This window comes from Cervus elaphus, chromosome 11 (assembly GCF_910594005.1).
Source record: "Cervus elaphus chromosome 11, mCerEla1.1, whole genome shotgun sequence".
NCBI lineage: Eukaryota > Metazoa > Chordata > Mammalia > Artiodactyla > Cervidae > Cervus > Cervus elaphus.
Genome location: NC_057825.1, coordinates 39,853,185 through 39,925,273, shown reverse-complemented (window position 1 = coordinate 39,925,273; position 72,089 = coordinate 39,853,185). Strand labels below are relative to the sequence as shown.

At 37.1% G+C, this 72,089-nt stretch overlaps 1 protein-coding gene across 2 annotated transcripts; it reads left to right on the top strand.

Annotated features, from left to right (window-relative positions):
* The first annotated feature begins 35,989 nt into the window (after positions 1–35,989).
* On the top strand, positions 35,990–54,700 carry ETAA1 (ETAA1 activator of ATR kinase). 2 transcript variants are annotated; one of them, XM_043917624.1, is made up of 6 exons: positions 35,990–36,320; positions 37,508–37,636; positions 37,904–37,980; positions 46,286–46,398; positions 46,660–48,695; positions 53,754–54,700. In XM_043917624.1, the coding sequence occupies exons 1-6, from the start codon at positions 36,110–36,112 to the stop codon at positions 53,879–53,881; spliced, it is 2,694 nt and encodes an 897-aa protein (XP_043773559.1). In that variant the 5' UTR covers positions 35,990–36,109; the 3' UTR covers positions 53,882–54,700. The 2 variants fall into 2 exon arrangements, with proteins under 2 accessions (XP_043773559.1, XP_043773558.1); XM_043917623.1 differs by having other exon boundaries at positions 35,990–36,332.
* Positions 54,701–72,089: the final 17,389 nt, after the last annotated feature.

Sequence of the window (72,089 nt, the reverse complement as noted above, 5' to 3'; positions counted from 1 at the left end):
TATATATTATTTAGAATAGCGAAAATTTGAAGATATGAGAGGACCTAAATGTTTCCAAAGAGGGAAATGTGTAACTTAATTGTATTATAATCAGCCACTATGCAAAACATATGTTCACAAATGTGGTTTGTATCTATGTGAGTGTATGCAAACACAGGCTAACACAGATGCATGCAAACACATTTAAGAAAACTTTTATTATTTTGACTGGAGGGAATAGAAAACCGAGTGAAAAACTGGCTTTTAAACAATAAGAACATTGTAGAAATTAAGATTCTATCAAAAAACAAACAACATACTCAAATTCAAATAGTTTTAATTTGATGAAGAATAATTTAAAAAGAAATCAATTACATAAGTGTGAACGGAATGTCAAGAAACCATAGGGGATAATGCAAGAATCTGGGACTATAGGCAGGAAAGTTGTTATTACCCATACGTTCCAAAAGAAAAAGGAAGAGTGGGGCAAAGAAAAGGAAATAATAGATAACTCACCAGCAAAGGTGATGTGAGGTTATGATAAGCAAGTGTACCAACTGAGACCTGCCTACATACAAAGTCCTTGTGAATAATTTCTCAGCACCCAGTAGGATGAGAAGAGCAAACTAAAAGAAAATAGAAAAAGAATCCATCAATAGTTCACTGCACTGTGAAAGACAATGTGATACAGGGCTTGAGGAGAGCAGTACCTCGACATCACAATAACAAAGGCACATCATAATTTATGGGAAGAAGTGGCTTTGTGAAAATTCAAAACTGAGCATCACAAGTCTTTGACTTCCAAAGGACTGCTCTAACTTTACCAGACCTAAAAGAGTAACCCTAAGAACTGAGACAGATTTATTATATCTGGGGGGACTCAGAAAAATTTTCGATCTTCTTTAAATTCAGAAGGAAGAGACAATGTGATATGGCCATCATTTGAAGCAAAATTTGTAAAATAAGAACAAGAGGCAATAGTGATGTAGTGCTGCCTTTGAAAGCAGATTAAATTATAGCCAGAACAATAGTCAGGATGGTAGCAGTTACCAATACGTACAGTTTTAGGAATGTATGTCTAGAAGTCATGTACGTATGTAGAAGTCACATATGTAGTCATGTATGGATGTTATATAAGTCATGTATGGATATAATGTAAGAAATGCATTGTCTAGAAGTCATGTATGTATGTAGAAGTCATATATGTAGTCATGTATGGATGTGAGAGTTGGATAATAAAGAAAACTGAGCACCAAAGAATTGATGCTTTTGAACTGTGGGTCTTGGAGAAAACTCTTGAGAGTCCCTTGGACTGCAAGGAGATCCAACCACTCAATCCTAAAGGAAATCAGTCTTGAATATTCATTGGAAGGACTGGTGCTGAAATGAAACTCCAATACTTTGGCCACCTGATGCAAAGAACTGCCTTCTTAGAAAAGACCCTGATGCTGGGAAAGATTGAATGCAGGAGAAGGAGATGACAGAAGACCAGATGTTTGGATGGCATCACTGACTCAACGGACATGAGTTTGAGAAAGCTCCGGGAGCTGGTGGTGGATAGGGAGGCCTGGCCTATTGAAGTCCATGGGGTCACAAAGAATCAGACATGACTAAGCGACTGAACTGAACTGAACCATCTAGAAGTAGATGTATAATTTCCTGGTTTCTTATCATTATACTGAGGTTACCAAAGAATATATTCTTGTTTTGGGAAAGACATATAAATATTTAGGGCTAAGGGTCATATGTTTGCAACTTCCTTTCAAATAGTTCGGGAAAAATGGCAATACTTGTGTATATACATATAGATGGAAGAATGATATAACAAGGATGAAATATTAACATTTGGGGAATCTGGATGATGGATAAATGGGAATTCTTTATACTATTTTTTACTTTCCTGTAAGTCTGAAATTATTACAAAGTAAATGTTAATGTATAATGTATAAAATTTCAAGGATACATTCTTAGAAGTTGAATACCAGGTTCCACTGTGCATGGAATTCTCCAGGCAAAAATACTAGAGTGGATAGCCATTCCCTTCTCCAGGGGATCTTCCCAACCCTAGGATCAGATGCAAGTCTCCCACACTGCAGGCATACTCTACCGTCTGAGCCACCAGAGAAGCCCACAGAGTCCTATACAGCCTTGCCTTGAAAACCATAGCATCATGTTTTCTACGCTGTAATGAATTATCATATGGATCTACAGGATATAAGGAAGAAAATAAAATAAAACAAGAATGTAAGGGAGAGCTAAAATAAAACGTATGGCATGTTTAACTCTCTTGACTATGTAAGAAAAGCCAAAAGTAGAAAGTAGAAGTAGAAAATATCCTATAATTTTCCATATAAGTTCTTGACCTCCATGATACAGATGTATAAGATATTTAAGGACTTCTTTGTTATCATAGCAATAAGACTAGTAGTGCCTAGGGCACCTTCTCCAGACTTCTACTTAAGTATGAAAATGTATTAAAAAAATAAACTGGCAATTTACACTGAAGACTGAAGAACATATTCTAGACTTAAGAAGAAATTCCACTATCTCCATAAACAACAAGGATGAATTAAGAAATGCATTCCTGAATTGCTCAAATTCTAATCTGTGAATCAGAACATTAAAGAGAAGTACCTGGAAGACAGGAAAGGCTTCAGCTTATATCACTGACCACCCAAAACTGAAAAGTAAGTTTTGGTTGCCTTTACCAGAAACCCATCTCTCCTCCCCAAAGGAATTATCTTCTAATCTAGTAACATTTCCCTTCTTCTCCACCACTTGGCAAAGTTACTCTTTTTTCCGTTTGCATTCAGATACTGTTCTCAATATGCAATGGGATGGAGCGATTTAAGGCAGACTTGTTGATCTCAATATAATGGCTCGTAAGACTACTATCTTGGCTGTTTTAGCATCTAAAGTAATCTGTCAGATTATAAAATTGCTTCTGTTTCTAGCATATTATTATTTTATCAAGTAAGATGCTTAGCAGATATAACTCAACCTTTACAATTAAGAGAGACTTTCATTTTCTACTTTTCATTTTTGATATGACATAGATTTCTTGCAAGAATATATTTATTTTAGAACTAACAGTGATCATTTTTAAGTGTTACAACTGTTAGTCTCTAAGGAAAGATATGTCAGTCAGTCAGTCAGTTCGGTCGCTCAGTCGTGTCTGACTCTTTGCGACCCCATGAATCGCAGCACGCCAGGCCTCCCTGTCCATCACCAACTCCCAGAGTTTACTCAGACTCATGTCCATTGAGTCTGTGATGTCATCCAGGCATCTCATCCTCTGTCGTCCCCTTCTCCTCCTGCCCCTAATCCCTCCCAGCATCAGGGTCTTATCCAATGAGTCAACTGTTCGCATGAGGTGACCACAGTACTGGAGTTTCAACTTCAGCATCAGTCCTTCCAAAGATATGTCAGTAGCTCCTAAATCATTATTACAGAGAAGCCTAAATTATCCAATTAAATGTAGTATAATATTGAATACAAAAAGAACTGAAGGAAAAAATACTTGAAATTTTTCAATGTAATCTGGAGCTGAGAATAAGACTATATAATGTAACAAGTACCGTTTATCTTATAGCCATTTTATAATAAATGTTAAATCAAAATTACAACTATAAAAAAAAAGTTGATAACACAGTTAACTGAAGACAAAAGAAGGTATTTTCAACTTGGGGGACATTTCCCTATTTATATCAATAGGGATAAAACAAGAAATGCATTCTCAACTTGCTCAAGCTCTGCATTGAGAATCAAAATTAAAAAAACTTTCAAAAGCAGAGTTCCCCTACATTTTCCAATGGAAAAATATGAACCATCATTAAACTGAAAAATGCATGTATGTATTATTTAAAATTAAATGAGTGTGACTATTGTTACTTTAAGAGAGAAAAATGAGAGGATTTGATATGCATACCATGTAGGATACAAGTGATTTCTTAGAGGATAAGCATACATTTTGCTTAGAATAGTTCTGAAGAAAGCCTGTGATAGAGTATATGTAGGACTCTAGGTTCTATGCAGTATTCTTCTGGATGATATCTAATACCCATTTTTATCTTCAACAAGCACACTAACCCCAGACCACTCCAAACATCCCTCAGCCTCAGACTTAATCTCTCATGATTTCCCCAGGAGTTGGCATGCTCTGATCTAGGGTAACATCACTTAGCAGTTTTTCTTAAACTGCTAGTTGTTTCTAAGTTGTTTCTTTGTTCATGCAATATTACAAATGACCTTGACAGTCAAAATTTCTACATGACTTATATAGGTAGATGTAGCAGAACCAATATATGTTTCTCACTTTTCTTCTTTCCATAAAAATGGCAACAAAGGAATTTTTGCTTTTATTAAACTGAGTATAGTTGATTTACAATATTATGTTGGTTTCAGATGTACAGCATAGTGATTCAATGTTTCTGCAGATTGTATTCCATTATAGGTTATTACAGGATAATGGGTATAATTCCCTGTGCTACACAGTATATTCTTGTTGCTTATATATTTTATACATAGTAGTTTGTATCTGTTGATCCCCTACCCCTAACTTGTCTGCCCTCTCCCATCTGTAAGTTCCAAGTAGAGGAAGAACAGGAGAGGATATACCTCAACGACATTTAGGAAAGAGAAAGCTGCTGATGGAGGAGTGATAACAACTTTAGAAGATTAGAAAAAGATGAAGCCCAGTCTCGCAGATGAGGAAAACCTGAGTATATTCATAGACTCCTCCACAGACTCAGGTGTCAGAAGGGCTAAGTACTTCCAGAAATGGGGCATTAATGTAATGAATGTTGGTGAAGAGCAACTTAAGAAGCTGAGCAAATTCTCCCCCATCACCAGATAGACAACCAGTAATTTATTCTCTGCAGATTTATCTTAGTCTTTCACTCTTCAACATAGGTGGGTTACCAAGATTCCCAGACAGTTGAGGAAGCCTTACAATGGGAATAATTGGAATCAAGCAAACATAAATAAAGCACTTGGAGGAAACCTACAGGAAAAGAAAGCTTGAGAAAAATTTAATAATACTAGACAGAGAAGAACAGTTAGCAAGATACTGTAGAAAGAAACATTCAAGGAACCAAAGAAGTGTCATGAAATTTAAAATATGAGAGTATAATTTTTTTAAATCTCAGCAGATTTATTAAGAAGTAAAATTTGTGAAAACTTTAGGAAATCTCCCAGAAAGAAGACGAAAAATAAAAGAAATAGAGAAGAGGATAGAAGATAAGAAAGCTTGAGTTTGGCTTAAATATTTTCTTGTTTTCATCAATGAATAAATGTACAGATTTTTAAAAAGTCAGATTGCACTAAAAGGTTTAGAACAGCAACAACAAAAACTATCAGTTCCCCCACCTACATTTTCCTCCTTCCTACTTGGTAATTCACTTTGACTCTTTCCACTATTTCCTGTTGGCATTTACCTAACTTTATACACTTAAATAATGTGCATATTTTGCTACCTTTAGGTATATCAATTTGGAATATAATCAAATTCCTCATTATGATAGTAAAGCATTTAACTCTCTTATAATCCCATCCTCTCTGCTTCTCTTGCTCCATGATTCCAATGTAGTTGTATTAATTTTTTAAATTAAATCAATATCCAGTTATGTCTATGTAAATATTACTCACAGCTGAGCACTGTTCTAAGAATATATTTTCTTTCCTGTATTTTTCTGAAGTTAATTATCACCATATTTTTTATTGAGGTACAACTTACACAGCATAATATGCACCCATCACTGTAATTCAATGTACAACTCAATGAATTTTAGTAAATTTATAGGGCTGTGGAACTATCACCACAATCCAGTTTTGGAACAAGTCCATCATCCTAGAAAACTCTAGTGTGTCTGTTTGCAGTCAGCCCCTGCTTCCACTCCCAGCCCCAGACATCCACTCATCTGTTTTCTGTCTTTATAAAGTTTGCCTTTTCTGGAAACTTCATATAAATGAAATGATGCAACATGTAGTCTTTGGTATCTGGCTTTTTTCACTTAGCATAATATTTTGAGATTCATTGTTTTGTAGCCTGTATCTGTAGTTTGTTCCTTTTTATTGATGAATAGTATTCTATTTTATGGATATACAACACTTTGTTAATCCACTCACCGATTGATGGATATTTGGATTGTTTCCACTTTCTGGCTACTATAAATAATGCTACTGTTAACATGTGTGTACAAGTCTTGTTTGACTTGTGTTTTCATTTCCCTTGGATAAATATCTAGGTGTGGAATTGCTGAATTATATAGAAAGTTTACATTTAATGTTTTAAGAAACCGCTAATATGTTTTCCAAGTAGCTGTCTTATTTTACATTCACACAAGCAATGTATGAGAGTTCCAGTTACTCCATATCCTCACCTGCACTCAAAACTGTCAGTCTTTTTGTTTAAAGCCATTTTAGTGGGTGTAGAGCAGTACTTCATTCTAATTCATATTTCCCTAATGACTCATTATTTTAAGCCTCTTTTCCTGGACCCATTATTTTTTGATAAAATGTCTGTATAAATCTGTTGCCTACTGTATTAGTTTTTTTCTTTTTTTTATTGCTGCCATAACAAATTACTACAAATGTGGTTGCTTAAAGGTGAGAAGTCTGTTTGGGCTCAGCTGGATCTTCTGCTTAGAGCCTCACAGGCTGTAATTAAACTATCAACAGGACAACAGGATGTGTTCTGTACTGAACGCTCTAGGAAAGCATCCTCTGTCAAACTCAGTCAGCTTGCTGGCCAGATTCAGTTCTTTGTGGTTGTAGGACCCAGATTTCACTGGTAGCTGCCATCCACAGACCAGTCTTTGCTTCTAAATGCTACCTGAATTCCTCTTTTTAATTTTAATTCATTTCTAATTGTAGGATAATTGCTCTACAATATTGCATCAGCTTCTATCATACAAGAGTGTGAATTGGCCGTATGTGTACATATGTCACTTCCCTCTTGAACCTCTTTCCCACCCCCTACCTCATCCTACCCTTTTAGATTGTCACAGAGCACCATGTTGAGCTCCCTGTGTTGTATAGCAACTTCTCATTAGCTATCTGTTTTACATATGGTAATATATATGTTTCAATGCTACCATCTCCTTCCTCGGCTGTGTCCACAATCTGTTCTCTATGTCTTCTCTGCTCCTGCCCTGAAAATAGGTTCATCAGTACCATCTTTCTAGATTCCATACACACACATTGAAAGTAAAAGTGTTAGTCGCTCAGTCTATCCACATCTTTGCAACCCCGTGGACTGTAGCCCCCAGGTTCCTCTGTCCATGGAATTCTCCCAGGAAGAATACGGAGCAGATAGCAGGTAGCCATTCCCTTCTTCAAGGGATCTTCCCCACTCAGGGATTGAACTCAGGTCTCCTGAACTGCAGGTGGATTCTTTGCCTTCTAAGCTAACAGGCAAGCCCTGCATATGCGTTAATATATGATCTTTGTTTTTCTCTTTCTGACTTACTTCACTTTGTAGAATAGGCTCTACATTCATCCACCTCACTAGAATTGACTCAAAATTTTCCATTTTGTGGCTGAATTCCTTTAATTCTTTCTCTATGCTCCCCACCACCAGCAACAAGGAGTTGCTTTCCTGCCACATTTTGAATCTCTATGCCTCTGTCTTTTCTTGTTAGCTCATCTTTTTGACGCTAACTTTTATGGGCTAGTATGATTAGATTCAGATAATTTAATCACAATACAGATAATCTAGAATAATATCTCTGTATTAAAGTCCAACCCTTAGTTAATTAGCAAAATCCCTTATACCAAGTAATATAAGATATTCACAGAGTTTTAGGGATTAGAGCATGGATACTGGGGGGACGGGTATTGCCTAAAGTATCCACTTTTAAGGGGCTTGTTGGTCTTATTAATGAGTTGTACAATTGTGTATATATTCTGGACTCATGTCTGTTAGCAGAGGTTCACAAACTTTTTTGTACATGGAAAGATAGTAAAGATTGTATGTTTTGTAGGTCATATGGATCGCTTTTGTATTAGCTTCTTTTATAAACAACCTTTTTAAAAATGTAAAAACTATTCTTAGTGTGTGTGTGTGTATATGTGTGTGCGTGCGCTCAGTCACTGAGTCATGTCTCACTCTTTGCAGCTACATAGACTGTAGCTCACCAGGCTTCTCTGTCTGGGGGGTTTCCCAGGCAAAAATACTGGAGTGGGTAGTTATTCCCTTCTCCAGGAGACCTTCCTGATCCAGGGATCAAACCCACGACTCCTGTGTCTCCTAAACTGGCAGGAGGATTGTTTACCACTGTGCCACCTGGAAAGCCCTTCTTTCTTAGTTCATAGGTCTTACCAAAAAAGGCTGCGGCCACAGCTTGCCAATCCTGAGCTGTGTGATTTGCAAATATTTTTAATTAAATTTTCTTACTGATCTCTTTGGAAGAGTGTGATGGACAGACTTAAAAATGGCCCTCATAACCCCTGCCTCCTGGTATCGGTGCTTTGACTGAATCCCTTCCCTTGAATACGGTGGGATCTGTGACCTGCTTCTCACCAACGATCTGCGGCAAAACTGACTGCATGTAGACCGTTAAACAGTATAGCACCCATCTTGCCATAGTCTTTCTTTCTCCTGTTAGAGACTCTCTTTCTCTTTCCCTTTCTCTCTCTTCTTCCTGGGTTTGAAGAGGCAGGTTGCCATGAATCCTTTAGCCCCCAGGTACCAGATACTTCCAACAACCTTGGAAATTAGTAAATGGACATTCTTTAACTGACTCTCAGCCCTGGCTGACACCTTGATTGCAGCCATGTAAGACCCTAAGCAAAGGACCCAAATAAACAGCCCTGATTTCTGACTTAGAGAAATTATGGGCTAATAAGTATATGTTGTTTTAAGCCACTAATGTTGCAGTGATTTATTATGCGGTATAGAACACTAATACAAAAAAACAAATGTCAAGTCTACTTTATTGTTTTTTTCTCTTGAAATCATACATAAGAAATCTTTACCTAACTCAAAGTCACAAACATTTCCTCTTGTGTTTTCTTAAAGATGTTTTAGAGGTTCAGTTCCTACATTTAAATGTATAAGGGTCTAAGCTTATTTTTTGAAATGTGTGAATATCCAGTTGTCAATAATATCTAGTTTGCAACAAATGATTGTGAAGAATCTCTTTTCCTCCATTAAACAGCTTTGGCACTTTTGTTGAAAATCAATCAATTATAAATTTATGAGTTTATTCCTATTTTGTTGATTCATTTTCTTGTCCTTACCCAATACTCCACTGTCTTGATTACCATAGGTTTATAATGAGTTTTATAATCAGGTATTCTAAGTCCTCCAAATTTGTTCTTCATTTTAAAATTTTCATTGGTTACTTTGTGTTTCCATAAAATTTTATAAGTATCTTGTCAGTTTCTACAAAAAAATAAAGTCTTCTGGGATTTTGATAGAGATTTGCTTGAATCTAAGAATTACCATCTTATCAATATTGAGGCTTGCAGTCTAGAACATAAAATGTCTCTCCATTTACTTCAATTTTCATTTCTCAGCAGTCCCTTGCAGGTTTCTGTAAATAAGATTTTCCTTTTGTTACATTTACTCTAAATATATTTTTCTTCTTGATGCTTTCAGTAATGGACTTTCATGTTCCAATTCTTCATTGACAGAATACAAAAAAATAATTATTTTGGCATATTTATCTTGAATACTGTGATCTTGAACTCATCTATTATTAGTCCTAATATTTTATTTTAATATTTCTTAGGAGTTTCTACATTCAGGATCATGTTGTCCTCAGAAAACATAGTTTCGCTTCTTCCTTTTGCTTTTTTATGTGCTTTTAATTTCTTTGTCTTTTACTGTACTGTCTAGAGTCTCCAGTACAATGGTGAACAGAACTGGTGAGAGTGGATGTCTTTGCCTTACTCTTCATCTTAAAGACAAAGCAATTTAGTATAATGTTAGCTGTGGATTTCTGTACATGCCCTTTTTCACATAGAAAAACTTCCCTGCTATTGCCAACTTGAGAGTTTTTATCGTTCATGGGAACTGAATATTTTTCAAAAAATTTTATCTGTTTTTCTTGAGATGATCATGTAGTTTTTAATCCCCTTTTTTTATTAATATGGTATGGTGCATGCATGCATGCTATGTCACTTCAGTCATATCTGACTCTTTGCGACACTATGAACTATAGCTCGCCAGGCTCCTCTGTCCATAGGAATCTCCAAGCAAGAATACCAGAGTGGGTTGCCATCCCCCTCTCCAGGGGATCTTCCCAACCCAGGGATCAAACCAGCAGTTCCTGCACTGCAGGCAAATTCTTTACCACTGAGCCACTGGGAAAGCCTAATATGGTATGGTACATTGATTTATTTTCAGATGTTAAAACAACCTTGTATTTCTGTGATAAGTAGATCTGTTAGTCATGTTATACCTTTTTTATATGCTGTTGGATTTCATTTGTTAGGTTTTAGAGGGGAGGGCGTTTGAGAATTTTCCATCTATATTCACATTAGATATTGATCTATAGTTTTATTTTCTCTTGAGATATCTTTATATGGCTTTGGTATCAGGATAATACTAGCCTCATAGCACTGGAAAGTACCCCCTTTTCCTCTAATTTCTGAATATCTATTTTTCTGGCAGAATTTGTAAAGTGTTTATATTATTTCTTTTCTTGAGCTTTTATTTATTTTTAGCACATATTTTATTGAAGTAAGTTGACTTACAATGTTTCAGGTGCACAGCAAGGTGATCCAATATATTATTTTTCAGTTTATATTCTTTTTCACATATATTATTTTTCAGATTAGTTTCCATTATAGGTTAGTACAAGATATTGACTAGAGTTCCCTGAGCTCTACAGTAAACTTTTGCTGCTTGTTGCATATATATATATTTTTAATTAGAATTTAAAAATTTAACAGAGTTCACTAGAGAAGGTATCTAGGCCTAGACTTTTCTTTGAGGATTTTTAATTACTAACTCAATTTCTTTACCTGTCATTCTGTTCAGATCTTCTACAGCTTCTTTAGTTTGTTTTAGTAGTTTGTGTCTTTCTGGGAAATTTTCTGCTTTATCTAAGTTTTCTAATTCTTTTGACATAATACTGTTGACAGGGTATCCTTACAATTCTTTTAATTTGTGTCATCTTTCTTTATCTTGGTTAAACTAGATCAGGAGTCAATATAGTATATATGGCTTAGGAGTGAGTTGATGATTGGCCCGTTATTTCATTCAAACACCTAGGGTCAGTCTGGCTGACACCCTGCTCAGTGATCTGTTTGTGGGTTAGGAGTAAATCCAGATTTCAATCATTTGGCATCTTTGATGTTACCTTTACACTTGGTCATGCTCTTTCAAGTATTCTCCATGTAAATGTGTGCCCTCCTGGTCAGCCAGTGATGTCTGAGGACCTTTGTTAGCTCTTCCAGAGCTGTCTTATTTTTTTGGAATCCGCTGCTAAATTTCTGGTTAGTTTGTAGGTCTGCCACTCACTCCAACCAGGGTCACAACCTCAGGCTTGGATTACAAGGTTGTGGCCTAGATCATTTTCTTCCTATCCAGGCTACTACTATCAGTGGCATAACTTTACTGTGTATGAGTTGTTTTGCCCTTCCCTCCAAGTCAAATCAGCCCTTCAACAGGAAAGCTGCTGCCTTCATGGCTTGCCCAACCTGGTACAAAGTGAAGTAAAGTGAAGTCACTCAGTCATGTCCAACTCTTTGTGACCCCATGGACTGTAGCCTACCATGCTCCTCTGTCCATGGGATTTTCCAGGCAAGAGTACTGGAGTGGGTTGCCATTTCCTTCTCCAGAGGACCTTCCCAACCCAGGGATTGAACCCAGGTCTCCCACATTGTAGGCAGACACTTTACCATCTGAGCTACCAGGGAAGTCAACCTGGTACAAACACCATGCCAAATGAACTAAAGGATGGGATGGGAATAGTTCCAGGCAAGAATGGAACAGACTTCCATTGCTGTTACCTGAAATTCAACAATTTTTTTTTTAGTAATAAATAATTCTCAATTTGTTGTTTGCCTTTGATTTTCAGAACCCTCAAATTTCTTTGGGAAAAAAATTGATGAGTTTTACAGTTATTTTGAGGGCTTCCCTGGTGGCTCAGCAGTAAGACCTGGGTTCGATCCCCGGGTCAGGAAGATTCCTTGGAGAAGGGCATGGCAAGCCACTCTAGTACTCTTGCCTAGAGAATCCCAAGGACAGAGAAGCCTAGCAGGCTGCAGTCCGTAGGGTCACACAAAGTCAGACGCAACTAAACAGCATAGTTATTTTGAGGAAGATAGGATTTACCAGCCTTATTCAGTTCAGTTCAGTTCAGTTCAGTCACTCAGTCGTGTCCGACTCCCAGCCTTATTACTTTCCCATAATTGGAAATTCTTGCCCAGACCACCTGGCGTCCCAGATATCTGTTCATTTTCACTTATTTAGTTTTTCCCTATATGTATTGCTAATTGTCCATACACTGCCAATAGTCAGAAACCTTTCACCAGAAAGAAATCTCCCCTTTTGATCTTTTATTTTCGGAAACCTCCATTCTGAAAATTTTCATTCTAATTTCGTCTAGAGTAAATATTAATTGCACCATTAATATCACTTTTTAATTATCATAGGGATTCCCTTTACTCATCTCCTGATTTAGTTTATCTATCTAAACAGAATTAAAAGTCTGTCAGAATCTTAAGGTTATCTCTTTTTTGGTTTTTTCTCTTGCTTTGGTGGAACATGACTTCCCATAGAGCATTTTCTTTTTTTTTTTTTTTCCCTGTTAAAAATATTACTCTTTTATAAAGAATGGTGATGGCACTCCTCAACATGCTTGCTTCTGTTGTAACATTGCTTTAAGCTATACTCCCTCAGACTATTGTTTAGTTGGGTGGAATTTTTATTGTTGTTTTGCTTAGTGGGCAATTCAATTTGAAATAAATAGCCTAACTGTTAGTGAAAATAGAGAGAGGGGAAAGGAGAAAAACGCCCAGAAATAGAGTCCTTTTTTTTGCCAGTGATTTTTAAAATTAAAGTTACATTCTTTTGTATAAAAAAAAAATTCACTTATTCTGGCCTCAAGGTGATTTCAAGACCAAAGCAAAGAGTACCCAAGGAAACACGTTACATTCTCATTAGAGAAACATGAGGATTAAAAGATATTAATAGAAACAAAAAAAATTTCCATCTTAACAACACATCAGTATAGAACCTTGCCTAAAATGGAATTCCAATATACAAAGACTAGAACTTTACCAAAACTTAGATTAGTTCTAACACATATTGTTGGTCAGCAGCATCTTCCAAATTTGCTTCACTCAAATCCCATCAAAAGAAAAGATGATTCTCACAGCTATGGAGGCCACAGTAGAGCCATATGCCCTGAAAATGATGGGACTGATTGTGTCTTGGAGAAAGGGGAACAGGATGAGGAAGTGCCATTGGCAAATAATCTTATCCACTCCAGAATTACTTGTGAATGCTTCAGAATTGCTTCTCCTGTATCCAAGGAGGACGTGGATGAATTGACAGTTATTCTCTTTAAATTCAGGATGCAATTTGATCCTGAAATCACTCAGTAGCCATCTCCTGGTTTTTACCGAGAACATCCACAATGATGTCACTCAAGAAAAATTCCTAGCTTATGAACACCTCTGAAAACTAACAGCTACCAGCAGCTTTGAAATGGTAAAAACATGTATTTGCTGAACAAAACTTCAATTGGATGGACCACCTGAGCTACTAAGATGCAGATGGAGTGCCTGCAATGATTAACAACACATTTATTTTTACATCTACAGTGAAGATGGAATTTGTACACACAGTACCAAGGGTCATTATGAGCTTCATTGGATGAACTGGCACTAAGGGGCTATATACATTCTATATGAAGATTGTCTTCTGAGATGAGAGTCATTTTATCCATGTTAGGGATAAATTTACTACTTTTTCAAGATATTTTGTCAAAAACTGAAAAGTGAGACGGTAGGTGTTGCAAGAGGGCATCAGAGAGCAGACACACTTAAACCATTATCACAGAAAACTAGCCAGTCTGATCACAGGACCACAGCCTTGTCCAACTCAATGAAACTAAGTCATGCCATGTGGAGCTACCCAAGATGGATGGGTCATGGTGGCGAGGTCTGACAAAATGTGGTCCAGTGGAGAAGGGAATGGCAAACCACTTCAGTATTCTTGCCTTGAGAATCCCATGAACAGTATGAAAAGGCAAAATGATAGGATACTGAAAGAGGAACTCCCCAGTTAGGTAGGTGCCCAATATGCTACTGGAGATCAGTGGAGAAATAACTCCAAAAAATGAAGGGATGGTGCCAAAGCAAAAACAGTACTCAGTTGTGGATGTGACTGGTGATAGAAGCAAGGTCCGATGCTGTAAAGAGCAATATTGCATAGGAACCTGGAATGTTAGGTCCATGAATCAAGGCAAATTGGAAGTGGTCAAACAGGAGATGGCAAGAGTGAATGTTGACATTCTAGGAATCAGCAAACTAAAATGGACTGGAATGGGTGAATTGAACTCAGATGACCATTATATCTACTACTGTGGGCAGGAATCCCTCAGAAGAAATGAAGTAGCCATCATGGTCAACAGAAGAGTCTGAAATGCAGTACTTGGATGCAATCTCAAAATGACAGAAATATCTGTGTTCATTTCCAAGGCAAACCATTCAATAACACGGTGATCCAAGCCTATACCCCAACCAGTAACGCTGAAGAAGCTGAAGTTGAACAGTGCTATGAAGACCTACAAGACCTTTTAGAACTAACACCCAAAAAAGATGTCCTTTTCATTATAGGGGACTGGAATTTAAAAGTAGGAAGTCAAGAAACACCTGGAGTAGCAGGCACATTTGGCCTTGGAGTATGGAACAAAGCAGGGCAAAGACTAATAGAGTTTTGCCAAGAGAACGCACTGGTCATAGCAAACACCCTCTTCCAACAACACAAGAGAAGACTCTACACATGGACATCACCAGATAGTTAACAACGAAATCAGATTGATTATATTCTTTGCAGCCAAAGATGCAGAAGTTCTATACAGTCAGCAAAAACAAGACCAGGAGCTGACTGTGGCTCAGATCATGAACTCCTTATTGCCAAATTCAGACTTAAAATTGAAGAAAGTAGGGAAAACCACTAAACCATTCATGTATCACATAAATCAAATCCCCTATGATTATACAGTGGAAGTGACAAATAGATTTAAGAGACTAGATCTGACAGACAGAGAGCCTGATGAACTATGGACTGAGGTTCCTGACATTGTACAAGAGACAGGGATCAAGACCATCTCCATGGAAAAGAAATGCAAAAAGGCAAAATGGCTGTCTGAGGAGGGCTTACAAACAGCTGTGAAAAGAAGAGAAGTAAAAAGCAAAGGAGAAAAGGAAAGGTATTCCCATTTGAATGCAGAGCTCCAAAGAATAGCAAGGAGAGATAAGAAAGCCTTCCTTAGCAATCAATGCAAAGAAATAGAGGAAAACAATAGAATGGGAAATACTAGAGATCTCTTCAAGAAAATTAGAGATACCAAGGGAACATTTCATACAAAGATGGGTTTGATAAAGGACAGAAATGGTATGGACCGAAGAGAAGCAGAAGATATTAAGAAGAGGTGGCAAGAATACACAGAAGAACTGTACAAAAAGGATCTTCAGGACCCAGATAATCACAACGGTGTGATCACTCACCTAGAGCCAGACATCCTGGAATGTGAAGTTAAGTGGGCCTTAAAAAGCATCACTATGAACAAAGCTAGTGGAGGTGATGGAATTCCAGCTGAGCTATTTCAAATCCTGAAAGATGATGCTGTGAAAGTGCTGCACTCAATATGCCAGCAAATTTGGAAAACTCAGCAGTGGCCACAGGACTGGAAAAGGTCAGTTTTCATTCCAATCCCAAAGAAAGGCAATCCCAAACAATGCTCAAACCACCTCACAATCGCACTCATCTCACACACTAGTAAAGTAATGGTCAAAATTCTCCAAGCTAGGCTTCAGCAATACGTGAACCGTGAACTTCCAGATGTTCAAGCTGGTTTTAGAAAAGGCAGAGGAACCAGAGATCAAATTGCCAACATCTGCTGGATCATTGAAAAAGCAAGAGAGTTCCAGAAAAACATCTATTTCTGCTTTATTGACTATGCCAAAGCCTTTGACTGTGTGGACCACAGAATTTTATGTGGAAAATTCTGAAAGAGATGGGAATACCAGACCACCTGACCTGCCTCTTGAGAAACCTGTATGCAGGTCAGGAAGCAACAGTTAGAACTGGACATGGAACAACAGACTGGTTCTAAATAGGAAAAGGAGGACGTCAAGGCTGTATATTGTTACCCTGCTTATTTAACTTATATGCAGAGTACATCATGAGAAACGCTGGGCTGGAAGAAGCATAAGCTAGAATCAAGATTGCCGGGAGAAATATCAGTAGCCTCAGATATGCAGATGACACCACCCTTATGGCAGAAAGTGAAGAGGAACTAAAAAGCCTCTTGATGAAAGTGAAAGAGAAGAGTGAAAAAGTTGGCTTAAAGCTTGGTGTTCAGAAAACTAAGATCATGGCATCTGGTCCCATCACTTCATGGCAAATAGATGGGGAGACAGTGGAAACAGTGGCTGACTTTATTTTTTTGGGCTCCAAAATCACTGCAGATGGTGATTGCAGCCATGAAATTAAAAGACACTCCTTGGAAGGAAAGTTAAGACCAACCTAGATAGCATATTAAAAAGCAGAAACATTACTTTGCCAACAAAGGTCCGTCTAGTCAAGGCTATGGTTTTTCCAGTGGTCATATATGGATGTGAGAGTTGGACTGTGAAGAAAGCTGAGTGCCAAAAAATTGATGCTTTTGAACTATGGTGTTGGAGAAGACTCTTGAGAGTCCCTTGGACTTCAAGGAGATCCAACCAGTCCATCCTAAAGGAGATCAGTCCTGGGTATTCATTGGAAGGACTGATGATGAAACTGAAACTCCAATACTTTGGCCACCTCATGCAAAGAGTTGACTCATTGGAAAAGACCCTGATGCTGGAAGGGATTGGGGGTAGGAGGAGAAGGGGCAACAGGATGAGATGATTGGATGGCATCACCGACTCGATGGACATGGGTTTGAGTAAACTCCAGGAGTTGGTGATGGACAGGGAAGCCTGGCATTCTGCGATTCATGGGGTCTCAAAGAGTCGGACATGACTGAGCGACTGAACTGAACTGAACTGACTGAAGATATAATATTCCTTTTTTTTTTAATATTTCTTAATTACACAAAAGTTCAAAAAATAAAAAAAAAAGTTCATTAGGTTTCACAGAAAATTCTTAAAATGCTTTTTTGAAGGCTGGACACATTTATTGATTTTGATGATGCAGTATTTGTCTGCTTTTATTTACATTTTAAAGCAAAAAACACTCTCAGAACCATCTAAAGAGAAATTTGTTTTGGTCTGGCTCATGTGGAAGATAACTTGGGGCCCTATAAATGAGGTAAACTTTTCCGTTTAAGACTAGTCGATTTGTACAGCTTTGAAGTCTTAAGCAACCTGTAAGTCAACAGGGCCCTTAACACTCACATATTTACAAAGTCTTGGATTAGGCACAAGATGGGTGGTGAAGGGACCAAAGCCTGCCTGGCCTCCATATTTAAGTCAATTTTTCCCATCTTATTCAATCTTTTAATACTATTTATCTCTTCATAATATTCACCATGATTGTACCTTAACATTTTTAATGGTCCTTTTGATGGAACAACTTGACTACAATCTCCAATTATTCAATGTCAGTGGTGCTGTGGACATATTTTGTAGATGTGATTCAAGTTCATAATCAGTTAGTTGATTTAAAGTAGGGAGATTATCCTGGATGATCTGGGTGGACCTGATTCATGGAGCTGAAAGACTTGAAAAGGAAAGCTGAGGTTTCCCTATAGAAGAAGAAATTTCTATGTGTGGATAACAGCTTCAGCCCATGCCTGAGAGACCAGCCTGTTCTTTCTGAAAGCCTGCCCTACAAATTTCAGACTTGGCTTAGTAGACCACACAATCAAGTAAGCCAACTCCTTGTAAGAAATGTCTTAATATATATCTTCTACTGGTTCTATTTCTCCGGTCAAACCTTGATTCTTATAACATTGTTGTGTGATTCTTTAGAAAATATGTTTTACTTTCTGAACTATTTATTACTTGCCAGCTATGGTATTTCATGGTATGGAATAATGCCTAGGTCACAAAACTCACTCAAAAAAAAAAAACAAACTGCTGAATGAGTAATTACAGATTGATAGATTTTTGTAGTTTTAACTGAACTATATAACCCCTAAATAGAATTGGAAGCAGGATTATATCTTCCAAATCTCTAGAAAAAATACATAGTTCATCCAGTAGGAGGTAAATAACAAAAAGAACAAGAAGCATAAACTTAGAAACATATAAAAAATTTCAAAAGTAGATCAAAAAGATTAATTGTAACAATTAATGGATACTGATCAAAAATTCTTTATTAAGAAAAAGAAAATACTTAGATTTAGTTTTATAAAAATCCAACTAACTGTTGCTTATAAGAAAAATGTATAAAACAAAATTTTTAAAAGCTTTAAGAGACTGATACGGGCAACAATATTTCCAACTACTGTTAAAAAAAAGCAGAGGCAGTGATATTAATATTGACAAGAAAATTCTCAGAAGGGAAAAGAAAAGCATATATGGGATAAAGAGGATAAATTTACATGATTAAAAGATATAAAAATTGGGAATTATGGGTCAACTCAAAAATATTAAAAATCCATATTGATAAAAGTAGAAAAAATGGAAATTACTTTAGTGAAATCCTTTATAAGCCATTATAAATTCATAAAACATCAGTTCAGTTCAGTCGTTCAGACATGTCCAACTCTTTGTGACCCCACAGACTGCAGCATTCCAGACTTCCCTGTCCATCACTAACTCCCGGAGCTTATACAAAACATCAAATAGGTTTAATTGATGACAAATTAATTTAAGAAGGATACATTTTATATAACATATATTTTGATCTATGTCATATAATACTTTCTTTAAAGTGTCTTTGAAAGATATAATTTCTTCATTTTCTAGAAATAAAGGAAACTTCAAAAAATGGATATTTTCCTGGCCGCTTCCTTTAATCATGATGAAATAAGGCATAAAAAAGTACAAAACCACTAAAAATATCAAAAAATGAGACAAACATTTCTAACCCTTTGAGAATTAAAATAATTTCTCTTCAATAACCTTTGGCTAAAAAGAAAAACAAATACAAAATGAAATAGCATACAAAAAGGTACGACACTCAATCAAAAACTACATTGAAAAATAGGTAGAATCAAAAGTTTGTTTTGATTTTTTTTAATAGCAAATTAAATAGAGAAAATGCACTAATCATTTACTTTAAGTAAGTTAGTGTTAGTCACTCAGTTGTGTCCGACTGTGCAATCCCATGGACAATAGCCCACCATTCTCCTCTCTCCAGGCAAGAATACTGGATTGGGTTGCCATTCCCTTCTTCAGGGGATCTTCCTGACTAGGGATCTAATCTGGGTCTCCTGCATTACAGGCAGATTCTTTAGAAAAGGGGCTTTCCTAGTGGCTGGCTTCCCTGGTGGCTCAGATAGTAAAGCATCTGCCTGTAATGCAGAAAACCTGGATTCGATCCCTGGGTCAGGAAGATCCCCAGAAAAGGAAATGGCAACCAACACCATACTGTTGCCAGGAAAATTCCATGGACGGAGGTGCCTGGTAAGCTACAGTCAATGGGATCGCAAAGAGTCATATACGACTGAGCAACTTCACTTCTTTAGAAGAGAAACAACTACAGTAATATTTTAAGGAAACTAGAGAATAGAAATTAATGATGGTTACGTTAAGATAGTGAATTAGAAAACAACAAAAAAAGAAGATAAATAAAGGCAAGGTCTGATTTCTCTGAGAAAAACAATTATAATTCTTTAATAAATCTAATAAAAAGAGATTGTGTCAAATATGGACATAATTTGGACATATTATTGGACATATTATGCTCAATTCTACAAATAAAATTAATAATCCTTAATGACAAAGAAGAAATTGGAAATCTTAGCTTTAAGGAAAATTTTAGATATCTTCCTCCCAAAACTATAGACTCAGACAGTGGATATCTCTATTTACTTTATGGATAAATTATTTTAATCTTCTAAGAAATTAATAATTCCCACACAATGTAAACTATTCTACAACATAACAAAATATGGAAATATTTCCCCATGTATGAAATAAATTAAGAATTAGTTTGGGGAATAAGAGACTTGTAATTTCCTAGCTAGGTGATCTTCAGTGATTGCTCTCAAACGCAGTTTCCTAATAAAATGAAAATGGGCATTTCCCAGGTGGCGCAGTAGTAAAGAATCTGCCTGCCAATGCAGGAGATGCAAGAGATGTGGGTTTGATCCCTGAGTCAGGAAGATCCCCTGGAGAAGGAAATGGCAACCCATGCCAGCATTTTTGCCTGGAAATTTCCATGGACAGAGGAGTCTTGCAGGCTATAGTCCATGGGGTCACGAAGATTCGAATATGACTGAACATACAGCACACATATACATAAAATAAAAAATAGTTATGGTACAAACTTCATAAATTGTCTGTGAAATTTAAAGGGGATAATTCATGTTAGTTTCAACTTAGCAGATTCCCAGGGACACAGTGTAAACTCTATAAAGTTTTTTCAGCTAGAATAATCCTGATACAAAAACTCATTAAATATAACACTAAAGTCAACAACACACCAATTTAGTTAATGAGAAATGATGGACAAATCTAAATAAAATATATGCAATGAAATTTAATAACCTATTAGAGAATAATAGTGGATAAAGAAATGGCAACCCACTCCAGTATTCTTGCCTGGGAAATCCCATGGACAGAAGAGCCTGGCAGGCTACAGTCCATGGAGTCGAAAAGAATCAGAAACAATTCAGAGACTACCTAACAACAAGAGGATAATCGAACATAAATACAATGACAATTTAGTGTTAGGACATATGATCCTGCAATGAATCTAGCTACATTGATGCACCAAATAAGAAAAGCATATTATCACATAAAAATCCTATGCCTGATAGTATCTTACAAGGGAAGAAGGAAAATAAGATATCTAATATGATAAAAGAAAGCTGAGTGCCAAAAAATTGATGCTTTTGAACTATGGTGTTAGAGAAGACTCTTGAGAGTCCCTTGGACTGCAAGGAGATCCAACCAGTCCATCCTAAAGGAGATCAGTCCTGGATGTTCATTGGAAGGACTGATGCCGAAGCTGAAACTCCAGTACTTTGGCTACCTCACGTGAAGAGTTGACTCATTGGAAAAGACCCCAATGCTGGGAGGGATTGGGGGCAGGAGGAGAAGGGGACGACAGAGGATGAGATGGCTGGATGGCATCACCGACTCGATGGACATGAGTTTGAGTAAACTCCGGGAGTTGGTGATGGACAGGGAGGCCTGGTGTGCTGCGATTCATGGGGTCACAAAGAGTTGGACACGACTGAGCGACTGAAATGAATATGATAAAGCCAACAGCTTCTTAATGATAGAACACTAGAAACATTGCCACTGAAATCACAAAGTACACACAAAAGGCAAAGAGCCAATTTCCCAAGATATTTTGAAACCAAGGTTCTAGGCCTAGGTGGCTTAGCTCTAGACAGACTTTCAGTTCCCTATTCATTGATATTCATCAAGCCCTTACTCATTTAAACCAGTCATTCTGGGTGTGATCTCTAGAGCAGCAGCATCAGTATCACCTGTAAACTTGTTAGAAATCTGAATTCTTGGACACTTCCCCAGACCTATTGAATCAAAAACTCTGGAGGAGATGCCCAACACCAAGTTTTAACAACCCCTCTAGGGGATTTAAGCCACTGTCTTTGATGGCTGTCTTAAATTCAAATGCAATTCCAACTAAAAATACATTCTGCTGATGAGTATGCTGAGAAAATTCACTAATCTCCCAGGGAAAAAAAATTAAGTTAGATATTCACTTAGTACACAAAATTGAATTTCACATAGATTTGAGATTATATAACATCAGAAAAAAAACATATAGAGCATTATAGGTCATGAATGAGAATAATAAGCATAAGAATAGATAGCACGTTAGGACTGAAGGGTCTAGTTGTTAAGAATGGGCCCCCAAGGCATCTTACATAAAATTATATAACAGAATAAGACATTTGTGATGTTTTCAATAATTACTGTACTTAAAAAACTGCTCCATGAAATGGCTATTGTTTCTCCCCAATTTCCTTAAGTTGGAAGTTTAACCAACCAAATTTCACTCTGGACCTCACCAAGGCTTCTAAACTCATAGGCTCCTCCTATGTTTTGTGGCTTTGTGCCTTTAGAAACGTATCCAGAATAATAAATAGTCCGGGGCCTCACATAAATGGGACTCTTTTACTAAGTGAATTCAGAAACCATCTCATTCTCTCTTTGGCTATTGAGTTTCCCATCCTGCCTTATTCTCTGTCCTTTTTCAAGTGGGCATCTCCAGTTTAAGTCACCATTTACCCTCTTGTCTTTCAGTATTCAAACTTCACCTCTTTAGCTTTAATCTCTTCTGATTTGGCTTTTCCCTAGCCCAACAGAGTAGCAGGGATCAAGCCCTAAACCTTCCGTGCAAGTGGTGTTCTGGTTAATGGTTAACAACCAGCTCCTTCTGATAGATATGGCCAGAAGGCACACACTACATTTATCATAAATTTCTAATGATATGAAGGATATTTCATGTCATAATTTTGTTAAACTTTTGTATCCAAGCCAGCGTAAGATTTTGGTTGAGGAGCAAAAGGAGAGGTCTGACCTGAATGTTGATTGATATATTCCTTTACATTAATGAGAAAGTAGAACAATAAAGATCTATTTAGGAATTTCAATAGTTTCCCAATGATCTGAGTGATTTATTTGCTCCATCAGAGAATTTTTTTTAATTCTGGGAAAATATTCCCTCAATTTTTGTGCTAATCATACATTATTGGTCACAGTGAAAGCATTCTTTGAAATGCAATCTATATTTTGTCCATTACTTTCTAAGGTCTAGATGATCAACAAACAGTAAATCAAGTTTTTGATTTGCAGTTTGATTATCAGTTTCTTTGGGGTGAGCTTTTCTATCATGGCTGCTTTCAAGTTGACAAGGTGACATCACAGAATGTAGAGTTGAAAAGAAAGAAATAATGATGGTAGCCGATCAGGGCATTGCATTTCCACTATATAGACACAGTGGGCACAAACAAACTCAAAAGCACAGATTAAATAATTATCAATGGTGAGTTCTGACTATTAACTTTGTTTTTACTATAATTTAATAGATGTTTACATAAATTACTTTTTAATCATGGCTTTCAAAATTCCTGAAATGTTATTTTCATGAGCAAACCACTGGCTCCATTTCCCCTGCATCTCCCCAGAAAAGTGTTTTTCAGCATTATTTGTACATCCATAAAGAAGACTGAGAAACATATACATTCATTAGTAGCCTGCATATCTTTCATCTCACTAATGTGTTCATCCAAGAAGAAGACAAATACTGCAGAGCATCAGGGAAGCATCTTAGAAATTTGGATCATTGGTAGCATAAGCCCAAATCTGTTCAAGCAGCAGGCTCATTTCAGAAGCTTAGGCTTTGGCCCTCATTTTCAGCCTGCACACTTGGAAGAGGCCAGTGTTCATGAAGGGCGTCCATGGCAGGAGTTTATTGAAGGGTTGCTGAACTTCAGGCAAGGTAATCTTGGAAGCCTGGTGGTTGTGTGGAATAAGAAGCCAAAAAGACTTCTCCCCATTTTGACTGTGGCTGTACTGTTATTCTTACACATAGAACTAGATTCTGGTCAAGTAGGGACAATAGCAAAGAATAATAATTATGTAGTGAGTACTTGTTCTGTCCTAAATATCATGCTAAATGCTATATATACATCATCTTTATAACCCTTAAAACAACCTTGGGTGGTAAGAATTATTATTCCCACTTACAGCCAGAAACCTGAGAGACAGAGCAATTAAAGAATTTGTCCCAGGATCACCCAGACAAGTGATAAACTAGGATGTGAACCAGCTGTGTACCTCCAAAGCCAATGCTTTGTAAACCACCTCCTTGGGCTTCCTTGGTGGCATTCCAGGTAAAGAATCCACCTGCAACGCAGGAGATGCAGGTTCAATCTCTGGAATCAGGAAGATCCCTGGAAAAGGAAATGGCAACCCACTCCAGTATTCTTGCCTGGGAAATCCCATGGGCAGAGGAGCCCCGTGGGCTACAGTCCATAGGGTTGCAAAGAGTCAGACGCAAATTAGTAACTAGATAACAACAACCAAATCCTCAGTCTGGAGATCCAGGGCTTTTGAGACCCATTAATAACAATGCGGACACTGTTCATTCATTCTTCAACATTCCTCGTTAATCCATTAACCAGATATACTTAGTATATTCTTGTTTTCAGCTGATATTGTTAATAGCATCCATTTCCACTGACAGGGATGTCCTAACTTGGGGGTTAATTTATATGTCTCTATATATACAGAAGAACGTGTTCTGTGTACTAGTAGGAACAGAGGTTGTATCTCTGCCCTGATTCCAGTGGACCCAAGATGGCAGCAGCACAAAACCTGCCTCAGTTCTTTTCTTTTCCACCTTACCAAATTGAGTCTGCAGAGCCACCTCTCCAAGGGCCCTACACTTTCATGTGCATGTATAAAGAGAAAAAATCAAATTTTCCAAATACAGTTTCAGTAATTAGAATGTGCGGTTGTGCCCCTTTGACCTCTGAGATTACGTTCACTGAATCCCACTACCTACAACTATATCATCCTAAAACTACATCATCAAATTGAATGAGCACTTCCCCTCACCCCAGCTGACTTCCTATGGAAACCTAGTTCTGACAGTCACAGATGTATTTCAGAGCAACTTTTCTCCATGTCATGCTTGAAAAACACACATTTTCACTCCTAGGAAACTCAGTGGATACCTGGGAAAGGGGCAATCCCTCAAGAGGAATAAGATTACCTAATGCTTCTGAGATATGAAGTCAACCATACCCAGCTTGGGCTTCCCTCGTGGCTCAGCTGGTAAAAGAATCCACCTGCAATGCAGGAGACCTGGGTTCAATCCCCAGGTTGGGAAGATCCCCTGGAGAAGGGAAATGCTACCCATTCCAGTATTCTGGCCTGGAGAATTCCATGGACCGTATAGTCCATGAGGTTGCAAAGACTTGGACACGACTGAGCTGCTTTCACTTTCACTTTCACTTTCTTGTTCCGTTTACAACAGTGTTCTTAGATTATTAAAGATGACTCCCCCAAGGACAGAAGATGAAGTGAAATTTGGAAAACTTTCCATGGAAACATAAAAAAAAATATTGTGGAGAAGCAGGCAAAAATAAAGGTATTTTAATTAATTATTTGTAGATTAGCTGTTAACTATAGTTAAAGCATGTGTAACCTGAAGACTTCCTTTTTGTGAATGTATCAAGTGAGCCCTAAGCTTAAAAAGATATGAACACAAATAATCCACTTAAAATTTTTTTCATCTATTCGTTTATTTATTTCTGGCTGTGCTGGGTGTTCACTGCTGCACAGCCTCTCCCTAGTTGTGGTGAACAGGGGCTAGTTTCTCGCTACGGCGCGCAGGGTTCTCATTGCAGCGGCTTCTCTTGCTGCGGATCACAGGCTCCAGAGCGTACGGACTTGAGTAGTTATGGCTGCTGCGCTCTACAGCGCAAGCTCAGTCCTTGTGGTATATGGGCTTAGTTGCTCCGAGGCATGTGGTATCTTCTCGGACCAGGGATTGAACCTGTGTTTCCTGCATTGGCAGGTGTATTCTTTACCACTGAGCCAGCAGGGAAGCCCCCAAAATCCACTTTTAAATCTTGAATATTACACAATCTCTTTCTCTGTAGATGAAGAGTATCTTAAGAAAAATTATTTATCAAATTAATAACACATGTTTTCACAATTTTAAATATGTTCTGTGTAATCAATTAAATTAAGATCTTCAAACATGGGCTAGTTCTTTTGATTTAAATGAAAGAAACAATCTATACGCTATATAACAGTAAAGTTTTTTGGCCTTTACCATCAGGAAAACTACATTTTTCTGGTTTTAAAATTACTTAGTACTGATTTTTCTTATAAGGATCACACAAAAAATAAATAAATAAACCCTCCAGAAAATATCAGCCTAAATAGAAAACCCATTTCTTTCCCAACATTGCCTGGAGCAGTAACCCAGGTAAACATACTTGTGTGTGTGTGTGTGTGTGTGTGTGTGATATGTTATGCTGTGGATTTTCCTGGAAGGTTTTTTCATTCCTTTCTTGCTAATACTGTTTCAATTATTAAATATTAATGAAATCAAGGAACTAATCCTTATGGATTATACCTTAAACACAGGGGATGGTTCACAATGATTTGAAGTTGCAATCTAACACTTAAAGAGACTAAAGAATACAACTATGGTCAAGTAACAAAATAGATATTGCCAAAAAATATTTAAACTACCTACTATGGCATATTTCTTTTTTGCTATCAATTGTTATTTGCATTGGGTTGTAATAAATGCAACATTTCTTTACCAGTATGGTCTTATTGAAAAATTATGGATTATATTATTTTGCCGAGTGAGGACTTGTGGTTTACTTTTACATCTTGACATCAATAGTAAAGAAAAACTTTATATAAGATTATTTGAAATCTCCTATTCTTATTAAAGTTTATTTCTAAAGTATGAAAAAAATTGTTATAAATAATATTCAGATAATTTTTCATAACTTTTCCTAAAACTATACCTCAAAATATTTTAGAACATGAGGCAGAAGGGCATATGAAATGATGTTAACAGATCACTGAATAATATTGATTGTAACCTTCCATAACTGTTAGCACTGTACCAAGAAGTGGAAGTGTTAGTCACTCAGTCGTGTCCAACTCTTTGCAACCCCACATGGCCTACCAGGCTCCTCTGTCCATGGGATTTTCCAGATAAGAATACTAGAGCATGTTGCCATTTCCTTCTCCAGGAGATCTTCCTGACCCTGGGATTGAACCCGGGTGTCCTGCACTGCAGGCAGATTCTTTACCGTCTGAGCCACCAGGGAAGCCCAGCATATAATTCTGGCCCTGCCACGACAGGGGTGGGCAAATCACTACCCATCGACCAAATGTAGCCTGGGACCTGTTTTGGTATGGTTCTCTACCTAGAATGGTTTTCAAAGAGTAAACAAGTCCCCAAAGAACATACAACTAAGATAGTATATGGCCTGCCAAAGCCTAAAATATTTACCATGTGGCCTTTTACAGGATTTTCTCTGGTCTAGAAGGTCACAAATTTGTGAGGGAAATGGGATTCACATATGTCCAATAATTACTGAGAAACATAAATTATATAGAATAGACTGAAAGGTAAGTGGGAAATTCAGAGAGAAGACATTCATCATTGTGGATCAAAATTAGTAGGCAAATTCCCTACAGATAATCACCTCTGAAACGTAACTGTGATCATGAATGACCTGGGGATCTTGTCAACATGCAGATTCTGATTCAGCAGGTCTGGGGACAGGTTCTGCATTTCTAACAAGCTCCCTGGTGATACCTGGTTGCTCTTCCACACCTTATATTTTAAATAATGTGCGCTTTGAGGTCAGCAAGGGTTTGGAAAAGCCTAGTATAGCAGGTAAAGGGGCCTGCCTGTTGATGTACTTAGAAGCCATGGTAACAGGCTTAGAAAAATAGTTCAACGGCAGAATAAATGTACCTGTGTTTTCCCTAAGTTTCTTGCCTATGAGATGACAACCCCCAGGGTTCACTTTCCTCTAACACTGTTACCCAGATTATTGATACTAGACCAAAGCTACATTCATATGAAATATGCCAATCATTTTTTCCAGTAGTCTGAAAGACAGGAAAAACCCTGTTGAAAGGAAAATTTTCTTAAACTGGGAACTGAATCAACATCAGTAGAGTTAGTTTTGTAATATAGACTTCGCAATTTAACTACCTTCTTGTCTATCCTTTCACATTCAAACTGATCTAAAGGTTATTTAAAATTTTAATACGTTTTCAATATTGTAATTCCATCCCTACACAATCAAAAGCCATTTTCAGCTCTAACCAGAAGATTCTGTATAAATAACCATTCACCAAAAGAAACATTTGCATCTAGGACATTGCAAGTATCTCTAAGCATGCACTTGGCCAGACTAACTTAAACAGTGTTAACAGTAGTAAAAATATTAAGCCTTTATTTTTCATTGTGAAATAAAGAACTTTGTAATAGTCTCAGATACAGTTTAGGAGTGTTTTAAATTTATGGTGTCAGAGTGAATGATGCAGATCCCAATGCTTGAAGAATGAAGGGCAGTCTTTAAAATCAGGGCATCCTCCTGGTACCCAAAAGTGTGAAAACACATGGATGGCAACTAAATTTCATTACAGCCAGGAGAAAAGAACGTTATTAACCCAGAATAAGACATTTGGGGGCAGTTCAGATTTCCCCCCCTAAGGTTTCTCTTAAAGAAATAGAGGAAAAAAAAATATCATTTAAAATTACCTTTATGACACCCACAGACATTATTCCTGGGTAGATACAGACCCAGTGGGGGGCTGGTACCTGCAGTAATGGATGGGTTGAATTCAGCGAGTGGTACTGCTAAGTGGTACCTGCAGAAAGCATTGTGTACAAATATAAGGCCCACTCCAGTATCTGAGTAACTTGCTCTGCTTTCTTCTACCAGTTTCCCCAGACTGACCTCCATACTGATCACTCAGAAAGGGTCTCCTCCTCAGGTTGAGCTCCCTTACACAGCATCTTTCTAATTTCTTAGCCCTAGTAAGTTGCCCCAGGCTTTCTTTTCCTACAACATTTAAACAGCTTGGTTTCATTTTTTAAGTCTGTAACCTATGTATAAGACCCTCTGAGTCCACTTCTGAGAGCAATCACTGAATTGAGAGGCTTAAAACTGATGAAAAGTTTGAAAAAATAGGCAAGATGAGGAAGGTTACCTAAAGTGGAAAAAGGAGCACGAGACATAAGGAAGTCAGTGGTATGCTCTAACCAACTCAGAGGAGCTCTCAAGAGCTAAGTATTAAATTTTCAGGAATTTTGTGAGCTGATTGTTAAACTCAACCATTAATCACAGGTGAATTATCAATATATAAACTTATGCATTACAAACAAAAGTAATACAAAGGAGGACAGGAATCTTTTGGGGGTGATGGCTGTATTTATTATCTTCATTGTGGGGAAGATTTCAGGAAGCACGTTGAGTACTATAGAGTGATTGCTGAAACATTTATATCTTATTTATTCCATTATAAAATTTTAGGTAAGATTTATCATAAGCCCATTCTTAGTAATTAAACTCATCATTTCTCTTAATTTTCTTTATATTCTTTATTTTCTTTTCTATTCTAGAAAGTGATAGAACTTTGGAATCTCTATTTTGGAGAACAAAAGCATGAGTTTTCCTACTCAATGAGATTTGTCACTTTATCATGTCACATTCAAAGCTCCTGATGACTATAGATTCTTCGTGGCACAGTTGGGAACCTCTCCAACATAATAATTCAGAGGTAGAAGCTAGGACAGCTAGTACATGGTTGATCCAAAATTTGAGTCCAGCAAGGAAAATGTACTGACCAGTTGAGAGGTAAGGAAATTGAAGAAACTGGTAAAAACAGAGGTGATCCTGGATTATGGGCAGGAAAGACAACAAATATGGTCCATATTTTCTAAACTTTTGGGTATTTATAAAATAGTGAGCCAAGAAAAGTTTTTAAAAAATGATTTCAAATGACAGACAGTACCCACTATAATTTGTCTCAGGTTCAAATGAATCACTAAAATGTTTTAGCTCTCAAGTCCATCTTTAAATGGATTCTGCTACATTCTATTTTGAACTTTTTGAAATAATATTTCTTTAACTTATTATTTTTGAAAAAAAATTGCTCAAATAATTTATAATTAAGCATGATTTTGCAAAGTTTACAGCAACCATCTTGTGCTTAAGAATGATTTTGGTTAACAGCAGTTAAAAGCATTCTGTAGCAAGTATTTCTTTGTTCCTGATTTGTGCCTTCTAATAAAAACTAAGAAACAATTAGGCCATAATCTTAAATCCCAAGCTTTGCTTTAGTTTAGTATTTGTGGCTATAAGGAATACAAATTTACTGGCATTAGCTAGCTCAAGGAAAGGAAGTTTGCTGTAAGGGCTTACACTGAAAAAGAAAAGGCCATGATTAGAATTACAATGGGACCTGGCCTTAGGGAGCCTGGAACTAAATGGTTGTTCTGTTTCCAGCAACTAAAATCTAAAATATTCATCCAATGATCTTGTCAGGTAACATCACTTATTTCGGTTCCACTATTAGAAGACTGGGCTTCCCGCTTAGCTCAATCAGTAAAGAATCTGCCTGCAATGCAGGAGACCCGGGTTCGATTCCTGGGTTGGGAGGATCCCTGGGAGAAGGAAATGGCTACTTACTCCAGTATTCTTGCCTGGAGAATCCCATGCTGGCATGCTACGGTCCACGGGATCCCAAGAGTTGGACACGACCTAGCAACTAAATCACCACCATTAGAAGACTTCTTCAGAGTTTCTACACTCTTCCCCTCCCACCAACCATCCTCCCATGGTTTTGCACTGGGCCTGCTAGTAAATTCTTTAAATCTCCAAGAGGAAATATGATTATATCAATGTATCTTTTTGTGACAGTCAGAAGTGGAGAGTCAATCTATGGGTTGGTTCCCAAAGTCAAGAACCCATCTCTACTCGAATAAGGGATCACCTGTGCAGCAGATCACCTAGGCTCTCCGTGGAGCAGGTCCCTCAGAAGAGGGATAGTTGTGGATGTGACTTTAATTACAATTGCCAACAAGGACCTACTGTACAGCACAGGGAACTATACTCAATATCTTGTAATAATGTATAATGGAAAAGAATCTAAAAATTGAAACTAACACAACATTGTAAATCAACTATACTTCAATGAAAAAAAATTAACTATTTAATTAATTAAAAAAAAAAAAAAACACCCAGAACTCATCCAGGTGCATTTTGGGGTATATTTAAGAAATACAGTAACAACACTATTTAAAAAATTCTCTAGTCATTCTGTTGCCTGTTCAGATTCTGTCAACTGTATTATGATAGATTTGGAGCTGGGGCAGAGTTCTGTACACATACTGTGCTACATAATAGCACATTATGATTTTTATTATTATTATTAAAGTCTTTATTGGATTTGTTACAATAATGCTTCTGTTTTATGTTTTTTGGATTTTTTAGCAGGAAGCACATGGGATCTTAGCCCCCTAACCAGAGATTGAACCCCTACTCCCTACATAGGAAGGCAAGATTCTAACCACTGGATGGTCAATGAAGTTCCTATTATTTTTTGCTTCAAACAAAGACCTTCCACAATTGGCCATTGATCCTGACAATATCATTGTAATGTAAGTGACAAGGCAATCACTTCACTATAAAAAAGCTTCTTAACAACAGACTCTCAATGCCTCAAATTTTTGCTTAATAATCACTGTTAAACTTATGGATAATGTATGCAGGTAAAATAAAATAATGTATGCAGTTTTTAGTTGCACTAAAACGCACTTATATGTACATGTTATTCAAATGCCTAGAAATGCTATTTTGGCCTTTTGGATCACATTACATTCAGATGTCTACAAGATTTACCTTTTATTAAAATATTTTATCCAGAAGTTAGTTGTACTGTAATTCACTTGGAGCTATATTCAGGAAACACATTTATTTTGAACTACATTTAGAACTGGAACAGATTGTGTGAATTAAGTAACTTTAAAACTAAAACTTATGATAGTTTCCTACCACATAATGATTATAGATTATAGCCATCCTGGGGCTACTAAGGTAAGAACATATGTCTGTTTTTTGAGCTTGAGTTGTTCCTTTTTATAAGAGTTACTTGGGCATTATAGAATTTGGACAGTTATGGGAAATTATTCATTGCTATTTTATTTTCAGTATTAATATGCTTTAAAGAATTACCACATAGTTATTGCTCCAATAGGCATTATTAAATTCTTCAAATACCTTCAACTATTTTCTCAGTATGAGTTAGGTATTTTTAGGATAAGTTTAGTCTTAGATAGCTATGATGCCATTTATTTAAGAAAGTATTATAATGGACATTTGAGGTTTTAAAATTTTGCTTCTGGAATTCTTGGTCAGTTGAGAGGTAAGAGAGACCCCAGAAAATAATTGAAATAGTCCTATTACTTTAAACAATTGGAGGTTCAGGAAATTAATTTGAATTTTAAGAGATGCGACCTTCCAAGCAGTCATATCCAGTTATATATAAATAAATAATATAAAACTAAATAATGGTTTTAAAATATGTAGATTACAAATAATTGTGGTGAGACAGGAAGGAAGGGAGTGGGGCAGAACTGTCAAAGAATGACATAGAATACTACAAAAACTGATTAGGCCCAAGATGGTGAAAGATCTGACTTCCAGTTGATCTTGAACCTCATTACAGACTCATTGTAATACATGGGCAAGCTAAAGAACACCAATGCCATGACAAGTGCCATGATAATTCCCAGGCTGACCATAAAAGGCCAAAAAGTGAGTGGTGGCCCAACTCCTGGAAATCCGCTCCTCCTCCCTCAAATAGTTAGAATACTCCCACTCATTAACCTATGAAATTATCTAGCTGAGATGATCTGGTTTCTGCCAGTGAAATGTGGAACTCTAAATAAACCTGCTTTCACTTTATTAATACTTTGGCTCTTGAATTCTTTCCTGCTCCAAGTCAAGGACACTCACTTACTGGCCCATACCAGGAACGTGCTCCAGACCTGGGACGAGACCAGGAATGTGACTGTTCTCTGGCTCCCTCTTTCCCTGCAAAAATGGCAACAGAAATATTAGTAGAAAGTAAAGTACTGAGGAAAAAGAAAAGAACTATTTCGCCACAATGTTTTACATAATTGATAGTACCTTAGATTTAGTTCTAGGATTCCTGTCAGCCAAACTGAAGAACAAAAATAGTAAATTACAAAAAAGAAATATAAACCATTTCTTCAGTAGAAATAAAGATTTTTGCATTACATTAAAATTTTAAAACATTTTTATTGATAAATATGTATTCAGAAAAGTACATAAAATGACATGTTCAGCTCAATGAATTATCACAAAATCAACTACTAGAACAAGACAATGAACAAAAGTATTGGATACTCTCCTTCCATCTTGGCTTCTAATCATTGCCCCTTTTCTCCTCCCCAAAGTAACATTATTCTGACTATTATGGTCATCACTTCCTTGATTGTTCTTTATAATTTTATCACTTAAGCTTATATCTCTATACAATATGGTCTAATTTTGCCTGTTGGAATTTATGTAAATGGAGTTACATCGTATTCTTGGGGAGGAAGGAGTGGGGAGTCTGGCTTCTTTTGCTGAAGTTTATGAGATATGTTTTTCTTGTTACAAGGAGCTATAGTTTTTCATTTTCATTACTATGCAGCATTCTGTTGAGTAAATATAGCTCAATATATTTACCCACTCTACTGTTGAAGGGTATTTGGTTGGCTTCCAGCTTAGGGTAATTTTGGATTTAATTGCTAAAAGCATTCTTATAAAATGTATCTTGATGCACAAGTATGTGGAGTGGGATTGCTAGATCAAAAACTGTTTTCCAAGTTGCTAAACCAAGTTATGCCATCACCAGCAGTACTGTGACAGTTTCCATTGGCTGGGGCCTCTGGCTCTCCATTCTCTCACATGATGCAACCAAGGTAGTGACTATGGTCTCATCAGTTACTTCCTTGTTACCTCCATTGTCACTCTTTTTAATGTTAGCGATTCTGATGGGTGTAGAAGAATATCATGTGCATGCATGCTCAGTAGCTTTAGTGGTGTCCAACTGCTTGTGACCCCATGAACTGTAGCCCGCCAAGTTCCTCTATCCATAGAGATTCTCCAGACAAGAATACTGGAGTGGGTTGCTGTGCTCTCCTCCTGAGAAGAGTATCTAATCCTCGTTTTAATTTTCATCTTCCTCATTACAAATGAGGTTGAGCACCTTTATACAAGTTTGTTGAACACTTTGATTTTCTTTTGCAGAGCCTGCTAAAATATCTGACCCACTTTTCTTAATGGTGGTCAAACATTTCCTTAGTGATTTATATCTGTTCTTGGTATGTTTTATATATGAGCCCTTAATTTTGCATATTGTAATATTTCCTCCCATGAAGTGATGGGACCAGATGCCATGATCTTAGTTTTCTGAATGTTGAGCTTTAAGCCACCTTTTTCACTCGTCTCCTTCACTTTCATCAAGAGGCTTTTTAGTTCCTCTTCACTTTCTGCCATAAAAGTGGTGTCATCTGCATATCTGAGGTTATTGATATTTCTCCTGGCAATCTTGATTCCAGCTTGTGCTTCTTCCAGCCCAGCGTTTCTCATGACGTACTCTGCATATAAGTTAAATAAGCAGGGTAACAATATACAGCCTTGACGTCCTCCTTTTCCTATTTGGAACCAGTCTGTTGTTCCATGTCCATTTCTAACTGTTGCTTCCTCACCTGCATACAGGTTTCTCAAGAGACAGGTCAGGTGGTCTGGTATTCCCATCTCTTTCAGAATTTTCCACAGTTTATTGTGATCCACACAGTCAAAGGCTTTGGCATAGTCAGTAAAGCAGAAATAGATGTTTTTCTGGAACTCTCTTGCTTTTTTGATGATCCAGCAGATGTTGGCAATTTGATCTCTGGTTCCTCTGACTTTTCTGAAACCAGCTTGAACATCTAGGAGTTCACGGTTCACATATTGCTGAAGCCTGGCTTGGAGAATTTTGAGCATTACTTAACTGGAAAGTTATAACCAACCTGGATACCATATTTAAAAGCAGAGACACTACTCTGCCAACAAAGGTCCGTCTAGTCAAGGCTATGGTTTTTCCAGTGGTCATGTATGGATGTGAGAGTTGGACGGTGAAGAAAGCTTAGTGCCAAAAAATTGATGCTTTTGAACTGTGGTGTTGGAGAAGACTCTTGAGAGTCCCTTGGACTGCAAGAAGATACAACAAGTCCATCCTAAAGGAGATCAGTCCTGGGTGTTCACTGGAAGGACTGATGCTGAAGTTGAAACTCCAATACTTTTGCCACCTCATGCGAAGAGCTGACTCATTGGAAAAGACCCTGATGCTGGGAGAGATTGGGGGCAGAGGAGAAGGGGATGACAGAGGATGTGATGGCTGGATGGCAGCACCAACTCGATGGACATGAGTTTGGGTAAACTCCGGGAGTTGGTGATGGACAGGGAGGCCTGGCGTGCTGCAGCTCATGGGGTTGCAAAGAGTCGGACACTACTGAGCGACTGAACTGAACTGAATATCTTTTCCCAATCTGTGACTTGTTTTTCATTGTCTTTAATGTTGTCTTTGGTTAGGCAGAAGTCCTCAGTTATGAATTTAATGTAGCCATATTTTTAATTATTTTCTTTACAGTTGGTGACCTTTTTGTTCCATTTAAAACGTTTTGTTAACATTTATTACTAATCTATTGGAACACAATTGATCCTCGAATATTGACTTTGTATCAGCAACTCTCTTAATTTATGAATTTAATAACTTTTCCTACGTGTTTTGATTTTCTATGCACATTCATCTATGGAAGAAGTTTTGTCTTCCTTGCTAATCTATTCCGGTATTTCCTCTTTTTCCAAAAATTAAAACCCATAATAATCTGAACCCGAGTAATGTGTTATTCTAGTTGTAAACTCAATAAAAAAAGTGCCAAAGGATTCTTTCCACCTCGCATGCTCTCGCTCTGCGCCTCTGTGGCCAGACCAACACCCCTTAAATCATTTCCAATGCGGACGAATCCGAGCAGAACAGAGCAGGCTCGGACGCGGGCTGCGGCGGCGCGCCTCCGCACCCTGGTAGCCCCGCCCCTCGTCCCGACGCAGCCAATCAGCGCCCTCCTCTTACGAGCGTTCCTCAGACCAAAATGGTGGCGGCCGTTGGCTTGGCGTCCCGCTTTTAGTTCCATTGCTCTACTGCTCCCGTTGCAAAATGTGAAAGGAAACGCTGCCGGTGGAGGGGGTTCTGGGCCATGAGTCGGCGAAGGAAACACGGGGACAGCCCTGGCCTGAAGCAAACGCCGCGCAAAGGGATGGCGACTGAAGAATGCCGTTCGGTGGTCGAATCGGGAAAGAGGAGGCTGAGGGCGGCCCGCTGCTCGGGGCCTCAAGGGCCAGGAGAGAGGCCTCCCCGGCCCTTGCCGCAGCAAGAGCAGCCTCCAGTAGCCGCTTCGTGCAGTAAAAGTAATCCCGAGGGTGAGACATGGGCAGTGGGGGCCTCCCTGGGCCTCAGCGCCTCAGCGCCTGAGCTTCAGAGCCCCGGGTGGGGGTGGAGTCTGAAATCGTGTTTTCTTTCCCTGGGCTTCTCCCTCAAGAGTTCAAAATTAACCAGACTATACTCGCGCACGACTTTCATCCCCGAGTATGAGCACTGCCCGGTTAGGCTTGACCACCACTTATCACCCCTGCCACAGGAATTAAGTTGTGGGGTTTACCTCAGGGAGGAACGCTGATTCCTAGGCTGCTTCTCCAAGCATCAGCAGTGGCAGAGCGAGGAGAAATAATACCTTTTGCCTTCAGGTTATGCCTAGAGGGATGATTTCACCTTAAACTGTTTGCCCTGACCAGATTTTATTGAAGGGGACATATGAAATACAGTTATCTATATTCTCAAGATCTTGGTGATGCTTTACCTTGTGAATAAACCGGAAGTTCCTTTGTATAAAGTTCCTCAAAGTAGGAAACTATGGGCCCCTAAGTATATCATTCTGATCACTTTTTGGTGTTTCATTTTTTAAAAAGATTTCTGATGAATCCTGATAGGAATTGAAATTCATAAGAGCTGTTTTCTAGAGCATGTTCTTAAATAGAGCTTTTTACCTTGTTTGTAGTTTGACAAAACAATTGCAGAATAAACAAAAAGTGGTACTTGTCAGAACTTAACTAAGAAATGGCTCACTATAGTTTTTTGAAGTAATTGGTTGGGTATGGTTGGCCAAAGGAGGCCAAACACAGACTTTTTCTGAAGTTTCTGTTGAAGCGTTTTTGATATTTGAAATGTATTTTTCTGAAATTTCTGTTGAAACGTTGTTCATTTTTGAAATGTATTTGTAAATTACAGGTGGTTCCAAAAGACTCCCGAGTTCCAGTGGAGTGGCTAGCTTATACAGTATTGTCCTATCCATTTATAGAACTATTAGAACTATTAGATTGTACTTACTATTTACAATGTCAAGTTTGTAAAGTACTACTGGAATTTTTATGTGAAACATGTTTCAGTTGTGGATAAAGTAGTACAGTCATCACTGGGAGAAAATTTTATAATTGGAACATAAAATGTAATTTAGCTGAGGTATTTAACATTGGGGTGTTATGAAGTCAAGTAATCCTTTAGAATGCAATAATCGTTATTTTGATCTTGTTTTATATAGAAAGATATGAGACACCAAAGAGAATGCTGCAAATGGATTTATTGTCATCTGCCTTCAGTTCTCCTAATGATCCAGATGGACAGAATGATATCTTTTGGGATCAAAATTCTCCAATGACAAAACAGCTAGGTAATTTGTCATTAACAGTTTTATCTGGGTGAATATTTGATTAATGATTAGGATTTAACCTTAGAATTTCAGTCAGGTGTTCACATCAGGAACTTTTATACAGCTGAAGTTTTTCCAAAATCTTAAGTGATTTTGTTGCTGTGATAGGCATGTGATGTCAGAGTGCTTAGTGATTTAAGCCATGCTAATTGTTTTCTAAGAAGTGACTGATATTTTTACAAATTATATTTTTGTTTATAATTTATATGAATTTCTTTGTTTCTGTAGGTAAAGGAAGAAAAAAGCAGCTTTACACCACAGATAGTGATGAGATCTCACATATTGTTAATCGTATTGCTCCTCAGGTAAATATGAGTAATTTTATAGTGTATTACAGAACAGTGAAACGTATGGCAGTAAGTTTTGTTTATAGTTCATTTATGTGAAAAATATCTTGTCTTATTCAATTCTCTTCTCCAAAAACAGAGCAACACATTACTTTTACCTTTTCTACCACTGAAATGCAGTTTTGAAAAAAGGAACATAATGTAAAGTTGCAAACATATATTTTCCTAGCATATATATTATTTTTTAGAAATGATTTTTAACTAGAGCCTTGTTTTTATTTTGTTTTTAATTTATTTAATAATATGTGGTTATTATTTTTCATGTTAATAAGAGAATACAATTAGACAATAAAAATTTGAAATTCAAAATCTTTTATTATTATTATTTTAACTGTCTGTAGTAGTCTTTTCCCAGTTGAAACTCCCTTTCTTAATACTTGTTAACTTAAAATATCATCAGGAAACATTCAGTTCAGTTCAGTTCAGTCACTCAGTCGTGTCCGACTCTTTGGACCCCATGAATCGCAGAACGCCAGGCCTCTCTGTCCATTACCAACTTCCGGAGTTTACTCAAACTCATGTCCATCGAGTCGGTGATGCCATCCAGCCATCTCATCCTCTGTCGATCCCTTCTCCTCCTGCCCCGAGTCCCTCCCAGCATCAAGGTCTTTTCCAATCAGTCAACTCTTCATATGAGGTGGCAAAAGTTGGAATTTCAACTTCAGCATCAGTCCTTCCAGTGAACACCCAGGACTGATCTCCTTTAATGGACTGGTTGGATCTTCCTGCAGTCCAAGGGACACTCAAGAGTCTTCTCCAACACCACAGTTCAAAAGCATCAGTTCTTCGGCGCTCAGCTTTCTTTATAGTCCAACTCTCACATCCATACATGACCACTGGAAAAACCGTAGCCTTGACTAGACGGACCTTTATTGACAAAGTAACGTCTCTGGTTTTTAATATGCTATCTAAGTTGGTCATAACTTTCCTTCCAAGGAGTAAGCATCTTTTAATTTCATGGCTGCAGTCACCATCTGTAGTGATTTTGGAGCCCAGAAAAATGGTCAAATACTGTTTCCACTGTTTCCCCATCTATTTGCCATGAAGTGATGTGACCAGATGCCATGATCTTAGTTTTCTGAATACTAAGCTTTAAGCCAACTTTTTCACTCTCCTCTTTCACTTTCATCAAGAGGCTCTTTAATTCCTCTTCACTTCTTGCCATAAGAATGGTGTCATCTGCATATCTGAGGTTATTGATATTTCTCCTGGCAATCTTGATTCCAGCTTGTGCTTCTTCCAGCCCAGCGTTTCTCATGATGTACTCTGCATATAAGTTAAATAAGCAGGGTGACAATATACAGCCTTGACGTCCTCCTTTTCCTATTTGGAACCAGTCTGTTGTTCCATGTCCATTTCTAACTGTTGCTTCCTGACATGCATATAGGATTCTCAAGAGGCAGCTCAGGTGGTCTGGTATTCCCATCTCTTTTAGAATTTTCCATAGTTTATTGTGATCCACACAGTCAAAGGCTTTGGCATAGTCAGTAAAGCAGAAATAGATGTTTTTCTGGAACTCTCTTTTTCGTTGATCCAGTAGATGTTGGCAATTTGATCTCTGGTTCCTCTGCTTTTTCTAAAACCAGCTTGAACATCTAGAAGTTCACAGTTCACGTATTGTTAAAACCTGGCTTGGTGTATTTTGAGCATTACTTTACTAGAATGTGAGATGAGTGCAATTGTGCAGTAGTTTGAGCATTCTTTGGCATTGCCTTTCTTAGGGATTGGAATGAAAAACTGACCTTTTCCAGTCCTGTGGCCACTGCTGAGTTTTCCAAATGTGTTGGCTTATTGAGTGCAGCACTTTCACAGCATCATCTTTCAGGATTTGAAATAGCTCAGCTGGAATTCCATCACTTCCACTAGCTTTGTTTGTAGTGATGCTTTCTAAGGCCCACTTGACTTCACATTCCAGGATGTCTGGATCTAGGTGAGTGATAACACCAGCGTGATTATCTGGGTCGTGAAGATCTTTTTTATACAGTTCTTCCGTGTATTCTTGCCACCTCTTCTTATTAATATCTTCTGCTTCTCTTAGGTCCATACCATTTCTGTCCTTTATCGAACCCATCTTTACATGAAATGTTCCCTTGGTATCTCATTTTCTTGAAGAGATCTCTAGTCTTTCCCATTCTATTGTTTTCCTATATTTCTTTGCATTGATTGCTGAGGAAGGCTTTCTTATCTCTCCTTGCTATTCTTTGGAACTCTGCATTCAAATGGGAATACCTTTCCTTTTCTCCTTTGCTTTTCACTTCTTTTGACAGCTATTTGTAAGGCCTCCTCAGACAACCATTTTGCTTTTTTGCATTTCTTTTTCTTGAGGATAGTCTTGATCTCTGTCTCCTGTACAGTGTCACAAACCTCCATCCATAGTTCATCAGGCACTCTGTCAGATCTAATCCCTTAAATCTATTTGTCACTCCCACTGTATAATCATAAGGGATTTGATTTAGATCATACCTGATTGGTCTAGTGGTTTTCCCTACTTTCTTCAATTTTAAGTCTGAATTTGGCAATAAGGAGTTCATAATCTGAGCCACAGTCAGCTCCTGGTCTTGTTTTTGCTGACTGTATAGAGCTTCTCCATCTTTGGCTGCAAACAATATAATCAGTCTGATTTCGGTGTTGACCATCTGGTGATGTCCATGTGTAGAGTCTTCTCTTGTGTTGTTGGAAGAGGGTGTTTGCTATGACCAGTGCATTCTCTTGGCAAAACTCTGTTGGCCTTTGCCCTGCTTCATTCTGTACTCCCAAGGCCAAATTTGCCTGTTACTCCAGGAAAAAAATTGGATTTGGATTTAGTACTAAGTCTACCTTCTGTGGCAACCCCTAAGCAAGTCACTTGCTTAGGTGGCATAGTGGTAAAGAAACTGTTTGCCGGTGCAAGAGACGCAGGAGACATGGGTTCAGTCCCTGGGTCAGGAAGATCCCTTGGAGTGGGAAATGACAACCCCCTCCTGTATTTTTGCCTTGAAAATTCCACGGACATAGGAGCCTGGTGGCTACTGTCCATGAGGTCTCAAAGAGTTGGACTTGACTGAGCATACACACATATACAAGCAAGTCATTTAAACTATCCGAACTTTAGTTCATTTAGTTGTTAAAATAGAATTATTACTTGTCTTACTCTCTTTTTTGTATTATTGTGATGATTGAATTAGATTAAAATTGTTTGTAAACTATAGACTACTACAAATACTAGGTATATTAAAATTACGTATGATAAACTATTTGCTGTAAAAGAACTGTTTTCAAAAGTTTCTTCTTTATTTCAGCTCTTGTGATGCTTGAGTAATAGGTCACTCTCTGCTCTGGATCTCTTTCTTTTTTTTCTTATTTAGCAACATTTAAATCCAGAAAACATCCAAATTTTGTTTAGTGTCTTCACAGGAAGTATGGTATTTTCCTCGATGTGGCCTCACATAGTGACTATGTTGACCATAAACAATACATGGCACTGGCCCAAAGTGGTTACAGGGATCACCATCATACAGGTGGAGGAGACAGGAAATAAAGTTTTTCTTAGTGGCTATAAAACATCCAAAATTACAACTACCACAGTCAAAAGAGCTCTGTTACTACTAGCTCTACTTTCCATCTTTGGCATGTTGTAGACATACATTTTACATAGAGTTCATTAATTAAATAGCATTTATGCCATATATTACTTGCTACATAAGTTAACAATAGATCTTCATTAAATTGTTGATTTTACATGAAAGAAGTATAATAAAATGTGTTTGGGCTGGTCAGGCTAAATAGTGATAAAAAGGTAAGTAAATTATTGGACTCTTTACTTAAGTGGGCTGGAAATAATTGCTCACATAAAGAAATGGCAGCAGTATGCAAGTGATAACTTGTGTATAAGAAAAAATACAGTTAAACTAGTTGCTTTGAAATGTTACCCCTTTCAAGTGAGCACTTTTAAAGCATATAAATCTTCAGTAATATCAAGGTCTGTTTAGGAACTTTTCGTGTTCCAGAATGGCATAGGTGAGTTACCCTCTTTAAATAATTATTTAAATCACCTTGATAGTTCCGGAGATATATTTTAAAATTTTTACTTTTATTTTAATTGATGGGGCTCCTGGTGGCTCAGTGGTAAAGAATCCGCCTGCCAATTCAAGAGACATGGATTCAATCCCTGGGTTGGGAACATCCTGTGGAGTAGAAAATGGCAACGAACTCCAGTTTCCTTGCCTGGGAAATCCCATGGACAGGGGAGCCAGGTGGGCTGCAGTCCATTGAGTCACAAAGAGCTGGACACGACTCGGGGACTAAAAAACAAACAGCAATAATTCCAGAGATGACATTTGTTAAAATTTGCGTTTTTATTCTAATTGATCAGTCATTTTACTTTCTTCAGGGATACTTTTCACACAGTGTTGTTTGTTTGAAGATGTTATATATTTTTCCATCATTTTTATACAACTCTGCATAGTATACTCTAGAATTAAATGAACTAATGTGCTTAGATGCACTTTACAGCACTGGATTGTACTGTGTAATTATTAATGAGGAATTTTTTAAAATGTAACATTTACAAATAATAAAAAACCATATATAGGACCCATCTATTTATATAACTGGATATATAAAGTTATTATACTTTTTTTTTCCATTTATTTTTATTAGTTGGAGGCTAATTACTTTACGGTATTGTAGTGGGTTTTGTCATACATTGACATGAATCAGCCATGGATTTACATGTATTCCCCATCCCGATCCCCCCTCCCACCTCCCTCTCCACCCGATTCCTCTGGGTCTTCCCAGTGCACCAGGCCCAAGCACTTGTCTCATGCATCCCACCTGGGCTGGTGATCTGTTTCACCATAGATAGTATACATGTTTCAATGCTGTTCTCTCGAAACATCCCACCCTCGCCTTCTCCCACAGAGTCCAAAAGTCTGTTCTGTACATCTGTGTCTCTTTTTCTGTTTTGCACGTAGGGTTATCATTACCATCTTTCTAAATTCCATATATATGTGTTAGTATGCTGTAATGTTCTTTATCTTTCTGGCTTATTTCACTCTGTATAATGGGCTCCAGTTTCATCCATCTCATTAGATCTGATTCAAATGAATTCTTTTTAATGGCTGAGTAATATTCCATGTTGTATATGTACCACAGCTTCCTTATCCATTCATCTGCTGATGGGCATCTAGGTTGCTTCCATGTCCCGGCTATTATAAACAGTGCTGCGATGAACATTGGGGTGCATGTGTCTCTTTCAGATCTGGTTTCCTCAGTGTGTATGCCCAGAAGTGGTGTTGCTGAGTCATGTGGCAGTTCTGTTTCCAGTTTTTTTAAGAAATCTCCACACTGTTCTCCATAGCGGCTGTACTAGTTTACATTCCCACCAACAGTGTAAGAGGGTTCCCTTTTCTCCACACCCTCTCCAGCATTTATTGCTTGTAGACTTTTGGATAGCAGCCATCCTGACTGGTGTGTAATGGTACCTCGTTGTTTTGATTTGCATTTCTCTGATGATGAGTGATGTTGAGCATCTTTTCATGTGTTAGCCATCTGTATGTCTTTGGAGAAATGTCTGTTTAGTTCTTTGGCCCATTTTTTGATTGGGTCATTTATTTTTCTGGAATTGAGCTGCAGGAGTTGCTTGTATATTTTTGAAATTAATCCTTTGTTGCTTCGTTTGCTATTATTTTCTCCCAATCTGAGGTCTGTCTTTTCACCTTGCTTATAGTTTCCTTTGCTGTGCAAAAGCTTTTAAGTTTCATTAGGTCCCATTTGTTTATTTTTGTTTTTATTTCCAATATTCTGGGAGGTGGATCATAGAGGATCCTGCTGTGATTTATGTTGGAGAGTGTTTTGCCTATGTTCTCCTCTAGGAGTTTTATAGTTTCTGGTCTTACATTTAGATCTTTAATCCATTTTTAGTTTATTTTTGTGTATGTTGTTAGAAAGTGTTCTAGTTTCATTCTTTTACAAGTGGTTGACCAGTTTTCCCAGCACCACTTGTTAAAGAGCTTGTCTTTTTTCCATTGTATATCCTTGCCTCCTTTGTTGAAGATAAGGTGTCCATAGGTTCGTGGATTTATCTCTGGGCTTTCTATTCTGTTCCATTGATCTATATTTCTGTCTTTGTGCCAGTACCATACTGTCTTGATGACTGTGGCTTTGTAGTAGAGTCTGAAGTCAGGCAAGTTGATTCCTCCAGTTCCAATCTTCTTTCTCAAGATTACTTTGGCTATTCGAGGTTTTTTGTATTTCCATACAAATTGTGAAATTATTTGTTCTAGTTCTGTGAAAAATACCGTTGGTAGCTTAGTAGGGATTGCATTGAATCTGTAGATTGCTTTGGGTAGTATAGCCTTTTTGACAATATTGATTCTTCCAATCCATGAACACGGTATGTTTCTCCATCTGTTTGTGTCCTCTTTGATTTCTTTCATCAGTGTTTTATAGTTTTCTATGTATAGGTCTTTTGTTTCTTTAGGTAGATATACTCCTAAGTATTTTATTCTTTTTGTTGCAATGGTGAATGGTATTGTTTCCTTAATTTCTCTTTCTGTTTTCTCATTGTTAGTGTATAGGAATGCAAGGGATTTCTGTGTGTTAATTTTATATCCTGTGACTTTACTATATTCATTGATTAGCTCTAGTAATTTTCTGGTAGAGTCTTTAGGGTTTTCTATGTAGAGGATCATGTCATCTGAAAACAGCGAGAGTTTCATTTCTTCTTTTCCTATCTGGATTCGTTTTACTTCTTTTTCTGCTCTGATTGCTGTGGCCAAAACTTCCCAAACTATGTTGAATAGTAGTGGTGAGAGTGGGCACCCTTGTTTTAATCTCTAAAAATGGAGTGAATTTAAAATTACTTGGTAGATGGACCCAAAAAAATCCATAATTAAATCATTAAGAATGTTATCTTCCCAAATTCAAGATTGTTGAAACAAAAGGGAAGCTATGTATTGAGTCTAAAATCAAAATTATTGCTTTTCTTGAGTATCTGCAAAGCTGAAAACTGCTAGATTCAATTGGACATCTAAGGAAGCTACTTTTTGATTGATTGATGATTTTGAAGTACCAAGTTGTAGGCAACTTATCACCTAACTTTCTAGTGTATAAACATGAATTGACATCTTTATGCTCAGCACTTTGCTAGATGCTTAGTCACCGTAGGAGCCGTCCTTGCCTTCAAGTAATCTGTAATCTAGTGATTATTTGTGTGACAGTTGCTTGTTTATATTCATTCCAGGTACTATAAAAACAGAGTAGAAAATGATTAACTTTTTAATTTGTTGGTTTGGTTTGTAACTAATACATAAATTCATTCTCTAATTTTGTGCATAATCAAGTGACTAAAAGGTATAAAAGAAACATGTAGGATTAAAATGGCTTTTTTCTAGCCTTAATACTGGTTAAAACTTCTTTACCCACTTTCTCTACTTAATTTTGTTTTTCTCCCTACCTCATTCACAGCATCTTGCTGTGAATTCTAATTCTAATCTTGTCATTATCTCTAACTTGGTCCTGACTTAATGCTAAATTTTCTTAGTTCTATCTAAGTGTTGTCAATTCACGTCAACATGGATTGTCCAACTTAGATAAACATTATAATGGCAATAGGGAAAATTTGTAGGTTGAGGTAATACAGAAAGAACTCCATATTTATCTCTCTTATTCCTAATTCTAATAATTCCTGCTGCACAGTTTGTTTCTAGTACTAATGTTTATTTTTATCAATATCTTATGACAACTGAAATAAGTTGATCAGTTTTCTTGTGATAAAAATGTGTACTTTTATTATTGAATATGTATTTCTCTTCTGCAATGGCTTCCACAGTGGCTCAGATGGTAAAGAATCTGCCCGCAATCAATGCAGGAGACCTGGGTTTGATCCCTGGATCAGGAAGGTCCCCTGGAGAAAGGAATGGCTATCCACTCCTGTGTTTTTGCCTGGAAAATTCCATGGACAGAGGAGTGTGGCAGGCTACAGTCCATGGGGTTGCAAAGAGTCAGACATGACTGAGCAACTAACGTGCATATCTAACTAAATTCTTAAAAACTTTTTTTTTGAGTGTTTTCATTCCCTAAAGCAAGTGTAGATCACTTCTTGCAACTTGTTATTGCCATCCTCCAGCTTTTCATTGTTTTGAAGTTTGTTTAGTTGCTGTCACCTTACCAGAATTTATTCCTTTAATGAAATAATTCTACATAATTAAAGTGAGTTTTGTTTTGGTTAGTTGTTTTTGTACTTTCACATCTCTCTTTTTTTTTTTTTGCCTTTCTGCCAAAGGATGAGAAACCAACAACAGACTCCATGCTGGGCATGTGGATTGGTGACACTGCTATTCCTTGCACTCCTAGTGTAGCAAAAGGAAAATCAAGAGCAAAACTCAGCTGCACAAAGTAAGTTTAAACTTTTCAGTTTTTCTGACATTCAGTGAAGTAAATATTTTTAGTATTTTGTTTTGTGTGTATTTTAGTATTTCGCTTTGTGTGTATGTCAAAATGGTTATGTTAGTATCCTTAACTTTGACATGTAAAGTTTTGAACTTATTTATAATGTCAGGATGTGTTAAAATTTGTGCATTTTAAAATAATGTTAAATAACAGTTGAGTATGACTTTTAGAATATCTACATAATTTTTTAAATATTTGTTTTAATAGGTTAAAATCACAAAATCAAGAGGAAGAACTTATGAAATTAGCTAAGCAATTTGATAAAAATATGGAAGAGCTGGATGTGATTCAAGAGCAAGATAAGAGAAATCATGATCTTATCCAGATGATTTCAGAAGCAGAGACTTCACATAATTACAGAGATGGTGTACAGATGCAGTTACTGTGTGATATAGTTCCTGAAATAGATAAGGCTATAATAAAGAAGTCAGTGAAAGAGAACACCAAGATATCTGTGGTAAATGATCAAACCAGCAGTCAGAAGCCATTTGACCAAAATGCTGAAGCAGCCTTTATTGCCATGTTTGATGGTTCTACTCAGAAATGTAGTGGACAGTTAAGCCAAGATTTGTCAGATGCTTTCTTGAAAACCAGTAATACTATCTTTGGAAAGAAAAACACTTTGAAAGAGGAGAAAATCATTACTAATGAAACTGTGGTCACTGAAAATCTGCCAAGTAAAACCCTAGGATCACTTTCTCATCAAGTCAATAATCCTGGAATGACAAAATCATATGTGACTTTCTATACTAAGGAACCAGGAACTTTTAATAAGCACATTGATACTTTTACTACCAGTGATTTTGAGGATGATTGGGAAAACTTACTAAGTAATGAACCTTTTGTTATGCAGAATATTGAAATGTCTGAGCTGTTCCCTGCTCCTGAAACAGTCCAAATTGCTGATCAAAAGGAAATTTGTTCCTTTAACAGTAAAGAGGATAAAAGTAAGTCAGGAATGAATACAAGTCTAGATGCCAAGTTAAGAGATTCAGAAATTTTACAAGGTCTTCCTTCAAATACATGGAACAGTGAATTAACAGATGCTGAAAAATATAGATTTTCACCAAAGCCAAATGATAAACCAAATAAATTATCAGCCACTGGAAATAAAATGAAATTGGAGAAATCTTTGAATATAGTTGATCAAGACAAAATTCAAGACTGTGCAGTTGCATCTAATCTGACAAAAGTAAATGAAAATACTCATACTAAATTTAATTCTAAAATAAATGCTTCTGAAAAGAAATCTGCTTTGAAACCAGGATGTTCTAATAAGTCCATTTTTAATCAGTCTTTGAAAGTGCCTGCTAATGTCCAGCCTTTCAGCTCAGCAACTTTGGGCAATACAACCAGTGTTTGTAACCCAAATCAGACTAATGGATCAAAGTTAGGTTCTTTCTTTGATGATTGGAATGATCCATCATTTACCAGTGAAATTAAAGCGTGTTATCAGTTAGAGAGTAGCTGGGAAGCAGATGATGTAGATGATGATATATTATACCAGGCATGTGATGATATTGAAAGACTAACTCAGGAGCAAGATATTAGAGTTGACAGCAAGACATCAGAAAGTGTACTTGGGATCAATAATAGTTCTAAACATGGAGCCAAAAATGTGTTTACTACACCTAAACAAGGAAGTCAATTGATGCAGTCAGAGCTCCTGAATCTGAACAGCATTTCAGCACAGACATCTTCATTGACAAATAGCTTACAAATAAATAAATCGGTGAAGATGGAGAGAGGGGAAATGTATGGAAATTCTCCGGGTTTTTTAGGTGCCACGACAAATTTGAGTATATACTCTAAGAACTCAGACTGTCAGATCAGTAATCTGCATGTCTCTTGGAACAACACTGATGTACCAAAACAAGTGAATAGTTCTAAATCAGTTCTTACAGAAAGTTCAGGTTTGAATGTGAGTTCACATCATATGAGTACAGAAATTGCTGCTTCTAAGAAGAGATTGAGTACCCTACATCTATCCAGTAGCACCATAACAGGTGAAACTCAGAGAAACTTTAACAGAGCAGCTAGATTGTCTAAGTACGTGCTTGAAAGGATGAAAAATTGTCCGATGCTTTCCCCGTATAATAACAGTTCTGTAACAGGAAGTACTTCTGATACCAGCATCACACAGGGTTTGGAGAAAAATAAAGCTGTCAACCCATTACCTGGGAAGGCTGTTCAACAGCAGTCTTCAGTGAAATTTTCTGAACCTTTGAGACAACCTTCAAAAGGTATGTATGAAATAGTGTTCTTTGAAAAATAGCCAGACTTGTTCTTTGTTGTATTGAATTTGCGTGACATATGTTAAAGACTATTCTGCGATGATTAACTAGAAGTCTTAAAGTGATTCTTACAAATAATGATGCTGGAATATACAAACACTGGGTGGTTTGTGATTTTAAAAGACTGCACTGAATTCTTTGCCAACGTGTAATACAGTGACTATTATAGTTGCCAATCAGTAAGTATGTATTGAGTCTTTTCTGAATTATTTCCTGGAAAATTTTACTTATGCATATATGTATTACTGTATGAGATTCCTTGTGTTCACTGAAATACCTCACTGTTTTAAAATTTGAGTAATTGTCTATTTTTAGCAGAACGATATGTGAAGATTTAGAGCATTCTAATTAAATGCCTTTGCTAGAATACTATCTGATATAAAGCTGTTAGTTATGATGGTTAGAGTTGTTATTTACTTATTTAGTACATCTTGTCATCTTTGATTCTTTCCAGTTTTTCTTTCCCCCAATTCTCCTATCTCTCAAGTTCCATTGTTTTTACTTCAAAAGATGTATCTCAAAACTGTCCATTTTTCTCACTCTCTGCTGTACCACCCTTATGCAAGCCAACATTTCCTGACTGGACTGCTGCAGTTCTACCTGTTCCCTCCCATTTCAGTCTCCAAACAGCAGAATCATCTTTTAAAACAAGGTTAAAAAAAAAATAAAAAGCAAGTAGGCATATTTGGCATTCCTCTGCTTGAAGACAACCTTCAGGCACTGCTCACCATACTTCAAATAAAATCTTAATTTACACCCTGATCTGCAGGCCTGGACTGTCTCTTTAACCTGCCTGTTCTCTTTTTTTCTTGCCTTACCTACTAGACTTCAGCTACACCAGCTGTATTTGAGTTCCTCAAACAGAATAGATTCTTCTCTAGTTCAGGAACTTTGCTATTCCCAGCTAACCCTGCTGCCTTCAACAGTCTATAAGTGCTTTCCTGTTGTTTTCAGTCATCTCTCTTTTATTTCCTTAATTTCTTTTGTCATAGTTTGCAATCAGATATTGATTACCATCTGTCTCATCAGTGAACCTAGGCCTACCGTAGCAGCTGCAATTTAGAAGATGTTTAGTAAATATTTGAGTGAACATTATACAATATAATCTGAAAAGTCTGTCATTCACTGACACTGTAATAATTTTTAAAAGGGAATATTTCTGGCATAACTGTCTGTGTTTCTTAATGCCCAGTACTTTTCAGCAGAAACCTTGTACCCCCACATGCATACACCAGATCTACTAGCTGGTTTCCATTTATCTCTTAAACACAGTGTATTTCTAACTACTCAGAATGATTTTGGTTCACTTTCTCAGTTTTGCCAGTAGCCTGTGCTAACTTGTTTTACACCATTTACTATGCTGGCTTGTAATTATTGATTTTTTTAATCAGTCTCCCTCACTTGAGGCTAACATTAGGAATTTCACCTATTTTGTAGATCAATGTTAATATGGTAATGGAGTTTTTAGTTTCTTTTAATATTAGATTGTTTTCTGTTTAGATTCTAAATGATGCTTTTGTTGGCATTATCACTACAGCTTTCCTGTTAAGTGATTCCTCACTTTTAAAAAATTTGCAGCAGTAATAGGTAGTTGTTTAAAAATAAAGAGTATAGGTTAATTTGACATAAAAAGGTAAGTCCTCTATTTCTCCTTTTCTCCAAAGATTTTTCAGGGAAAGCCCCTGTTAATAGCATTTTCTGCAAGTATATAAAGGTAGGGGTGAAGGGTAGTATGTGTCTATCTATACATTTCTTTAAATAGATATAATTATATAGCAAAGACTATTTGGCAGCTTGATTTTGCTTTCATTTAATGTAACTGTCTTTTTCCTGATAGTCCATAGAGATTGGCTTTAGTCCTTTGAATCTCTGCATAGTATGTAGTTGTGTGAATGATACCATAATTTATCTGTTTCTCTATTGATGGAGGTTTAGTTTGATTGCAGTTTTTTGCATTACAAGCAGTCCAGTCTGCCAGTGAATATTCTGCATAAATTTGCACATGCTCATGAGATTGTATCTGTTTGAAAATTGATACAAGATTCAAAATATTTTAAATGTTGATGGAGATTTTTAAATCTTACCCTAATTACATCAATTTATACTTTTATTAATACTGACAATGAATATGCTACATTATCACCCAAACTAGATATTTTGAAACTTTAAAATTGTTGTCAGTTTATAGTAGTTTCAAATATTTAAGTTTATATTTAAGTAAGTACAGTTAATTGAGTCATTCTTCGAGTGTGAATTTACTTAATTATAGTTGTAATTCCATTAAAGACTAGTCTCTCTAGAATATGTGAGTTTCTCCAAAACTCTTGTCTACTGTCTTATCAGCATTTTTTTTTAATGGGTAGAGTCTTTCAGTTTACTTTATAGGTTTTCTGTTAAGTTTATTGATAGTACCTAATATTCTAATTAACATTAACCTTGTTGACCTTTTCTGTTGTTTTCATTTCCTTTTACTTTGGTGTATGAAGCTGCTCTGCAGCAAATACCTTTAGGGCAGTGGGGGAGCTTCTGACTACCTCATTGTTTTAAGCTAGATTTGGCTAATTGTGGCCTATCCAAATCCAGCCTGTATAGCCTGTTTTTTGTACAGCCAGCATATTAAGGTGATTTTCACTTTTTATATGGTTGAAAAAAATCAAAAGAACAATAATACTTAATACCTTTTGAAAACTATGTGGAATTCATGTTTCATTGTCCATAAACAAAGTTTTATTTGAACACAGCCACATCATTTATTTACATGTATTGTCTATGGCTGTTTTCATGCTGCAGTGACAAAGCTGAATAGTTGCCACAGGAGATCCTATGCCTCTTAAAGGTTAACATATTTTTGGGTCTTTTACTGAAAAAAAGTACTTCTCTGGTGGCTCAGTGATAAAGAATCTGCCTGCCAATGCAGGAGACATAGGTTGGATCCCTGGGTTGGGAAGATCCCCTGAAGAAGGAACTGGCAACACACTCCAGTATTCTTGCCTGGGAAATCCCATGGATAGCGGATCCTGGAAGATTATAGTCCACAGTGTTGCAAGAGTCAGACTTGGCTTAGTGACTAGACAACAACTGGGGGGAAAAAAGTGTTTGACCCCTGCTTCAGGATTAAGATTTGAAAGAGCCATTTTTGTTTTGTTCCTTGACAATAGTTGGAGCCCCTTGCTATGTATTTTTATTGAAGAAATGAATGACTCTTCCAAAATCAAATTTTCCCTATGTGACTTTATTGTATCTTTTGAAATTAATTGGTAGAATACCACATAACCAACTGAGGTGCCAGTTTTAGGGAGCTATGTTCTATTCTGCCATGGATTGTTAACCTATTTTCCTTCTAAATTTATAGTCAACTGAATGTAAATTGTGTGTGTGTTCTGAATTTCTTGTGTTTCTCAGCTTTCAGACTAAAATAATAAATTAGTCAAACTAATTTAAAAGTATGTTGTATCATTCTATAAGAAAAAATAGCTGCATTCTGTAAGATAATTGATTCAGAGAGCAAAAGGCAACAGAATCACCTGGGAAGTTTGAGATATATATCTTTTACTCTGAGCACCCTCCCGCATTTCTCATTGTACTGGGGATGGAAGGAGAGAGTGATGATATACTTTGGGTAAATATCTACCTTGATTAACAAGAGAAATGTCTTATAGCAACTATATTCTGAATCTCTGTAGATGTCATTGTAGATATTATTTCTCTTGTTAACAGTACTACTGATTCTTATTTACTTCTTTAGAGGGTAAATTTTACAACATACACAGTTTTACCAATACACAGTCACTTAAATATGTATATGGATGATGGTCTTGATTTTAGAACATTAAATGAAAAAATGTTGGCTAAAATTTTGAAGTCTGATTCTTAGTAGCATTACATAGATAATCTAATATTTTAGCTCAGAGTGACTTAACTGTGGAATTCATTTTATTAGAACTCAGAATTTTGATAGAGGCAGAATTGGTTGTGTTAAATTTAAGACACATTGTTCATTTCATAGTATGTTTATCTGAAGTATACACTAAAGTATGTTACATAAAAATATATCAGAATGCTTCACATTTTGTAAAAAGATTTCATATTGAAAATTTTATGCAGACATTCTGCTCCTTGAAATAATTTTCCAATGTTTATAGAAAATATGTCTTCCATCTAAAAATGCAATATTTGACAGTGAATTTTATGTTTATTGACATGATAGGCTTCACTCTATTACTCCAAAGTATTTTTCCTAAATAGCTGAAATAAAAATCTTGGAGATCTATAGAGGAAAAAAATGTAGGAGTAGGAATATTAACATCAGTTATCTTACAGTAAAAATATACTATTTGAAGTATTATTAATATCTAATTCATTTTATTTTGACTACTTTTCTATTATCTATATAACATTTAAAATTCCAATTTGTTTTTAAAATATATTCATTTATTGGTTATATGAGTTAGGTGTCATTCATAAGAATTATTTGCTGGGTAGTCAAAATGTAGAGTTTTTAATCAATTTTATCACCCTGTGAGAAGAGTACATCAAACAGATTGATCAGTTCTTGATTTCATTTTGGCCTGGAGCCTTGTACTGCATCTGCATTTGTAGTCTTATACTTAATAGCTTAGGATGGGCCCCCCTGATGGCTATGTGGTAAAGAATCCTGCCAATGCTAGAGACACAGGAGATGCAGGCTCAGTCCCTGGGTCAGGAAGATCCCCTGGAGAAGTAAATAGCAACCCACTCCAGTATTCTTGCCTGGGAAACCCCATAGACAGAGCCTGACAGGCTACAGTCCATGGGGTCACAAGAGTCCCACAGGACTTAGCAACTAAACGGCAGCAACGTGGTTGAGTAACAAAACCAAAGACAGATTCTTAACCATCTGAGTCACCAGGGAGGCCAGTAACAAGACCAGTGTGGCAGATCTGGGTAATAAGACAGTAGAAATTAAAACTCATTCAGAATGATTTTATAGTCTTTAAAACTAATGTCTGTATTTGGTTTCATTTGTAGAAGAAGAAGAGAAAAATAGAAAGTATTCTCCAGAAGAAATTCAGAGAAAAAGACAAGCAGCGCTGGTTCGAAGAATGGCCAAAGTGCAGGCATCATCTGTAAAGAAAGACAGCTCCCACTTAACTTGATTTCTTTAATGAAATGTTACTTGGGAGATAACAAAGACAGTTGATAACTATCTATGATAGGAAATGTTTTTCTTGATTTCTCCATGAGAAATTTAATGCTGAGTTATAAAGCATGGACTTCTACTGTATTTAATAAATCAGTGTTTATGTGGTCAATGAAACCTTTCCTTGGAGATGTATATTGAAGTTAATTGCTTATAAGTTTTGGAAGTTCAGGAAAGTTAGCAGTTATGTAGTAGAATTATGCAGAGGAAAGTAGTTTTATTTTTAAATACTGTGATTACAGAGAGTCATCCCAAAACTCCTTAATTTTTTATTGTTAATAAGTGTTTTCCTAATACAAAACTTAAGCCTACTAAGTTAATAGAGTTTTTTGTTGTTGTTTTCAGTAACTGTTCCTTAAAGTTTTTATACATTTCTGAATTTTAATTAGTACTTTCATATTCTTAGGAACATGGTTGGTAGGAAATAAAGGACTTCACTTTATTTGTAAGAAATTACTCTTTTCAATTCCTAGTCTGTAATAGATGTGAATTTAAAATTTTCTAAAATGTAATGCATTTTGGAAACTTCACACCATTTTTAGGGAAGATCCTGATTTAAGAACTTTAGAAAAAAGAATGTGGATTGGCTGTATAAGTAGTGTAGCATCATTAACATTTAGAACTGTCAGAAACTTTAGAGATCACCTGGTCTAATTTCATTGTATAAGTGAGAGATGAATACTCTTATTCTGAAAGTCACAGGCAAGTTCCTGCTTGGATTAAAAAGGTTTCATTCTAAAAAAAATTAAAAAAATAAAAGTTTCATTCTAATGAATACTTAGTCAAATGGTATCATTTGCTTCAAAGTATTAATTAGTACATAAAATACCTTGTTTGTGGGAGCATTAATTGTAGTATAAAACTAAAAGTAAAATGTATTAAGAGACCGATAAGAATGCTGATTGTTTCTTATATTAAAGAATCAGGATATAAAAATCTCTTCAATTTTCCTATAACTACGTAATTTTCCCTTGACTAATTCACTGACTTTGCTTATTCTCCTCTATTACCTGTTTTTGTCTGAGATTTTCTAAGCCAGAAGTAAAAAACAGTCTAAGATGAGGGCATAAGGATGGTAAGAATGCTTTGTTTATCCCAAGTGGCTTTAGGAGACGTGACGAAAATTACAGATGTGACATACCTGTGAGGGTGTTCACCATTATTTTGACCTGTACAGAGATACTTCATTTTTTAAGTTGTATTTTCATATATAACACATTCTATGTAATGTGTATTTTTTGTCTAAGACTCTTATTAGAAAGAACATAAATACAGGTAATTATTCTATGTAAGAGAATGAAGAGCTGAGAATCTTACCTTTTTCTAAAATAACTTCACTGTGTTCTTACTATCCTTTGGTATCTATCTCTGCTTTTGTTTATTTACGATCCTCCCACCCACCACTTGATTTCTCTAGAATGCCTTTAGCCTATTCTGTCCAGTTGTGAAAACTCAGCCCAGTAAGTTTCCGTTTCTTTGACACTTGTACCCTACCATCTTTATTTCCCTTGTGGCTTGGCTGGTAAAGAATCCACCTGCAATGCTTGGATTAAATCCACCTGGATTTAATCCCTGGTTTGGGAAGATCCCTAGAGAAGGGAAAGGCTACCCACTCCAGTATTCTGGCCTAGAGAATTCCATGGACTGTATAGTCCATGGTGTCTCAAAGATTCGGACATGACTGAGCGACTTCACTTTCATCCTTACTGGAATTGATTTCTCGGTTCATTGTGGTACTTATTTCTTATATCTTTTGTAGAACAATTCTATATGCATTCTAGTAATATTTCTAAAACTTCTTAGTTTGCATCTCTTCCATAATCTTATGTTCTCAATAGAGCCTATGCTGCTGTTTACTTAACAGTTTCTTTAAAGTGACCACTTTTCTCTTTAAAGGCAAACTTAGAGTACTTATGGAGTTGTAAGAGTGGCTCACCAAATCCAAGCCTGAGAATGCTTTTCACCCTCTCCTTTTCTATCATACTGATTCCTCTTCTTTAGCTATTGTTGGAAATGGTAGAAGTTGAGGCACCCGTTACTGAGCATATGAAGGACTGTTTAGATAGTGTCTCTAGCTTGGCTTTTTCCAGTCTGTAGGGGTCTGTTTTCACACAAGGAAAGGGCAGCTGGTAGGCCTGGCGGTTCTAGTCCATCTCGAGCCCTGCTGCTATTTTTGCATCTCAGGTTGGCTGCAGAAAAACCAATGCTAAGAATGCCATTATTGCAGGAAAATCTACGAAGAGAGCCTGTCTGTCATCATTCATTCTTGCTGTAGTCAACTCGGTTCCGAGGAAAACTTGGATTGCTTCTTACATACAGTGTTACGCATGCATGTACCACACCTTGGGAAACACTACCTATATGGTTATACTCTATTATCACTAAGTTTAAAGTTCTTAAGGACAGAGGCATCTTATTTGTCTATCCAATATTTAGTGGCTGATATTCAGTGGTATTTATTAAATGTTGAATGAATTTAAATGGATTCTGATGGCAGAGATTCTGTCTTGCCACACTTAGAGCATGTTGGCTCTGATTCCTCGAACTTCAGAACTGGAATATGTTTCTAGAAACAGTTTAAATTTAGCCTAACACTGATTCATATAAGTGATAATTTATCTGGAGTATGATTGTAGTTTTCAGTTCTTGCTCCGATGTAGTGATCGTAATTACTTGTGAGACTCAAAAACAAAGCAACAAACTTAGTCTTTATGCCTTCCTTTAGACTTCATAAATGAGTACATTAGGGGTAGATTTTTATGTTTGCTTTTAAAGTCCATTGAATACTCTGGTTTCTCTTCAGATCGTATAAATCTTTCGCCTTTTAAAGTCCATTGACTGAAATCAACAGGATAGAGAAGAAGGCATAATTACTAAATTGATATAACAGTTGCTAAATGTTTTATTTACCATGAATGCTTTTAAGAAATTTACATTTAAAGGCCATTTTACAAATAGGGAAACTGAAATAAACATAAGTGACTTTCTCAAGGTCATACAGTTGGATGTTGGAGCTGGAGTTTGAACTCAAGCAGTGTAATTCCAAATATTATGAAATTAACCACTGAATATACTGTCATTCATGGCAACTTCATAAAAACCAGTGGTTTATGGAAATTACCTGAATGTATAGGAAAGAATTGTAACATTTCAAGCATATGTGCCAAAACACTCACTAGAATTCTATAGCTTAATTATATAGCTCAGGAGAATTTTCTTCCAGTCTCAATTGCTGTTACAGATGACTCCTGTACTTTATGTGTATGTGAGAGGTGAGTTGGTATTGATTATATGAATACATATATACGTATATGAATATACTTTTTTCATGCAACTATTAGAGAAATTCATAAAATGTATAGCTATTTTAAATATCTTCATTTTACTTCACTATTTCAGTAATTTCTGGGTGTTCTAGTTTTAAATTTACTGGGGAAAACTTAATTGCTTAATCTAAGATGTAATGGCATACTCCAGCTTTCTAGTAAAACTTTGATCCAAGTAGTAAAGTTAAGGTTTCTGGTTAGATGCCCACTGTATAGAATAGTGGTATTCTGCATTTAATTTGTTGTAATACATTGTTACGGTTGAAATACTGGGTTGACCAGAAAGTTTGTTTGGGTTTTTCTGTATGCTGTTAGAGGAAAACCCAAACAAACTTTTTGGCCAAGCCAATATGTGAAGAGTCTCATGTCTCACAGATATATAGTTAGATAAAGCAACACTGAAATCTTTCATATAATTGTAGATACTCTCTTTTGATGTTATTCAAAAAACTCGAGAAGTGGTATTTTATTAAAAGTTAGCTGTTATTTCTGTTTCTAGCTGTGATGGAAAACGAGGACTGCTTGTTCCTGCTGGAAGAATCAAATAAAAAAATAGACTACATGCAGAAGTGGACTTCAAGACCTTAGGCCTCAGACTGAGGAAAATTGGGAAACAAACAAATAGAACCCTATAATTTTCCCAGCTTACTGATTTGAGGGAACTTCCAAGTCATGAAACAAGGAAGGGGAACAGAGGAAGAGCCAGGTAGGCTCCCTGAGTTAAGGAAAGGGAGCTAAGTGTCTTAGGAAGACCAAGATAGATTTCATGAGGCAGAGGACCAGCCAGGAGACAACACAGAACTCCAGATACCTATAAATGGTCACTTTGAGAATTAAACACAGTCCTGATCAGCATAAGTATGTGAGGAAGCAGACTGGAGAAAAGCATTTGAAAGGATTGGAGGACTAGTGTGGGTCTGGTAACTGCTCATTCTCAGCAACCACAGTTGAATGGGTAGCCCTTGACTCTTAATAGGGAATAATTACCCTATTAGTACTGCTCTGGCTCCACCCAATAAATCAAATGTGAGATTGAAAAGGATCAAACCATTCTCAAGTAACTGTCCCACAGCAAAGCTCAAAAGTTTATGAAAATCAAAAAAATACTCAACATCTATGAGATGAAATTAACAATGGCTGTCATCAAGTAAAAGATCAGTAGGCATGCAAAGAAGCAAGAAAACATGACCCATAAGAAACAATAATCAATTGAAACCAACCTAGGCCTTACACAGATTTTAGAATTAGCAGGTAAGGGTATTAGAAAGGTAAAACTGTTAACATGCTCAAAAAATTTAGAAACATGTAGGGTATTAAGGCCAAAATCAAGCTTACAGAGGTGAAAACTATAATTTCCAAGTTGAAAAATACACTAGATGGGATGAATGGTGCATTAGGCATTGCAGAAGAAAAGATTAGTAAATTACATATTAACAGGAACTACTCAGAATGGAGGAGGGGGAATAAAAGCACAAAGGAATTCTAGAACAGCTTCAAGTATCCAGCTGCTGCTGTTGCTGTTAAGTCGCCAAGTTGTGTCCACCTCTGACCACATGACTGTCTATGGGATTTCCCAGCAAGAATACTGGAATGGGGGTTGCCATTTCCTTCTCCAGGGGATCTTCTGACCGAGGGATTGATCCTGGATCTCCTGCATTGGCAGGCAGATTCTTTTCCACTGAGCCACCAGGGAAGCCCTATTCAGAATACATAAATTACTCTTAAAACTCAACCCTAAAACAGGGAACAACTCAATAAAAAAGAGGAGAGAGCAAAGATTTGAAGACAGAATTCATCAATATATACAGATACCATGTAAGCACATGAAAAGATCATTAGGAAATGAAAATTGAAACTACAGTGAGGTACCACCATATACATATCAGAATGTTTAAAAAGACTATGTCAAGTGTTAGTAACACCTGGAGAGATTAGAACTCTCATATGCTGCTGAGAGCAATGTAAACTGATCGAAAAACCATTGAGGAAACAATTTTATGATTTATATGAAACTAGTAAAGAAAAGGGGTTTCCCTGGTGCCTCAGACGGTGAAGAATTTGCCTGCATTATAGGAGACTGACGTTGGATCCCTGAGTCAGAAGAATCCCCTGGAAGAACTGAATAGTCATTTACTCCAGTATTCTTGCCTGGAAAATTCTATGGACAGAGGAGCCTGGGGTGCTACAGTCCATACAACTGAGAGACTAACACTAGTAAAACTACTGATTTGTGGCAGAAAGCAAATCGGTAACTGCTTGAGGAGGGAAGATCAAGAAGAATGGATGGAAAGAATTTTTTGAGATGATGGATATGTTTACTGTTTGATTTTGGTGACATTTTCATGACTATATATACTTCAAAACATTATATAAATGTGTATAAGTCAATTTTACCTCAACACTGCCTTATTAAAAATAAAATTATTGGTAATTGGATATTCACAATAACTGAAACATGGAAGTAACACAAGTGTCCACTGATGGAATATTATTCAGCCTCAAAAAGGAAGGAAATTCTGACATATTTCCTTCAACATGAATGACCGTGAAGGACATTGTGCTAAGTGAAACAAGCAAGTTGCAAAAAGACAAATACTGTATGGTTCTACTTACATGAAAGTATTTCTAATTATGAAATAGTTTAGTCAAAATCATAGAGGCAGTCCTGATTATTGCAAACTATTATTATATGAAGTTACAGTAATCAAAAAACTATGATACTGCCACAAAAACAGACACATCATTGGAATAGAATTTGGAGCCCCCAAATAAACCCACACTTACATGGTCAATTAATCTACAACAAAGGAGGCAAGAATATACAACAGGAAATAGGCCATCTCTTTAATAAATGGTATTAGAAAAACTGGACGGCTACGTGCAAAAGGATCAAACTACTTCCTCACGCTATGAAAGTGAAAGTGAAGTCGCTAAGCTGAGTACAACTCTTTCCACCCCATGGACTGTAGCCTACCAGGCTCCTCCGTCCATGGGATTTTCCAGGTAAGAATCCTGGAGTGGGTTGCCATTTCCTTCTCCAGGAGATCTTTCCGACCCAGGGATTGAACCTGGGTCTCCTGCATTGTAGGCAGACATTACCGTCTGAGCCACCAGGGAAATCCTCACACTATACACAAAAACAAACTCAAAATAGATTAAAGACTGATGTATTGATAAGACTTGAAATGATAGAATTCTTAAAACATAGGCAGTACACTCTTTGACATCAGTCTTAGCAATAATATTTTTTGAATATGTCTCTGCAAACAAAAGGAAGAGTAAACAAATGAGACATCAAACTAAAAAGCTTTTGCACGATGAAGGAAACGGTCAACGTAATGAAAGTCATCCTTCTAAAAGCTAGAAGATACTTGTAATCACTATATCTGATAAGGAGTTAATATCCAAAATATACAAAGAACTCGTAAAATTCAACATCCAAAAAAGAGACCCGATTTTAAAAATGGGTGGAGGACCTGAATAATCTTTTCCCAAAGAAGACATATAGAAAGCCAAGAGACACAAGATGCTCAACACCGCTAATCGGAGAAATGAAAATCAAAACCACAGTGAGATACCATCTCACACCTGTCAGAAAGGCAGACAAAAAGAGCACAGATGACAAATGTTGGCTGGAATGTGGAGAATAGGAAATCTTGCACTGTTGGTGGGAATGTAAATTGGTGCATCCACTATAGAGAACAGTATGGAGAGAGACCTCAAAAAATTAAAAATACAACTACCAGCCAATTTGGCTATTTCACTCCTGGATGTGTATCTGGAGAAAATGAAAACCCTATAATTCAAAAAGATATATGCACTCCAGTGTTCACTGCAGCATAATTTACAATAACCAAGATATAGGAGCAACCTAAGTTCCTATCAACAGATGAATAGAAAATGAGAGGTGGTATATCTATAGATACAAAATATTATATAGACATATAATATTCCATTGTATGGAATAGAATATTACTCAGTCCATAAAAATCAAATCTTGCCAAGAAATCAAAATCTTGCCATTTGTACATTAGCTAGTAAAATAAATTAGAAAAAAATATTGAACTTTCACTCACATATGATTCTGCATCCAATCTAAAAACCAAAACAAAATAAAAATGGACACATAGATACAGAAAACAAGTGGTTGCCAAAAGAGAGGGGTGAGGGAGTGGGTGAAATAGGTAAAGGGGACTCAGAGATGCAAACCTTCAGTTACATAATAAATAAGTCATGGGGATGTGGTATACAGCATGAGGAGCATGATCAATAATATTGTGATAACTTTGTATGTGGATACATGGTCACTAGATTTATCATTGTGATCAATTTCATAACATGCAGATGTTAAATCATTATATAGTATACTTGAAACTTAATACTGTACTTCAACTGTATTTTAATTTTTTTTTCTTTTTTTCTGCTTTTATTTATTTATTTTTTTCATTTATTTTTATTAGTTGGAAGCTAATTGCTTTACAATATTTTAGTGGTTTTTGCCATACATTGACATGAATCAGCCATGGATTTACATGTGTTCCCCATCCTGAACCCCCCTCCCACCTCCCTCCCTTTTTAACAAAATCATGGAAACAAAGTTGAAAGGTGGTTGCCAAGGACTGGAAGTAGGAGGGAATAGGTAGTTATTGTTTAATGGGTTTACGGTTGCAGTTTTATAAGATAATAAGCGTTCTGGAAATTGATGGTTGTTTTTGGTGAGAAAACAGCTACAGTATTTTCAGTCATTGCCTAGGCATTTAACAGTATGATAATTCTGCTCACATCCAAAATGTGGATAGTTAGATAAGGATCTGAGCTTAAAATTCTCACAAGTTCCTGGTTTACTTTCCCCTGGACACCTTTTAATATAGCCGCTAAGAGTTGGTCCAGCAAAAGTGACCTTCACCACAGCCACCTTACAGTAATGGTGCTTGCTCTCTGTCTCTTGCTCGTCGTGATGGGGGTCAGAGGATTCCCCTCCCCACAGCTCCTTGCACTCTGCCCTCATTTCTGGGATTTGCAAGTAAAAAATCTTGTGACCTCACCTCCTTTGTGTGAGTGTGTTGAAACCATGCCTTCCACCAAAGGACCCTGGGGTTTTTACTTCCCCTGTGTACCTGTGTCTCCTCATTCAGCAAGTCATAATCTGCATATATTTAATTCACTGTGCAACATTACAACTGCATTTTATACCATGAAACTTACCTCTTAAAATGGTTTAGATGATAGATTTTAAGTTATGTGTAATTTACATAACTTAAAATATGAAAGTTAAGTAAATAAAATGAGTTGCAATGTAGAATCTGAAGCCAAATTAGTGAAATATCTGTAGTATATTAAATCAATTGTTTTATATTGTACTTTAAACAGATCTTTTATAGTATGTGTAGTATCAGTTTATGTGTAGTATCAGTTCAGTTCAGTCGCTCAGTCATGTCCGACTCTTTGTGACACCATGAACCGCAGTACGCCAGGCTTCCCTGTCCATCACCAACTCCCAGAGTCCACCCAAACCCATGTCCATTGAGTCGGTGATGCCATCCAACCATCTCATCCTCTGTTGTCCTCTTCTTCTCCTGCCCTCAATCTTTCCCAGCATCAGGGTCTTTTCAAAGGAGTCCGCTCTTTGCATCAGGTGGCCAAAGTATTGGAGTTTCAGCTACAACATCAGTCCCTCCAATGAATATTCAGGACTGATTTCCCTTATGATGGACTGGTTGAATCTCCTTGCAGTCCAAGGGACTCTCAAGAGTCTTCTCCAACACCACAGTTCAAAAGCATCAATTCTTCGGCGCTCAGTTTTCCTTATAGTCCAACACTCACATCCGTACATGACCACTGGAAAAACCGTAGCCTTGACTAGACGGACGTTTGTTGATGAAGTAATGTCTCTGCCTTTCAATATGCTGTCTAGGTTGGTCATAACTTTCCTTCCAAGGAATAAGCGTCTTTTAATTTCGTGGCTGCAATCACCATCTGCAGTGATTTTGGAGCCCAGAAAAATAGTCAGCCACTGTTTCCAATGTTTCCCCATCTATTTGCCATGAAGTGATGAGACCAGATGCCATGATCTTAGTTTTCTGAATGTTGAGCTTTAAGCCAACTTTTTCACTCTCCTCTTTCACTTTCATCAAGAGGTTCTTTAGTTCTTCACTTTCTGCCATAAGGGTGGTATCATCTGCATATCTGAGGTTGATATTTCCCCCAGCAATCTTGATTCCAGCTTGTGCTTCTTCCAGCCCAGCATTTCTCATGATGTACTCTGCATATAAGTTAAATAAGCAGGGTGACAATATACAGCCTTGATGTACTCCTTTCCCTATTTGGAACCAGTCTGTTGTTCCATGTCCAGTTCTAACTCTTGCTTCCTGACCTGCAAACAGGTTTCTCAAGAGGCAGGTCAGGTGGTCTGGTATTCCCATCTCTTTCAGAATTTTCCACAGTTTATTGTGATCCACACAGTCAAAGGCTTTGACATAGTCAATAAAGCAGAAATAGATGTTTTTCTGGAACTCTCTTGCTTTTTCCAGTGGATGTTGGCAATTTGATCTCTGGTTCCTCTGCCTTTTCTGAAACCAGTTTGAACATCTGGAAGTTCACAGTTCACGTATTGCTGAAGCCTGGCTTGGAGAATTTTAAGCATCACTTTACTAGCGTGTGAGATGAGTACAATTGTGAGGTAGTTTGAGCATTCTTTGACATTGCCTTTCTTTGGGATTGGAATGAAAACTGACCTTTTCTAGTCCTGGGCCCACTGCTGAGTTTTCCAAGTTTGCTGGCATATTGAGTTCAACACTTTCACAGCATCATCTTTTAGGATTTGAAATAGTTCAACTGGAATTCCATCACCTCCACTAGCTTTGTTCATAGTGATGCTTCCTAAGACCCACTTGACTTCACATTCCAGGATGTCTGGCTCTAGGTGAGTGATCACACCATCATTATTATCTCAGTCGTAAAGATCTTTTTTGTGCAGTCCTTCTGTGCCACCTCTTCTTAATATCTTCTGCTTTTGTTAGGTCCCTACCATTTCTGTCCTTTATCGAGCCCATCTTTGCATGAAATGTTCCCTTGGTATCTCTAATTTTCTTGAAGAGATCTCTAGTCTTTCCCATTCTGTTGTTTTCCTCTATTTCTTTGCATTGATCGCCGAGGAAGGCTTTCTTATCTCTCCTTGCTATTCTTTGGAACTCTGCATTCAAATCAGTATATCATCATGGAATGGTCACTTGGAAAACACTGGTTCACTGAGTTATGCACATGTTCAAAATGCTGGCACATCATTACATAAACACTTTTCTGTACTATTGCCACTAATCTCAAGAAATGTCTTCCATGTGTCAAAAAGCTGCCGAACTCATGGTGGCTGATACCAGTTTTCCAAGATTCTAAATTTTGCTTAGAAGATTGAATTTTATCACTGACAACAAAAATAATGACCATTGTTTTCCTCAAAGTAATGAGCTACCTTTGTTCTTTTTTGAGACAGTGTCTGCTAAATACTTTTGTCCGAATAAACATACTTTGTCATTTGTCCAAGTGAAAATGGTATTCCTTGTAAAAAAGAAACTTATTCAGCTCATATCACTGGTTGAGGAAATGTTACACATGGATATGCAGTCACACTACTTCTTGTATACTTCCCATTTGGTCCCACAGAATAAAGAAGACATATACTCCAGTTGAAATTTGATACAATTAATAATTATTGCTTCATTACAGGCATTAGGGTTTAGTGTGTGGTGGCTCAGATGGTAAAAGCGTCTGCCTACAATGCAGGAGACCCGGGTTTGATCCCTGGGTCAGGAAAATCCCCTGGAGAAGGAAATGGCAACCCACTCCGGTACTCTTGCCTGGAATATTCAATGAATGGAGGAGCCTAGTGGGCTACAGTCCATGGGGTGGAAAAGAGTTGGACATGACTGAGCGATTTCACTACTTCACTTTCACTTTCATTTTTACAGGCATTCAGTGAAATGTTTTCTGTTTTGTTTTTAATTGCAAATGAATGGCAGTGACAAATAAGATGAGTACTGGTATATTTTGGTGCTCAGTTCAGTAGCTCAGTTGTGTCCAACTCTTTGTGACCCCATGGACTGCAGCACGCTGGGCTTCCATGTCCATCACCAACTCCCAGAGCTTACTCAAACTCATGTCCATCGAGTTGGTAATGTCATCCCACCATCTCATCCTCTGTTGTCCCCTTCCTCCCACCTTCAATCTTTCCCAGCATCAGAGTCTTTTCAAATGAGTCAGTTCTTTGCATCAGGTGGCCAAAGTATTGGAGTTCCAGCTTCAGCATCAGTCCTTCCAATGAATATTCAGGACTGATTTCCTTTAGGATGAACTGGTTGGATCTCTTTGCAGTCCAAGGGACTCTCAAGAGTCTTCTCCAACACCACAGTTCAAAAGCGTCAATTCTTCTGCGCTCAGCTTTCTTTATAGTCCAACTCTCACATCCATACATGACTACTGGAAAAACCATAGTTTTAACTAGATGGACCTCTGGCAAAGTAATGTCTCTGCTTTTTAATATGCTGCTAGGTTGGTCAGAGCTTTTCTTCCAAGGAGCAAGCATCTTTTAATTTCATGGCTGCAGTCATCATCTGCAGTGATTTTGGAGCCCAAAAAAATAAAGTCAGCCACTGTTTCCACTGTCTCCCCATCTATTTGCCATGAAGTGATGGGGCCAGATGCCATTGATCTTAGTTTTCTGAATGTTGAGCTTTAAGCCAACTTTTTCACTCTCATCTTTCGCTTTCATCAAGAGGCTCTTTAGTTCTTCTTTGCTTTCTGCCATAAGTGTGGTGTCACCTGCATATCTGAGGTTATTGATATTTCTCCTGGCAATCTTAATTCCAGCTTGTGCTTCATCTAGTCCAGCATTTCTCATGATGTACTTGTCATATAAGTTAAATGAGCAGGGTGACAATATACAGCCTTGACATACTCCTTTCCTGACTTGGAAGCATCTGTTGTGCCTTGTCCAGTTCTGACTGTTGCTTCTTGACCTGCATACATATTTCTCAGGAGTCAGGTCAAGTGGTCTGGTATTCCCATCTCTTGAAGAATTTTCCACAGTTTGTTGTGATTCCACACAGTCAAAGTCTTTGGCATAGTCAATAAAGCAGAAGTAGATGTTTTTCTGGACCTCTCTTGCTTTTTTTGATGATCCAACAGATGTTGGCAATTTGATCTCTGGTTCCTCTGCCTTTTCTAAATCCAGCATCTGGAAGATCACAGTTCACGTATTGTTGCAGCCTGGCTTAGAGAATTTTGAGCATTATTTTACTAGCGTGTGAGATAAGTGCAATTGTGGGGTAGTTTGAGCTTTCTTTGGCATTGCCTTTCTTTGGGATTAGAGTGAAAACTGACCTTTTCCAGTCCTGTGACCACTGTTGAATTTTCTAAATTTGCTGGCATATTGAGTGCAGCACTTTCACAACATCATCTTTTTGGATTTGAAGTAACTCAACTGAAATTCCATCATCTCCACTAGCTTTGTTCATAGTGATGCTTTCTAAGGCCCACTTGACTTCACATTCCAGGATGTCTGGCTCTAGGTGAGTGATCACACCATCATGGTTATCTGAGTCATGAAGATCTTTTTTGCATAGTTCTTCTATGTATTCTTTCCACCTCTTCTTAATAGCTTCTACTTCTGTTAGGTCCCTACCATTTCTGTCCTTTATTGTGCCCATCTTTGCATGAAATGTTCCCTTGGTACCTCTAATTTTCTTGAAGAAATTTCTAGTCTTTCCCACACTATTGTTTTCCTCTATTTCTTTGCATTGATCACTGAGGAAGGTGTTCTTATCTCTCCTTGCTATTCTTTGGAACTCTACATTCAAATGGGTATATCATTTACTCTTTTGATATTACTACAGTGCTAGTAGTTTTATCTACTTTTGCTTTCAAATCACTAGTGTAAATGCAAACACAGTGAAAAAGGAAATAATGTCTTACTACTGTTATGAAAACAATTTTGACTTCACAGACCCTCTGAAAAGGTCTCTTGGGGACCCCATGGTATCTGAAGACCACACTTTGAGAACCATTACTACAGAGCATACCATGCCATTATTAGAAGCAATAGACCAGATTACATTCAGCAGTAGGAATAAGCATTAGTGGTTCTAGGAGGTGGGATGAGAAGATAAACACCTGTTACATAATACTCTATGAAAGTGAAGTCTCTCAGTCTTGTCCGACTCTTTGCAACCCCGTGGACTATAGCCTACCAGGCTCCTCTGTCCATGGGGTTTTCCAGGCAACCCACTCCAGTGTGTTGCATTTCCTTCTACAGGGGATATTCCCAATCCAGGGATCAAACCCAGGTCTCCCACACTGCAGGCAGATTCTCTACCAGCTGAGCCACCAGGGAAGCCCATAATATACTATGGGTACATTAAACATATATATGCACATAAATAATATGGGTTTAAAGAAACATTAAAGGATGCATATCAAACATTAGAATGGCTACTATGGGATTAAGAAACATTGTTTTCAGCAATAGTAATTGCTAGGCCAATTTTTAGGTTTTTAGTATATCAGGCCAATTTGGGGTTTTTCCATTACGGTTTAAGGAGAATTGAAATAGTTGTAGTAGTTCCTAAATATTGATGAAAATCTGGCAATGGAAGAGAACACTTAAGAACAAAAAAAAAAAATTAGGAAGAAGTAAGAAATGAGCTATGGGAATGTGAGTCAAAATGCAAAATCCTAAGTATATATTTTTCTTCCTCTCGTTGGGTAGCAGCATTAGTGAAGTCTAATGGGTTTTATTCTTTTTACTGTTATTGTTACATGTTTTCAAATATGAGAGACTTCTGTGCTCAGTTCATTCTTTTTGATTACAGACCCAGAGTCTACTGCTTTGTAGCACATACCCAAACTTCATTTTTGAGGGGAATTTTGTCTATTCCCAGCTTATTTGAACTGTGATCCTTTATCATACAATGAGAGCCTGAGCAGCAGAACTCCAGAACTCTTTACTTGATAACATAGCTTATATTTGGATCAAATGGATTGATGGTGAGTGATGGATTAGCTCTTCTCACTACTGTCTTCAATCTACAATTAGAGAAAGGGAATGCCCAGAGATCCTGGAAGTTCCTAACAGCTAATACAAAAGCTTTCAAAGAATATGCTTTTAAAAACTGTCTGATGATTGAATAAATCCTTAGCTCTAATCCTTTCTTTAATATGAAGTCTTACTTCAAACAGTCTTCCCGGAGACCCTGGTTCAATTCCTGGGTCAGGGAAATCACCTGGAGGAAGGCATGGCAACCCACTCCAGTGTTCTTGCCTGGAGAATCCCCACAGACAAAAGGAGCTTAGGGAGGCTACAGTCCATGGGGTTGCAAAGAGTTGGACATGACTGAGTGACTAAATTCAGCAGCTTACTTCGAAAGTTTTTTTACCCATAGATAGTTCTGGTTTCTAATATTTTTGCATCCTTTTTACTTCCCTGAACCCTCTCACAACATTAAGTCTTTCCAGATGGAGCACTCCAGGTTGAAGTATCATAAATCTTAATATCATAAATATCAATGTACTAGCTACAGAAGGCAGACTTAGTGCATTGGCAGGAGTAAGCTACATTTGAGTAATTACTATTTTTCAGGTACTCTTGCTATGTGCTTTGCAAGTTTAATGCCATTTAATTGTCACAGTTGCACAGTGACATTATTTCCAGGTCAGAAATGAGGTGATAAGTGCTCAATTTTACTTCCTGAGCTATACTTAGTTTTATACTCAGTTTTAAGACCAATTCAGGCCACTCCAAATCTCATGCTTTTTACACAGTAATTGTTTTCTACTTCATTTTTTTCATAGTCACCATTATTATTCTCTTAAAATTCATCCATTCTTTCACTGTTATTTGTTTATGGTGTTGGTCAGGACTTCTATTTTTTTTTTTCAATACAGCTGGACTATCATATTAAAAGGGGTGAAAATTTTAAATGTTTAATAGAAAGTTTTTTTCTTTGGTATAAAAAATTTAGTAATATTTTCTAAGTGCAAATATAGACAACACTGTTTAAGTGCCGAGGATATCCTGGACCATTTATCATACCTCTAAGCCTGGGAATATTCCCTGTAGGACAGTGAAACAGATGGAAAAAACTCTTTGACACTGTTTAGTTACCTCAGGTTTCTTTGTGATTTAATGCAATATTAGCTCCCAAAGACATGCAAGAAATAAAGAAGTTAAAGGAAGGAACAATGACTATGAACTTTAAAACAGGGTGTGTTCATATGATAAGACATTTAAGAATATTGAAAAATAAAATTTAGTCTTAAAAATACCACCTAATTACTTGCCTAACTCCCTAGCATTGTAATTGCTTTTGTTTTCAGCAAGTAGTATTTAAACCACATTCAGGGAAAGGAAGTAAGGGACCTAGTGAAATATGTGAAGTATTTGAGTAAAGTATATTAAATTTAGAGAAAATATACATTTTAATATGCATTTTATAGGTTTGAGATATGAGACATGCAAATCATTGTCTCCATATCCCAGTACATAGAGAGGAAAATTTAAGCCCTGGGGACACTAGTGCAATAAACTCCTGGGAAGAGAAACTCCCCATCTCTAAGCAGTAATTATTGCCAAAACTGTTGAAATGACATTTCTAGAAGTTGTTCAGAAAGAGAGCCATAGTTCCAGGCTCTCTAGACAGTTTCAGCACTTATAAATACATCCTTCACCGATGAGCTTGTTCAAAAATTCATCAAGCTGTTTTAATTACAATTTAAATTACAATTGCTTTAAATTACAATTGCAATGATATTTGTCCACAAAGTGTGGTAGTGCACTTAGACACTCAAAGGTTTATGTTAATCACTACATCATTTAGTTCTGCCACTGCACTTTTTCTGATGTTGAAAGTGTTATCAGTGTCACAGGAAGAAAATAGCACATTTTTGAGGGGTAGAAAGCTGAGCAAGTATAGCTTACTTTTATTTATAACACGGTGTTTGTAGAGAAAAAAAATTTTCAGGTAGAAGCACTTGATTAGTTATTTGACTATTAAGTATTTTAAAATAAAAAATAGACAAAAATATGAACTAATTTTTTAATGTGTTAAATTTTATTTTTGTGAATTGTGACCTATACTTGAAACAAAATCTAATTTGATATTGTATCTGCTTCCATTACTGACCTATTCTGTTTTCTTCTGTTCAGTTCAGTTCAGTCACTCAGTCATGTCTGACTCTTTGCAACCCCATGAACCGCAGCACGCCAGGCCTCCCTGTCCATCAGCAACTCTCAGAGTCCACCCAAACCCATGTCCATTGAGTCGGTGATGCCATCCAGCCATCTCATCCTCTGTTGTCCCCTTCTTCTCCTGCCCTCAATCTTTCCCAGCATCAGGATCTTTTCAAATGAGTCAGCTCTTTGCATCAGGAGGCCAAAGTATTGGTGTTTCATCTTCAACATCAGTCATTCCAATGAACACCCAGGACAGATCTCCTTTAGGATGGACTGGTTGGATCTCCATGCAGTCCAAGGGACTCTCAAGAGTCTTCTCCAACACCACAGTTCAAAAGCATCAATTCTTCGGCGCTCAGCTCTCTTTATATTCTAACTCTCATATCCATTGGAGAAAGTGGCAACCCACTCCAGTACCCTTGCCTGGAAAATCCCATGGATGGAGGAGCCTGGTAGGCTACAGTCCATGGGGTTTCAAAGAGGCAGACATTACTGAGCGACTTCACTCACATCCATACATGACCACTGGAAAAACCATAACCTTGACTAGATGGACCTTTGCTGACAAAGTAATGTCTCTGCTTTTTAATATGCTGTCTAGGATGGTTATAACTTTCCTTCCAAGGAGCAAGCGTCTTTTAATTTCATGGCTGCAGTCACCATCTGCTGTGATTTTGAAGCCCCCAAAAATAAAGTCAGCCACTCTTTCCACTGTTTTCCCATCTATTTGCCGTGAAGTGATGGAACCAGATGCCATGATCTTAGTTTTCTGAATACTAAGCTTTAAGCCAACTTTTTTACTCTCCTCATTCACTTTCATCAAGAGGCTCTTTAGTTCTTCTTCACTTTCTGCCATAAGTGTGGTGTCATCTGCCTATCTGAGGTCATTGATATTTCCCCCGGCGATCTTGATTCCAGCTTGTGCTTCTTCCAGCCCAGCGTTTCTCATGATGTACTCTGCATATAAGTTAAATAAGCAGGGTGACAATATACAGCCTTGATGTACTCCTTTCCCAATTTGGAACCATCTGTTGTCCCATGTCCAATTCTAACTGTTGCTTCCTGAACTGCATACAGGTTTCTCAGGAGGCAGGTCAGGTTTTCTTAGGTATATCCTTAGTATTTTCCTGCCTCAGACTTCTGATATACACAAAGGGAATTGCATTTATTACCCACTTAATTAGTACTTTCATTTGTACCTTTTATTGTAGGGTCATTTTTTAAAACTGCTAATTGCTAGCACTTATTGGGCACTTGCATATGCATTTTACGTGTATTATTTCATTTAATTAAAGGAAGAAGATATCGCTGCATTTTGTGGACAAGGAAATACAGAAACCTAAGGAAATATAAAGTGGTTAGCTAGTTAAAGATCACATAGCTCATACATGGTAGAGCCAAAATACAAACCAGTCTGACACATGTGTTCACTCTCTTAATCACTAGTATGTGATACCCATATCTTACGGATGAAAAAACTGAGACTCAAGGTAATATTCAAATCTAGAACCAGTGCTAGAATCCAGACTTTCTCAGTCTCATCCCATTAATTCTGCTCTGGATCATGCTGTTGGTCTGAACCTCTTTTCTGTTAGAGTTAAGAAATTTAAAACTTG

Bases quoted from the DNA above. Each gene is read 5' to 3' on its own strand.
- ETAA1 (XM_043917623.1), top strand. From the start codon at position 36,110: ATGAGTCGGCGAAGGAAACACGGGGACAGCCCTGGCCTGAAGCAAACG. The intron at 37,981-46,285 runs GTAAATATGAGT...TTTCTGCCAAAG, and splicing joins TTAATCGTATTGCTCCTCAG to GATGAGAAACCAACAACAGA. The intron at 48,696-53,753 runs GTATGTATGAAA...TTTCATTTGTAG, and splicing joins TTTGAGACAACCTTCAAAAG to AAGAAGAAGAGAAAAATAGA.